At 49.8% G+C, this 71,236-nt stretch overlaps 2 protein-coding genes across 4 annotated transcripts in view; both read right to left on the bottom strand.

Annotated features, from left to right (window-relative positions):
- Positions 1-29,280: 29,280 nt before the first annotated feature.
- Positions 29,281-51,610, bottom strand: LOC135881148 (cytochrome P450 2H2-like). The gene is made up of 9 exons (XM_065407687.1): positions 51,431-51,610; positions 49,649-49,811; positions 41,887-42,036; positions 35,858-36,018; positions 34,776-34,952; positions 34,262-34,403; positions 32,234-32,421; positions 30,074-30,215; positions 29,281-29,459 (listed from the first exon to the last, which is right to left on the bottom strand). Exons 1-9 carry the CDS (start codon positions 51,608-51,610, stop codon positions 29,281-29,283), a joined length of 1,482 nt encoding a protein of 493 aa, XP_065263759.1.
- Positions 51,611-70,264: 18,654 nt separating this feature from the next.
- Positions 70,265-71,236, bottom strand: part of LOC135881021 (cytochrome P450 2H2-like) — a 14,068-nt gene continuing 13,096 nt past the window's right edge. For all 3 annotated transcript variants that reach the window (XM_065407502.1, XM_065407503.1, XM_065407504.1), the window contains one exon: positions 70,265-70,446. In XM_065407502.1, coding sequence (XP_065263574.1) covers positions 70,265-70,446 — 182 coding nt within the window. The remainder of the gene's footprint in view (positions 70,447-71,236) is intronic.

Genomic DNA, 71,236 nt, shown 5'->3' with positions numbered 1-71,236 from the left:
GAGGGGGGAACAAATACAGCAGAACCTCAAAGTTACAAACACCTTGGGAATGGAGGTTGTTCGTAACTCTGAAACGTTCGTAACTCTGAACAGAACTTTATGGCTGTTCTTTCAAAAGTTTACAACTGAACATTGATTTAATACAGCTTTGAAACTTTACTATTGTGACAGACCCAGACCAGTGGAGTACAGGAGTCTGGTAGAGGGCAAATATACTGGTCACTGGATGAGTAGTTTTCTGTTGCCTGAGTGACCAGAGCAGGGGCTGCACTAGAGTAATCAGGAACCTGCTAGAACCAGTTAAGGCAGGCAGGCTAATTAGGACACCTGGAGCCAATTAAGAAGAAGCTGCTAGAATCAATTAAGGCAGGCTAATCAGGGCACCTGGGTTTTAAAAGGAGCTCACTTCAGTTTGTGGTGCGAGTGTGAGGAGCTGGGAGCAAGAGGCGCAAGGACCTGAGAGGGTGTGCTGCTGGAGGACTGAAGAGCACAAGCATTATCAGACACCAGGAGGAAGGTCCTGTGGTGAGAATAAGGAAGGTGTTTGGAGGAGGCCATGGGGAAGTAGCCCAGGGAGTTGTAGCTGTCATGCAGCTGTTACAGGAGGCACTATAGACAGCTGCAGTCCACAGGGCCCTGGGCTGGAACCCGGAGTAGAGGGCGGGCCCGGGTTCTCCCCAAACCTCTGGACTGTGGGTTCTTCCAGAGGGGAAGGTCTCTGGGCTGTTCCCCAACCCACAGGGTGAATCTCTGAGGCAAGAAAATCCGCCAATAAGCGCAGGACCCACCAAGATAGAGGAGGAACTTTGTCACACTGGTGTCAGGAGTGGGATCTTGGGGTGCACAGCGTGGCGGAAGAGGGAGGGTGATTTAAAAAAAAACAAAAACAAAAACAACAACAACAAACAACAAACAAAAACAAGGGAGAGGGTTTATTTTTTTTCACCACAATGGATGATGTAGTGCGGGCACTGATACAAGCTACGGTGGCCCAGCAGGAGGCTACCCGTGTCCAGGCAGCCGCCCAACAGGAGGCAGTGCGGCTGAAGCAAGAGACTAATCGCCTGCTGATGGACCAGGCTGCTCAAGACCGAGCTATGTTGCGGGAACTGGTAAACCAGGTAAAGTCCCTTACAGCGCTGAATCACGGCCATGATGGGACGTGGCTCAGACGGGCCAGCCATTGGCTGCAGAAAATGACACGGGAGGATGATGTAGAGGCATACCTTCTGGCCTTTGAGAGGACAGCCCTACGGGAGGCCTGGCCTCGAGATCAGTGGTCTGGCATCCTTGCCCCATTCCTGTGTGAGGAGGCCCAGAAGGCCTACCATGATCTGCCTGAAGAGGCTGCGGCAGACTATCCCCAGCTGAAAGCAGAGATCCTGGCCAGATCTGGGGTAAAGACAGAAGTGCAGGCCCAGCAGTATCACGGTTGGAGGTACCAGGAAGACAAAACCCCGCGGTCCCAACTGTATGACCTCATCCATCTCGCACGAAAGTGGTTGCAAACAGAGTCCCGGAGTCCGGAAGAGATACTAGCGGTTCTGGTCATCGACCGATACATGAGGGGACTACCACCAGACCTTCGTGCCTGGGTAAGCCAGAATGAACCCTCCACTTATGACGAGGTTATCGCCCTGGTAGAGAGGCGAAGGACAGCGAGGGAGCTGACCCGACCAGTTAAGGAAGAGGCACCCCGGGTTAAACTAGCAGCACCAAGCCCTAAAGTTCGGGTGACTGGGCCACCAGGAGGGCCCAGGTGGAAAAAGAGAGAGGCTGAAGGCCCATCAGAGGCCACAAAGAGTCGGAGAACTGAGGGAGAAGAGGATCGTGATGTTAGACTGCCCAAACCAAGAGACCGGGGAACGCCTAGGGCTCCATACAGATGTTATGCCTGCGGGGAGTGGGGACACATAGCTGCACAGTGTCCCAATGCTGAGGAGCCTATGCAGTGTAACCTGGGGAACTGGGCAGATCCATGCTCCCTAATCCACCTTGTGGGGGTCTCACTAACCCCACATATGTATACCAGACCAGTGAAACTAAATGGGGTAGGGACCACGGCACTGGTTGATTCGGGGAATGCTATCACGCTTATCTCAGGGAAGCTCGTGAAGCGTAGTCAGCTGCTGCAGGCTAAACGTACGGGGATAACATGTGTCCATGGGACAGTTAGTTACTACCCCACCATCCCAGTAAAAATCGAGATCCAAGGGAACACTACTGAGGTAGCAGCAGGAGTAGTCCCTAAACTACCAAACCCGGTGCTCATAGGGACGGACTTCCCAGGGTTTGGAAACTTACTCCCAGTAGGGGGATTGGAGAAAGATGGGGACCCTAAAATTGGTGAGGCATCCACAGCAGACGGTCAACCCCCAATCTTCTCTGAAATATCCCCAGATTTGTTCTCCACTCCCAGACAGGGTAGAAAGACAAAAAGGGAAAGAAGGGCAGCTAAGGCCTTGGGAACCCGAATACTGACCCAAAGCCAGAGGGTCACTCTTGTAGGTAGGCGGACCCACGCAGCTGAAAAGGAGGCCACGCAGGAGGGAGAAGCACCTGAGTCTGACCCCCACCCTAATGCTTCTGAACCAGTAGAGGCAACAGAGACTGGGCCCCTAGATCTTGGGCAGATTAGCCCCGGGAGAGGAAATTTTGGACGGGACCAGGCAGAAGACCCAAGGTATGACAACATTAGGAAGGAGGTGACTGAAATAGATGGGGTCCCCGTGGAAGGGAAAACCCAGGGACCAGGACCCTACTTCATAATGAAGAAGGATCTCTTATACCGGGTTGCACCAGTACAGGGGCAGAAGGTACAGCAGATCCTAGTATCTCAAAAACACCAGAACGCTGTATTAATTCTTGCTCATAGTCATCTTTTTGGGGAGCATCTGGGGGTAGAGAAGACCCTGGCACGAGTCCTACGATGGTTCTTCTGGCCCGGAGTACATGAAGAAGTGCGGAGGTACTGTGCCTCCTGCCCGGAGTGTCAGCTGCACAGTCCCCGTCCCCACTTGAGGGCACCTTTAGTACCCCTTCCCATCATAGAGTCCCTTTCTAGCGAATAGCCATGGACCTAGTGGGACCCCTGGAGAAGACGGCTCGGGGCCACCAATATATACTTGTTGTTTTGGACTATGCTACTCGCTACCCAGAAACCATCCCCCTGCGGAACACGGCCTCTAAAACTATAGGCAAAGAGCTGGTGGGGATCTTTGCCCCAATGGGGCTACTGAAGGAGATATTAACCGACCAAGGAACCCCATTTATGTCGAAGCTAATGGAGGACCTCTGTACGCTGCTCCATATACATACCCTGAGAACTTCGGTCTACCATCCGCAGACTGATGGGTTGGTAGAAAGGTTTAACCGAACCCTCAAGGCTATGATAAGGAAGGTGGTAAGTCGGGACGGGAAGGATTGGGACACCCTACTACCCTACCTTATGTTCGCTATCCGGGAGGTACCTCAGGCCTCAACTGGGTTTTCCACCTTCGAGTTATTATACGGGCGTCACCCCCGTGGCATACTAGATATCGCCAAAGAGATCTGGGAAGAGGAACCCAATGAGGGGAGAAATATAATAGAGCATGTAATGCAGATGCGAGACCGGATAGCCCGGGTTACCCCTATTGTACGGGAACATTTGGAGAAGGCACAGGAGGCCCAGCGAACCCATTACAATCGCCAGGCAAAAGTGCGACAGTTCCAACCAGGGGATCGGGTTATGGTGTTGGTACCCACGGCAGAAAGCAAGCTTCTGGCCCAATGGCAGGGGCCCTATGAGGTGGTTGAACCCGTGGGGGAAGTAACCTACAAGGTGCGGCAGCCAGGACGCAGAAAACAAGAACAGATTTATCACATTAACCTTCTGAAACCCTGGCATGCACAAGAGGCATGCACAACAGTCCAAAAAGACCTAACCCAGGAAAACAAGCCTTCCAAACAGGTGACAGTGTCTCCCGATTTAACACCAGACCAGAAGAATGAGGTGTCTGAGATGATCTTCCGGAACCAAGATGTGTTCTCGACAAAACCGGGTCGAACAACCGAGACATATCACCACATCGTCACGAACCCTGGGGCCAGAGTAACAATGAGGTCCTATCGGGTGCCAGCGGCAAAAAGGGAGGAAATAAAAGCAGAAGTAAAAAAAATGCTGGAGTTGGGGATCATCGAAGAATCCCACAGTCAGTGGTCCAGCCCAATCGTGCTGGTGCCCAAACCTGATGGCACCACAAGATTTTGCAACGACTTCCGGCGACTAAACGAAGTATCCCAGTTCGACGCGTACCCCATACCTCGCATAGATGAGCTAGTGGACCGTCTGGGTAATGCCCGGTACTTGACTACCCTAGACTTGACAAAGGGGTACTGGCAGATTCCCCTTGCAGAAGATGCAAAGGAAAAGACTGCATTCTCTACACCAGAGGGTCTTTTTCAATATACTGTCCTCCCTTTTGGACTACATGGGGCCCCAGCTACCTTCCAACGCCTCATGGACAAGCTATTACACCCGCATAACAGTTATGCTGCTGCCTACTTGGACAATGTGGTCATTCATACCCCAGACTGGGAAACGCACCTGGAGAAGGTGGAGGCAGTCCTCGATACCTTCAGGTGAGCTGGCCTTACAGCAAACCCTGCCAAGTGCGCTGTAGGGTTTACAGAGGCCAAATATCTTGGCTACATTGTGGGAAAAGGTCTGGTAAAACCCCAAGTGAACAAGTTAGAGGCCATCCAAAATTGGCCCCGACCAAGTCGCAAGAAACAAGTCAGGGCGTTTCTAGGTGTGGTGGGGTATTACCGACGATTTATCCCCCACTTTGCCACAAGGGCAAGCCCCCTGACAGACCTAGTGAAAGCCCGTGGACCTGATCTGGTGAGATGGTCTGACGCAGCAGAGGAAGCATTCACAGACCTACGGTCTGCCCTCTGCAGTAATCCCGTACTGATAGCCCCTGATTTCACCAAGGAGTTTATCCTGCAGACGGATGCATCAGAAGTAGGGTTGGGGGCCGTTCTATCACAGATGGTCGGGGAGGAGGAACACCCAATTCTATACCTCAGTTGGAAACTCCTTCCAAGGGAACAAAAATATGCAGTGGTGGAGAGAGAATGCCTCGCTGTAAAATGGGCCATGGAAACATTGCGCTACTACCTGCTCGGGCGCAGATTTGTCCTCATGACCGACCATGCCCCTCTTCAATGGATGCAGCGGAACAAGGAGAAGAACACAAGGGTGACCAGATGGTTCTTATCCCTCCAACCTTTCCAGTTCCGTGTGCAACACAGAGCAGGGAGCCGTCATGGCAACGCCGATGGCTTGTCACGTGTGCACTGTCTGGCGTCCCAAGCTGCCCAACCCCTTGGCGTTGAGCAGGGGGGAGGGATATGTGACATTCCCAGACCAGTGGGGTACAGGAGTCTGGTAGAGGGCAAATATACTGGTCACTGGATGAGTAGTTTTCTGTTCCCTGAGTGACCAGACCTATTGGGATCCAGGAAGTGGGCGGGCGAAGCCCGCCCACTGCTAAAGGATCCCCCCCAGCCTAAGGGGGGGTCCACAGGACCTGGAGACCAAAAAATTACAGGGGACAACTAATAAAAGAACAGGGACAGGAGTGAGGTCAAAGGGTCAAACGAAGTGAACCAGATGGGGACACCGAGCAGAGAACCCCGGACAGCGCCCACTGCTCCTCGAAGGCGTCAAGGGATCCAGTGGACGCCGCCCAGAGGAACTCTGCCCGGATACGTGAAAGAACGGAGGACCTGAAATATGCCCCACAGTCACAGGAAACTCCATCGGCCAACCTCCTCACTCTGGTTTTATAGATGGCCAGTTTCGCTAGGGCCAGAAGGAGGTTGACCAGGAGGTCCCGCGACTTTGTGGGGCGACGGATAGGGAGTGCATAAATAAAAAGGTGAGGAGAAAAGTGCAACCAAAATCTTAACAAAATATCCATGAGGAGCCGGAATAGGGGCTGCAGCCTGGCGCACTCCAGGTAAACATGCACCAGGGTTTCCCTCACGCCGCAAAAGGGGCAGGTGTCTGGGATAGGGGTAAACTGCGCCAAGTACACGCCCGTGCTCACGGCTCCGTGAAGGAGCCGCCAACTGATGTCCCCGGTGGGCTTCGGGATCAGAGCAGAATAAAGACTGGCCCACCGGGGCTCCTCACCCTCCAGAGGTGGCAGAAGGTCCCGCCACTTTGTATCGGGGCGGGACGCGAGGGTGAGGACATGAAGAACATGGAGCACGAGCGTGTATAGATGTTTCCTTGGCGCGGTCCGGAACAGAACCGGCTGCAGATGGTGCAGCCGGCTCATGGCAAATGGACGGGGAGGGGGCTGGTTGGGTCCACGGGGCAGGGGCCCGATGAAAAAGTCTGGAGGGCTCGGAGTGGAGGGTGGGCGGGGCGTGCCCTCTCGCAGGACCCGGTCGAGATAGTCCCGAGCAGCGGGCGGCAAAGCGGCCCTCACCTCCTGAAGTACGCACCGGGGAGTACGAGGTCTGGAGAGCCCCATGCGCTGAGCGAGCGTCAGGGGATCCAGCCAGTCTCTCCGGTCGTAGTCCAGGAGGTCTCCGACTTTGGTGACTTCTGCCAGGACCAACCTCTGGCGCACCATGGGGGACTCTGCCACCTGCACACGAAGCTGGGGGTTGTGTAGCAGGGGCTCCGCGAGGAGATCTGCCCCCACGGTGGCCGCCACGGACCTGGTCACTGAAAACAGTTTCCAGGTCCGGAGGAGGTCCTGGTAGAAGACCGGCAGCTCAGAGAGGCCTTGCGGAAGACCTCTCGGATGGAGACAAAGGAGCTGCCGGTCATATCGGAGCCCTCGGAAGCGGCGCAGGAAGGCGTGCGCCAATACGCTCCATGCCGGACTACCTGCACCATAAAGGAGCCTCTGCAGGGCCTGGAGGCGGAAGACGTGGACCTGAGCGTGCAGACACTTCAGGCCCTGCCCTCCCTCCTCCAGGGGTAGATGGAGAACCCCCGCAGAGACCCAGTGCAGTCCTGACCAAAAGAACTCCAGAATCAACGTCCGGAGGGTGGTCAGGAAGCCCGGGGCCGGGACCAGGGTGTTGAGCCGGTACCAGAGCATGGACAGGACTAGTTGATTGAGCACCAGTGCTCTCCCTCAAAGGGAGAGACACCGGAGCAGTCCTGTCCATTTCCGGAGCCGCTCTGACACCCTGCCCTCTAAACCTAGCCAGTTCTCCGGCGGAGACGGATGCGTGGCAGAAAGGTAAACGCCGAGATAGAGCAGCGGACCCGCGCTCCACCGGATGGCCTGAAGCGCGGGTGGGAGGGAGCTCGCCTGCCACCCGTCCCCTACCACCAGGCCAGAGCTCTTGACCCAATTGACCCGGGCGGAGGAGGCCGCCGAATAGATGGTCTGGCAAGCCTCCACCCACACCAAGTCGCCCGGGTCCTGGACTACGAGGAGCACGTCGTTGGCGTACGCCGACAGGACCAGCCGCAGCTCCGGCTCCCGCAGCACCAACCCTGCCAACCTCCTACGGAGGAGACAGAGGAAGGGCTCGATCGCCAGAGCATACAGCTGGCCCGAGAGGGGGCACCCTTGACGTACTCCTCGCCCGAAGCTGACCGGTTCGGTCAGGGTCCAGTTGAGCCTGACCAAACACTCTGCGGAGGCGTACAGCACCTGGAGAAAACCCACAAACTGGGGCCCGAAGCCAAACGCTCGCAGACTGCCCAGGAGATACCCGTGGTCCACCCTGTCGAACGCCTTCTCCTGATCCAGGGACAGGAGGGCGAACGACAGACCATCCCTACACCCGAGTTCCAAGAGGTCCCGGACCAGATACAAGTTGTCGAAGATGGTGCGGCCCGGGACGGTGTAGGTCTGGTCTGGGTGGATCACGTCCGCCAGCACGGACCCTAGCCGCAGCGAGATGGCCTTTGCTATGATTTTATAGTCCGTGCTGAGGAGCGAGATGGGACGCCAATTCCGTAAATCGCGGAGGTCCCCCTTCTTCGGCAATAAGGCGAGCACGGCTCGCCTGCACGAAAGAGGGAGGACCCCGCCCTGCAAGGACTCGGCCCAGACGGTGACAAGGTCCGGGCCGAGGACGTCCCAAAACACGCGGTAGAACTCCACGGTCAGCCCGTCCATGCCCGGAGCTTTATTGGTGGGCATGCGGCGGAGGGCTTCCGAGAACTCGGCCAGAGTGAGAGGCAGCTCCAGCCGGTCTCGGTCGCCTGCGCTGACCGTCGGGAGTTCATCCCAGAGCATTCTGCAAGCGTTAGGATCGGTCGGATCCGGGGAGAAAAGGCCTGCGTAGAAGGCCCTAGCCCTCCCGCACATTTCCGCCGGATCCGTGAGGGGGGTGCCGTCCTCTGCTAGAAGGCAGGTGACGTGCTTCTTGGCCCCCCTCTTTTTCTCCAGGGCGTAGAAGAAGCGGGAGCCGCGATCCATCTCCCGAAGGAGGCGGATGCGGGATCGAACAAAGGCACCTTGGGCCCGATGGTCCTCGAGGGTCCGGAGCTCTTCCCGCTTCTCCCGGCACGCTCCGCAGAGGGATGGATCACCGGGGCTGGCGGCCAGACGCCTCTCCAGCTCTAAGACCTCCCGTTCCAACTGCCCTATCGCTGCATCCCTCTGTCGGCTGGCGCCCCGGGTGTAGTCACGGCAGAAGAGCCGGGCGCGCACCTTCCCCAGGTCCCACCACCGCCGCGCCGAGGGAAAGGCACGCCGCTGCCCTCGCCAGGCCAGCCAGAACTCCCGGAAGGACACCACGAAGCCCACATCCTCCAACAAGCTATTATTAAAGTGCCAGTAGGCCGGCTCCGGCCTCTCCGCGCAGAGAGAGGCTGTCACGGTGGCTAGATGGTGATCTGAAAAAGGGGCCGGCCGGACGCTGGAGGAGTGGGCCCGGGAAAAATGGAAGTGTGACATATAGATGCGGTCCAACCGGGAGTGGTACGACCGATGGACCTCCACCCGGACAAAAGTGAATGTCGAAACGTCATCCGGGTGGTGGACGCGCCAGACGTCCACCAGGGAGTGATGTTAGACGATCTCCCGGAGGACATCCGCGGCGGCCGGGTGCTGCTCGGTCCCCGAGCGGTCCCGTTCCTCAAAGGTGGCGTTAAAGTCCCCGCCCAGGACCAGGCACTCGCGAGGATCCAAGGTGCCGAGGAAGGCGGACGCCTGCTGAGAAAAACACAACCTCTCCGGGCCCAATGTCGGGGCGTAAACGTTGACGAGATTAACCACAAGCCCCTCCATGCGGACCCGGAGGTGTAGCAGGCGGCCTGGCACAGCCTCGGCGACCCCCAGCACCTCGGGCCGTAGGTCGGGGGAGAACAGGGTCGCCACTCCAGCCGTACGAACTGTGAGGTGGCTTAAATAGACCCTGTCCCCCCACTCCAGCCGCCAGCTAGCTTCAGCGGCCGGATCCGTATGGGTCTCCTGCAGGAAAATCACAGAGTACTCCCCCTCCCGAAGGAAGGAGAGCACCTGGCTCCTGCGGAGACCCATCCTACAGCCCCGGGTGTTTAATGTTGCAAAGATGATCGGTGCCATAAGGAGGGCTGGGGGGATCCTCGCTGGCAGAGACGCTCACGGCCTCTGTCGGGCCACGCAACAATCCGTGACCTACCCCGTGGGCGATTAAGGAGTCACGGAAGAGGCGGACCCGTTGGTAGGCCACAGCGGCCTGCCTCCCGGTCCTCTTACCCTCCCCCATGAGGGCCCTCGCGGCCCGGAGGATCTGATGAAAATCCCCCCATCGCTGGAGTGCAAGCTGTACCTTGTTGCGGGAGCCATGGACGTCCTCAAGGAACTCCCGTAGCTCCTCTTTCAGCGTATGGGGGGGTGGGGTCACTGATCTATGGCTTTCCCCCAGTGGGGCCCCTGTCACAGCCCCGTGGCCCACCGAGACGGGCAAGCAGGGGGCAGACCCTCGACGTGGCGTCCGATGGGCCGACGCCACGTGGCCCGCCTCAGATCCTGGCTCAATGGGGGGCGGCGGAGGGAAACTAGCAGCCCCTGGTGGGTCGGGACAGGGAAAAACAAAGGCCGCTCCTTGGGGGTCATCCTCTGGGATATAGAAGGAGACAGCCCCAGGGGCAGCAAAAGCATCACGGGAAGTGGAGGGGACAGGGACGGGGTCAGTGTCAGGGGTAGGGCTGGAATCAGGAATAGGGACAGGGGAAGGGGCGATATTGGGATCGGGGGTCCCAGCAGCCAGGCCACTGGGTGGGGGGGGTAACACCCCGCAAATGGGCTCAGGGATTTGCGGGGAGGGAGGTGGGCCCTCGGCGATGCCGGGCTCGTGCTCCAAGGCAGATGGTAAGGCCACGGCATCTGTAGGTGGAAAATCAACGATGGGGCCCCCACCCGGGAAGGAGGTTGGCTGCCCCTCAGCCACGAGGGAGTCCCCTGGCGACTCGGGTCCCTGCTGCGTGGCACTGGCCGTCGCCTCAAGAGGCTCGGCGGCTGCTAGCGGGGTGCCATCTGCGGCCTGGTTGGTGGAAGAGTCCAGGGGCTCCTCGGAGGCGGGAACGGAAGCAGTGGATAAGGGGACGGAACACGGGGAAAGGGGGGCCGAGGCGAGGTCGTTCAAATCGAGGCCCACTGGCAGAGGGTCGTCCTCCCCCTGGGTAACCGGGGTCAGACCCAGGGCCTCGATCTCCTCATAAATGGAGGGGAGATCACCTTCCACCACCCCAGGGTTCTCCCCGCCAGCACCCAAAGCGACGCTCGCCTTGGTGCTTGCAGGGGCTTCAGATTGTAAGGGGGCGAGAAGGGCCTCAGCAAGGGCTTCCATAGGAAGGGACTCCGGAGGAGGGGCGATATTACCTTCCAGTGCTGCCACGGCATCCCCAGCCGGCACCATTGAATTGGAATCGGCAGGGGGCAAAGCGGAAGGCTCGGCATCGGTGCCCCCCTTCCTGGTCTTCCGGGGGGCTACCGCATCAGATGGGAGGAGCGGAGCTCGAGCCTTCCGCTTGCCCCGCTTCCCCTGTACTAAGGACCAGCCCTCCATGGCATCATCCGGGGGTTGGCTAACAGGGGTCGGGTCAGGGAGCAAGGACGAAGGCTCAGGGACTCGGGGAGGCAATGGTGGGGCAGCATGTAGGAGGGAGGAGCCACCCTGGGGCATGCCCTTTTCTATGCCCGGCGGTATCCCTACCTCACCCTCCTCCACAGGCCCCGCCAGATCGCAGGCGGCAGAGGCGGGGCCCTCCCGCTCGTCTGGGCACACTAGGGGAGATACCCCTTGTGCCCGAGCGGGAGCGTTGTTGGGCCGGAAAGGAGGAGGGGCGGCTTTGGGCGCCGGGCAGCCAGGGGCGCCGGCGATGACGGGGCCGGCGCCCTGCCGGGGCTCGGGGTTCCCGGATGCCCCTCCGTGCCGGGCCAAGGGGCAGTCCCTCCAGACGTGCCCCATCGCCCGGCAAAGGTAGCACCGGGCCTCCCCCGTTGAATAATGCACCCGGTAGCGGGCCCCCTGGTAGGGGACCAAGAAGGACCCCTCGAGCGCCTCACCATCACGTGCCGCCAGCGGCAGTTGTAACTGTACCTGCCGGCGGAACGAGAGGACATGACGGAGGGCGGGGTCTTTGCAGCCCAACGGGAGAGGGCTGACCACGGAGATCGGCCTCCCCAGGGTAGAGAGGGCAGGTAACAGGGCGGCATTAGGAAGGAAGGGAGGGACAGAAGTCAGGACCAGTCGGGCGCCCAGGTCTTCTAGCAGCTCCAGGGGGACGAACATGCCCCCCACCGCCAGGCCCTTCTCCACCGCCTCCTGGGCGGCGGCCTCCGATGCTAGGAAGAAGACGACCTTTCCGTACATCTTGGAGGCTGCCACAATGGCCGTGGGCCCCACCACCCTCGCCAATGCCCGCACGTAGGTTTCCACGTGGGGCGAGGCGGGTACCAGGAGGCAACGGACGCCGTGCTTCCTAGTCAAGGTGGGGAAGGGGCCCCGGCCACTATAGATGGTAGCAGAGGCGGTGGTTGATTGAGATGATGATGCAGCGGCAGGCGGGGGGGCCGCCGCTACCTGGGCATATGCCCTGGGGGCCGGGGGAGGGACACCTACAGAGCTGGTGGAGGGAACAGCGGGGAGGGATGCCGCGGCCGATGGCGGGGCCGTGGCAGTGGGGGCAGCCCCCGCCATGGAGGGCCTGGCCTTCTTGGCGGGGCCTTTACCTTTCTTTGTGCCCTGGCCCTTCCTACCGGCTGGGGGGGCTCCCCCAGAGTCGGAGGGAGCGAGGGACGTGGCAGCAGCGGAGGTCACCTCGGTATCTGCCACTGCCGGTGCTCCAGCAGGGGCGTTAGCAGGTGGCACGGCAGCGGCGGTTGAGGTAGAGGCTAGGGGGGACGATGGTGGGGCGGGTGGAGGAGGGGCAGCAGGGTCTGCCCGAGAGGTCCCACTCGCCTCGTCCCCTGCCATAATGAGGACGGGGGCAGAACAAACACCGGAGGGGGCAGGGAGAGGGGAAGCAGGTCGACCACTTCTCCCTGCTAGGCTGCAGGCAGGGGAGGAGGGCGCCAAAAAGGGGTGGGCTGGATGGGAGCGGGACTATCAAGGGCTAGGGGTCAGTCACTGACTCGGGGAGGGCTTCTGGCTCCTCTAGTCGCACCAAGGAAGGGGGAATATATCAGCATTGGGGGGTGCAGTGAGACAAGGTCAAACTAAAACGGGAAGGGGCACAAGCGCAAGGGAGGGGACATGGGCGCATGAGGGGAGGGGCTAATCAATGCAAGGGGACCGCAGGGGAAGGGGAACAATCAGGCTGGGAGTGGGGCAGAGGAACCACGGGGCTAGCTTCAGAGGCTGGGGCGGGTCAAACAAACAAAGGCTGCAGAGGGAAAGGGCGGGGCAGGCAAACAAGCTGGAGCTAGCGAGGGGTTGGGGCAAAGGGGAGGGGTAAAAGGCAGCAAGGGGCAAATGCGTAGGCAGCAGGGGCAAAGCTGGGGGCTTGCTGCAGGGGGGAGGGGGTCAGTCCAAAAGGGGGGGCACGTGCACCCACGTGCGCTTGCAATGAAAATAAAGTCTTTTAAGGTTGGCTGCTGTTTCAGGCCCAATGGTGGCAACAGGGCGTGGCAAGCCTAGGTGAGCAGCTGAGTCCCAGAGGTAGGAGTTCGAGGCAGATGGTGAGTAGCCGGTGGGGGTGGTGGAGGGGGCAACGATGATGGTGGTGGGGGGGGTCGGGGGGGACACAGATGGACCAGGGGGCAGGCTCCACGCCACACCCCCTGTGTCCCCACAAACACAGTCTAGACCCCCACCACAAGAGCACAGTTCAAAAGTTACTCAGTCCGTAAGGGGCCCCTCCACGGTGGTCTGTGGAATTCCTATGCGCTCCCCCACTGGTAGATGGTCTTCTTCTCCTCCTCCTCCTCGGGGCTTCAGCAGCTCCCAGCAGCAAACACAGCAGCTCCAGGCAGCAGTCCGGTGGCCAGCAGGAAGGACCCCTCTCAGGTGGAGATGGTGGTGTCCACAGCAGCAGGAGCAATGGCTGGGGTTTCTCCCTCCCCTCCTCTGGGGAGTGGGCTAGCAGCCCCCCCCCCCAAGGGGCTGTAACTGGAGCAGCAGCAATCAAGGGTGCGGGGGGTCTAGCAGTCAGCCAGCAAGTAGGTAGCAGAGAAGGGGAGGGGGGGGGGTTCTGGCCCAGCCAGGGGAGTAGCTGGAGCAGCAACAGTAGCTGCAGTTGTAGGGAGAGCCCAAGCCCTAGTAGCAGGAGGAGCAGGCCCCTACCTTCCTTCCTCCAAGCCAGAGGGCTACAGGAGAGCGATCTATGGGACAGATCTATTAGTCCCAGGTCAAGCAGGGTTTCTGTTCCCTGAGTGACCAGAGCAGGGGCTGCACTAGAGTAATGAGGAACCTGCTAGAACCAGTTAAGGCAGGCAGGCTAATTAGGACACCTGGAGCCAATTAAGAAGAAGCTGCTAGAATCAATTAAGGCAGGCTAATCAGGGCACCTGGGTTTTAAAAGGAGCTCACTTCAGTTTATGGTGCGAGTGTGAGGAGCTGGGAGCAAGAGGTGCAAGGAGCTGAGAGTGAGAGGGTGTGCTGCTGGAGGACTGAGGAGCACAAGCGTTATCAGACACCAGGAGGAAGGTCCTGTGGTGAGAATAAGGAAGGTGTTTGGAGGAGGCCATGGGGAAGTAGCCCAGGGAGTTGTAGCTGTCATGCAGCTATTACAGGAGGCATTATAGACAGCTGCAGTCCACAGGGCCCTGGGCTGGAACCCGGAGTAGAGGGCGGGCCCGGGTTCCCCCCAAACCTCCCAATTGACCTGGACTATGGGTTCTTCCAGAGGGAAAGGTCTCTGGGCTGTTCCCCAACCCACAGGGTGAATCTCTGAGGTAAGAAAATCCGCCAATAAGCGCAGGACCCACCAAGATAGAGGAGGAACTTTGTCACACTATACAGAAGAAAAATGCTGCTTTCCCTTTTATTTAGCAGTTTACATTTAACACAGTACTGTACTGTAGTTGCTTCTTCTTTTTTTTTTTTTGGTCTCTGGTGCTGCCTGATTACATACTTCCGGTTCCAAATGAGGTGTGTGGTCAGTTCATAACGCTGGTGTTCGAAACTCTGAGGTTCTACTCTATGGGAACATGATGTCCTTTTCATAGAATCATTTATCTGACCACGGTGCTTCCCCTGCCGACTGTTTATAAAAATAAAATACTCAGATCATCTTAAATGCAAAACTCAAATAAAAATAGGTCCCAGCAGGAGACTGACCACTGTACCTTCCACAGTTTGCCTCCAGATGGCATTGCTATCATCTACTTTAATGAGATCATGTCCCAGGCAGCAGCCAGCAGATATCCTCCCACATCTTAATCCTTCTCAGTAACTTGACATCATCCCACACTATCTGTGTTAGCAGTGTTGTTGTCGCTGTGTTGGTCCCAGGATATTAGAGACACATGGTGGGTGAGGTAAATAAATAATAGAAGGTAAAAGATAATGAGACAATAAACGATATTACCTCACCTACCTTGTCTCTACTTTTTTGTATGTCACAGGTTGGGCACTGTAACTAATAGAACAAAACCGAAGTTAGGGGAAGCCCAGCCTGCTAGTTCCCTGCAATATTTTGCAGCAACAACTTCAGCAAAATATATAAACTAACCTGGTTACAGTCATGCTCCAATTCTCGCCTGTTTAAAAAAAAAATGATGGCGACACTAAGCATTGCTCCAAAGCCCTGCAGAAATGCTCATGTAACCACCAGATTTAGGTGGGTTTGAACAAATTGCCATGTCATGGCGCCCCTGAGTGAACACAGGGCAGCCCTGCAACCCAGTTCCATTTCCCCTTCAAGGGGCTCCTGAGATAAACTCCACACAGGCTTTTTCCCTCTGTTAATGCCCTTCTCCCAGGGTCTAATTTACTGACAAAAAACAAAAAACTCAGTTGCAGGGCTTCTCATCTCCCCCCAGTCTGCTCTCTGCAGGAATTCCCTGCAGTCTCAGCCCCAGGACCCTCTGCTGGAGCCTACTCACTATTAGTAGCCTCTGATCTCCCTCAACAACCACCCACCCCTTCCTGCTGCTCTTTGTAGGGGACCCAGGGGACCCTTCTTCAGGTGTGCTTCCTTAATAATCAGGGTTGGCTGGCCCCAGGCCTCTAGCCCACAAGTGGCAAGCCAGCCTGTCACAGTGGGCTACATATTGCTGAGAAAATAAGACTTTTTTTTTGCTCATGTGGCTAAATTCCTGTAGGTTTAAAGCCAACAAGCACAAGGCTGTCCCATGCACTTCCACAGAACAGCCAGCTGGTGTTTCATGTCGATGACTTGGTGAGACGCACATTAGACTTACTCCTCATGGGAATGGGGACAACCAGCCCCACCCTGAAATATGGACTCCTGATCCTCCTGAAATACCCAGGGACTGAAGGTTAACACACACACGCACTCTGGCACACACACCTAATTGTAAGTGTTGTGGAGATGTGGGTATTGCATGGCACAAGGGATCATCTCCAGAGCAGTGTTCAGGGGGAAGGGATGTGTGTGTTTGTGCAAGAGAAGCCTGCACTGGCACTACCTGAGCTGTTCCTGTTCTGTAGATAACAGGTACCTTCACATCGTAGGGCTGGCAGACGGGCACCTTCACCTCAAATAAAGGCCAAGTCCTTTCATCTTTGGATTTAATCAGCTTGTAGGTGTCAGGATCATGAATCAAAGCTCTGCCAATGCTGGAGGCTATTCAAATTGCAGCAAATTCCCACCTCATGGGCTTCCTTCACGCTCACATTGATGTTTGGCTTTGAGGAAGGTGCTTTTTGACTCTCTTGCTTTGCAGTTTATGTGCACGGGCAATGACATCACATTGTGCTCTATTCTGTAATATAACCAGGCATGAGTCATAACACTGCTCCATAATTGCATTGTTGGCACTTTGTTCTAGATATCATAGATAGTAGCTTCTAGAACATAAAATTAGCCAGGTTTGTACTATTGCCTGTCTGCATCTGCCTAAGCAGATATTTTGCAGACAAAGTGGCAAAAATTTGGGCAATTTGCTTGGAAGCACGTTCTTTACAAATTGTCTTAAATGTCATTCATTTAATGACAGAGAAAATTCATTAAGAGGTTGACCGTGTGATTGGCCAAACGCAAATTCCCTGCATAGCAAATCAAAGCCAGATACCCTGCATGGACGCCATGGTACATGAGATGGAGGTTAATCTCTGTCGTCCCCCTGAACATTCCACATGCAGTGAGAAACACCCAATTCAGACAATACGTTATCCCCAAGGTCAGTTCTTCTTATTCTGGTAGTACCTAGGTGTGACGTTATGAGTGTAATAAAATATAATATCTCATTGAAAGGTGACAGGGCCAGAAAGAGTTAATTAACTCACAGACTGACCTGACCTGTGGCCGAACTTTAGAGACTTGTTAGGAAGATATGTAAATGAATAGAGCTTTGAAATACAGCCTGCATTGTTAGAGATAGAAGGGTAGAGGTTTGCTCAGGTCTTGTGATGTAAGCAAACAAGACTTGGCTATTGCTATAGCTTTGATTCAAAGATCAAAAAAGGAATATTAACATTTAGGAAGACACTTGAGTGAAATAGTATTATTGTCTATATGTCTCTTTGAAGGTCGTGGTAACCTGTATCTGAACTGTTTAATGGATAAATTACCCTGTGCTAATTGCCAGGATGTTTGGGAGAAGGAGAGTTAAGCCTATTGTTTTCTCAGGCCAAAAGGCTGCTGGAAATGTATAAGAACCCTGGGACACAATCCTTCTTCATCTCAGATCTGCTTTGGGTTTCAAGAGGGGGAAACCTTAAGGATTGAGATCCCCAGTCACTGACTGGAGTCAACCTGAATATGGACATTGGACTATAACTCATGGACTATATCTAAAGGACTTTTGGCAACTACAAGCTCATCTCTGCTATGTGTCTGAACCTCAAGAATTGAATTCAAGTCTGTATGTATATTGTTCTTTTAACCAACACTCTCTCTCTTTTCTTTTTTAATACATTTTAGCTTAGTTAATAAGAATTGGCTATAGCGTGTATTTTGGGTAAGATCTAAGTTATCATTTGACCTGGGTTTGGGGCTTGGTCCTTTAGGATCAGGAGAATCTTTTCTTTTATATGATGAGATACGATTTTCAGTAATCATCATCATATCTGACGTGTGTCTGGACGGAGGCCTGAGGCTGGGTACTTTAAGGGAACTGTGTTATTTGGACTTCTGAGTAACCTGTATGGTAATATAGAAGCTGTTTTGTGCTGGCTTGGTAAATCTAAGTATTGGAATATCCACCAGCGTTTGGGGTTTGTCTGCCCAGTTTTGTTTGCAGTTCACCCTAATTGAGTGACCTCAACTGGCTCCATCACAGGCAGCACCGTCACACTAGGCACCTTTCATGGGTCAGGGCCCCATTGTGCTAGGTGCTGTACAATCATATAACAAAGAGAAGCACCTGGCCAAGAAGAATTTACAATCTGAGGGTATGTCTACACTACGAGAGTAGTTCGATTTTAGTTAAATCGAATATGTGGAATCGATATTACAAAGTCGAACGTGTGTGTCCACACTAAGGACAGTAATTCGACTTTGTCAGTCCACACTAACGGGGCAAGTGTCGACATTGGAAGCGGTGCACTGTGGGCAGCTATCCCACAGTTCCCGCAGTCCCCGCTGCCCATTGGAATTCTGGGTCGAGCCGCCATTGCCTTCTGGGTAAAAAAATTTGTCGAGGGTGCTTCTGGGTAACTGTCCTCATCCGTCCGTCACTACCGCCCTCCCTCCCTCCCTGAAAGCGCCGGCGGGAAATCAGTTCGCGCACTTTTCTGTTCAGTGACAGCGCGGACGCCACAGCACTGCGAGCATGGATCCCGCTGCGACCATCGCTGCAGTTGTGGCCGTTGTCAACGCATCGCAGCTCATCATCCACCTTTCCCAGAGGCAGATAGAGAGAAATGAGGCGAGGAGGCTACGGCAGCGGGGTGAGGACCTGAACTCCGAGAGTAGCACACGCCTGTCTGAAACCACGACACCCAGTGCCGAGGACATCACGGTGGCAATGGGTCTTGTGGATACTGTGGAACGGCGATTCTGGGCCCGTGAAACAAGCACGGACTGGTGGGACCGCATAGTGCTTCAGGTCTGGGATGAATCCCAGTGGCTGCGAAACTTTCGCATGCGGAAGGGGACTTTCCTTGAACTTTGTGAGTTGCTGTCCCCTGCCCTGAAGCGCAATGACACCCGGATGCGAGCAGCCCTGACTGTCCAGAAGCGAGTGGCCATAGCCCTCTGGAAGCTTGCAACGCCGGACAGCTACCGGTCAGTCGCAAACCAGTTTGGCGTGGGCAAATCTACCGTGGGGGTTGTTGTCATGCAAGTAGCCAAGGCAATCGTGAAGGTACTGCTGTCAAAGGTAGTGACCCTGGGAAACGCGCAGGCCATCATAGATGGCTTCGCCGCGATGGGATTCCCAAACTGCGGTGGGGCTATAGATGGGACTCACATCCCTATCCTGGGACCGGACCACCAGGCCAGCCAGTACATCAACCGAAAGGGCTACTTTTCGATGGTGCTGCAAGCACTGGTGGACCATAAGGGACGTTTTACTAACATCAACGTTGGATGGCCGGGCAAGGTTCATGACGCTCGCGTGTTCAGGAACTCTGGTCTGTTTAGACGGCTGCAGGAAGGTATTTACTTCCCGGACCACAAAATAACTCTTGGGGATGTGGAGATGCCTACAGTGATCCTCGGGGACCCAGCATACCCGCTAATGCCCTGGCTCATGAAGCCTTATACTGGCGCCCTGGACACAGAAAAAGAACTGTTCAACTACCGGCTCAGCAAGTGCAGAATGGTGGTGGAGTGTGCTTTTGGCCGTCTCAAGGGGAGATGGAGAAGCTTACTGACTCGCTGTGATCTCAGCGAAACCAATATCCCCATTGTTATTGCAGCTTGCTGTGTGCTCCACAATCTCTGTGAGAGCAAGGGGGAGACCTTTATGGCGGGGTGGGAGGTTGAGGCAAATCGCCTGGCTGCTGATTACTCCCAGCCAGACAGCCGGGAGATTAGAAGAGCCCAGCGGGACGCACTGTGCATCCGGGAGGCTTTGAAAGACAGTTTCCAGACTGAGCAGGGTCACCAGTGAATTTTAAGTTTGTGGACACAGAAGCTGAACTTGCCACCGTTTCTTTACCCAGTTACCGTTGACTATCCTCTGCAGTTACATACCCCCTTCACCCCCTTCCCAAAAAATAAAATCTGTTCTGTTTTGTTAATGAACACCGTTGTCTTTATTACTGTTTTCGCGGGAATGTTTTAAACCTGGGACGCAGACTGTGGCGGGGTGCGGGTTTAGTGTTGTGATGCAAATGATGCTTCTAAACTCAAGGAATGACAGGTTCCGCAGTGGTGGACTGGTTGTTTCAACAGAGCCTGCCAGCCCTCCTGGGCGGGACAGCGTGTATGTGTCGGCTATGTGACTGTCTGGCAGGGGGAGGAGGGTTACAGCTCCCCTGCTGCGTGGCTCTGTGATGCATTTGATCTGTAACTGCCCTCCCCCGCCACAAAGTCACAGAGCAACCCCCCCCCCCGAACATGAAAACCACCTCCCAGATTGACCAGGGTCACTAGTCACTGCACTGGGTATGTGTCCTGATGCTGGACCTTACCCCGCCTCTGTACCCTGGTAAAGGTGACTGTCCTGTCCAATTACCAAGCCCCTTCCCCTCCTTCAGACAGACTGTCCTCCAAAAGAAAATCATGGAAACAGTAATTAACAGAAACGAATATTTTATTATGAACCACACAGGAAACGTGGGGGTTGAAACTTGCACGGGGGCTTCTGTGAGGTGTGTAGGAAAGGACTTTTGAAATTTTGGGGAATGAGAGCCTTCTAGTGCTAGAGCAGTCTGCAGGGGTTGACTGAAAGTTTTAACGGCCCTTGCCGCCCCTCCTTCTTTGTACTTTGGGTGAGGGGGGTGTGGGACTTGGTGGCGGGGGAGGGCGGTTAGAGATAGACTGCAGCGGGGCTCTGTCCTCCTGCCTCCGGTCTTGCAGAACATCCACAAGGCGCCGGAGCGTGTCCGTTTGCTCCCTCATTAGTCCAAGCAGCTTTTCAGTAGCCTGCTGGTCCTCCTGACGCCCACCTCTCCTCCCGTTCCATGACTGCTCGGTGCATTTGTGACAAGTTCTCCCTCCACTGTGTCTGCTGGGCTGCCTGGGCTCGGGAGCAGCTCATTAGTTCTGAGAACATGTCCTCCCGCGTCTTCTTCTTCCTCCTCCTAATCTGCGCTAGCCTCTGGGAGTGTGCTGACAGGCTGGGTTGGGAGACAGTCGCAGATGTGTCTGTGTGAATGGGAAAAATGGAGTGAATTCCTGAGACAGATAAATGAAGTTGTGTACAAAGAACCTAGTCTTTCTCTGTGAACAAGACCATGCACTGCACCTCTCACATGCGCACTCAGGACAAGGTCGAATTTTCGGCCCTCGCCTTCAGTGCCTGGGGTCTTGCAGTGGTCTTGCAGTTATCTGAGAAGCGTGGCAGGACACCTGAACTTCTGTAGCGTGCAATCATGGTATGCCGTAGACTTCTGGCTGCTTAATACTGTACTAATAGCACTGGCCTCCTTTCACATTGAAAGCAATGCCAGTCTCTGCTGCCAGCAATCAGGACAGCATGAACTATGCCCCTGTCCCACCCCCTCGCGGCTGTCCCAGGGAAAGATCCCTGTATGCTGCCCCTCTCCCTCCACCGCGTGGCTGTAAAGCAGTCCCAATACTAACATTCCCCTCCCTAATTCAAAGCAGGGCGTCATGAGCGACATCACCCTGCTGAGGATCTCGGAGTCCCAGAGGGAAAGGATGCTTCAAGAAAGCCTTCAGAAACCAGGGCCATTTGCCGCCATGCTCTGCAGGGCAATGATACCAGAGTACCTGATGGTGTCATGGCGCGGAAACGTGTCCTACCACGGAGGGCCCAATAAGATCGCCCTACCCAGGAACCTGATGAACAGGGTGGAAATGTACCTTCATGAGACCTACGAGGAGTTCTCCTATGAGGATTTCGCCTCTATCCCCGGCCATATTGACCGGATTTTCGCGTAGGTGCACTGGGACTAAAGAGTGGAGCGTCTTGGGCAGCAGAATCATGACTTACCGGACATTGCAAAAAAAATTTTAAATACTTGGGACCAAATTGTGAAGAGCCTAAGGCAGACAAATCATGAAAAACCCTTTGTTACTATTGTAAATATTCCAGTTTTTTTGCAGATTATTGTTTACATGTTTAAGCACTTTAGGAAAAAGCCATTGTTAATATTATAAATATTTCAGTTCTTGTAAAAATAAATGTTTAGATATTTAAAGCACTTACTGCTTGATCCTTCCCCTGATTCTGTCTCCGGGGTAAGGGATGGGGACGGTTGGTAGGGGATCTCGGTAAGGGTGATGAAGAGCTCCTGGCTGTCGGGGAAATCAGCGGTGCCAGCGCTGTCGACTGCCTCGTCCTCCTCATCTCCTTTTTCATCTTCCCCGTCCGCTAACATGTCCGACGAGGAACCTGCCGCGGACAATATCCCATCCTCAGAGTCCACGGTCAGTGGTGGGGTAGTGGTGGCGGACGCACCTAGGATGGAATGCAGTGCCTCGTAGAAACGGGATGTGTGGGGATGGGATCCGGAGCGTCCGTTTGCCTCTTTGGTTTTTTGGTAGCCTTGTCTCAGCTCCTTGATTTTCACGCGGCACTGCGTTGCATCCCGGCTGTATCCTCTCTCTGCCATGGCTTTAGAGATCTTCTCGTAGATCTTTGCATTCCGTCTTTTGGAGCGCAGCTCTGAAAGCACGGACTCATCGCCCCACACAGCGATAAGATCCAAGACTTCCCTATCAGTCCATGATGGGGCCCTCCTTCTATTAGATTGCACGGCCATCTCTGCTGGAGAGCTCTGCATCATTGCCAGTGCTGCTGAGCTCGCCACGATGTCCAAACAGGAACTGAGATTCAAACTGCCCAGACAGGAAAAGGAATTCAAATTTTCCCGGGGCTTTTCCTGTGTGGCTGGTCAGAGCATCCGAGCTCGGACTGCTGTCCAGAGCGTCAACAGAGTGGTGCACTTTGGGATAGCTCCCGGAGCTATTACCGTCGATTTCCATCCACACCTAGCCTAATTTGATATGGCCATTTCGAATTTAGCGCTACTCCTCTCGTTGGGGAGGAGTACAGAAGTCGAATTTAAGAGAGCTCTATGTCGAATTAAATAGCTTCGTGGTGTGGACGGGTGCAGGGTTAATTCGATGTAACGGCGCTAAATTCGACATAAAAGCCTAGTGTAGACCAGGCCTGAATGTCTACACTACAGAGCCTATGTGGGCATAGCTATACTAGCAGAGTTCCTGATGGAGACACAGCGTATACTGACCGAAGGAATTCTTCTGCCACCATAGTTGTATCTACACTGTATGAGATTATCTAAACCAGCATAGTTGCATCTGCACTGGAAGTTTTGCCGGCATAACTGTGCCGACTAGGGCATGTGATTTTTTCACATGTCTGGCCGACATAGCTATGCCAGCAAAATTTTGTAGTGTAGACAAGTCTCAATCTCACTGGGCGGTGAGGGGACCCCGCTCCAGCAGCCCAGCCATGGCAGGTGGCATTAGCCCCCCCAGCAGCCCAGCCATGGCAGGCAGCGGGGGAGGGCAGGGGGACCCCCCCCCCCCCGCAGCAGCCCAGCCATGGTGGGTGGCAGGGGACCCTGCAGCAGCCCAGCCATGGTAGGGGAGGACAAAGGGACCCTCCCACAGCAGCCCAGCCATGGCATGTGGCAGGAGCCCCCCACCAACAGCCCAGCCATGGCATGTGGCAGGAGCCCCCCACCAACAGCCCAGCTGTGGCAGGTGGTGGGGGAGGGCAGGGGGATCCCCCCCGCAGTAACCCAGCCACAGCTAGTGACCCCGCCCAGCAGCCCAGCCATGGCAGGTGGTAGGGGACCCCCTGCAGCAGCCCTGTCACAGTGGGTAGCGGGGGAGGGCAGGGGGACCCCACAGCAGCTAGGCTGGACCCTCCTCCCTCCCCGTTTTGTCAAGGTTTTTTTTAGTAAAAATTACGGACAGGTCATGGTCTTCTGTGACAAAATCTGAGCCTTAGTTATCAGTGGTTCATAATCAAGCTGGAAGGGCATATCCAGTGTGGTCAGGGATCAGTTCAGGGTCCAGTTCTGTTCAATATCTTCATCAATGATTTAGATAATGGCATAGAGACTACACTTATAAAGTTTGCGGATAATACCAAGCTGGGAGGGGTTGCGAGTGGTTTGGAGGATGGGATTACAATTCAAAATGACCTGGACAAACTGGCGAAACGGTCTGAAGTAAACATGATGAAATTCAATAAGGACAAATGCAAAATATTCCACTTAGCCTGTGCATACAGAGATAGATAGAGAGATTTTTTTATTTAGAGAGTTATATTTAGTTAAGTATAGTTAGTAGTAAGTTATAGTGTGTGTGTTTGAATCTTTTTTTTTTTTTTTTAGTATATATATTCTTCATATATTTAATGTGTAAGCAGGGTCTGAATGAATTCTTCTCTGACAGCGAGCTGGAAGGGGGAGAGACTTCAGGAGCAAACCGTATTTACATGAACACACCTCCTCTGCTTAGATATCCAGTAGATAGAGTGGTGTTGCACAAAGTAATCAACTTTGGCTGGTGTTGGGTTACAAATTACTTTGGTACTGAATGCAAGGGTGGTGAAATGCTGTTACCAATGTTGTTGTCATTATTGTATGAATAAAGGGGAGCAGAATTGTGCTTAACCTGTCCCAAATGAGTGGGTCACCCTCAGCTGAAAGGACCTCGTTAAGCCAGGGGCTCGCGTAAAAGGGGTGGGGATAGGTGCCCCAGCCAGGGAATGTGGACTCTCCCCAAGGGTCCTTAGTCTGGATTAATCTTTTCCTCCCCACTGTTCAAAGAGAGAGCTAAATAGGCTTCATTAGGAGCCTCTTTGTTATTTTAAATGCTCAATCAGAGCTGAAATCAGTTGTGGTGGGACTATGTTTCTGCTCAGTCTACTAAGAGCTAAAAATCATGAACAGACTGACCGGCAGAGGTTACAGCATAGAAGAAGGTGACTGACAGGTCACTGGGAGTAGCAGGCAGCCAGCGGGAGCAGTGAGCTGGCGGGAGCCTGGCCAGTGGAGCAACAAACTGGCAGCCGGCAGGAGCAGCCAGCTAGGGCAAGCACTCAGATGGCAGAGCAAGCAAAGTGCCTTCTTCCCTCGGTGGGAGGTGAACTCACACAGATGCACCTCTGAACCCTGGGTCCTCACTGACCAAGGATAACCCACTGTGTGTGGGGTCTGGTGAGGGAGCAGAAATGGGTACAGTAAAGGAACTTTTGGTTGTAGGATTCAAGAACATGAGGCGGAAGGCACTGCCCCACACACTCTGGGTTGAGTGTCCTGCTCACAGTTTTATGTTTATGAATCCTGCTTGTGGCACTTTCACTAATTAATGTTGGGTGACTTCTCTCCTTTCATTAAAAGTTTCTTTTCTACACCCAGACTCTGTGCTTACGAGTGGGGAAGTATTGCCTCTCAGAGGCACCCAGGGGTGATGTGTAATTTTCCCAAGTTACTGGGTGGGGGCTTGAGCCAGTTTTGTGTTTTATTGTTGAAAAGGAACCTCTAGATCAGTGGTTCCCAAACGGGTTCGTGAACCCCTGGGGGTTTGCAAAATCTTACAGGGGGTTCTTGGGAAAAAATTCCCTAATGGCGGACAGAGCTGTCCCTAGGCATCCTGGGCAGCACGGGGCCAGCAGCCCGGAGCCCCTGGACTTCCAAGAGCTAAACAGATCAAAGCAAGTCTATCTAACACACTGAGGAGATTTAAACTTCAAGACTCCTTATAAGAAATGGAAAGGGAGGTGGATATTTTTTGCTGTTTTTAAAATTAAATAGTATTGTTTTTAAAATTATTATGAAGAACAAGTTTAAGCTTTGTTCTAACGTGCGTTGTTTGCCTGGACTGCTCAAGACCTGAATGCTTGTGTAGGAGGAACTCTCTGAGTTGGCTTCTTAAATACCTTCATGCTGTTTCACATCTGAAACTCCTTGATGAAACATAGGAGCCTTGTTTTATAACAGGCTTATTCAAAGTGATACAAGCTACGAAAGTGAGATCTTGGAAGAGTGTTGCCATTTTCATAATGCAATAAAAATACTGTAATGATAAATAATAATTAATAATAGTGTGTAATAAGCATGCCATAAAAACAAATTTTATATTTCCAAGATCACTGCTTTTATAATTTATACTCAGGTAAAGGAGAAAATCCCTGGAAACATTCATTTTTAGGAGGGGGTTCGCGAGACTTGACATTTTAATGAAAGGGGTCCACAGGTTGTTAAAGTTTGGGAACCACTGCTCTAGATATTGAACTTGGCCCTGGTTGCTGCTGGCTGCACCTGGCAGAAGGGTTAAAATGTTATTCTAGGTAGGTGGAATCCAGTTCTCTTTGTTCCAGTTTAAATAGAATCCCTGTTATATTATTCTTTTTTACAACCAGTTCTACTATCTTGCCTACCATTAAACAACCTTTTATCACAGTGTAACCCCCTCCTCCCAGTTCTCGCCTACTGAGTAAATTATACCACCTCTGTGATGGACCATTGCTAAATCTTGGTCAGTGGTTTGGGGTTAGGGTACCCCTTGGATGTATTTCTAACTATAACACGAAACCTACTCAGAGGTCAGTTTACACAAGGCGGGGGTATCGGTGTCAGCGCCCCCTGTAATGGGAGGAGCAGGCACAAGCTAAGGGGGATGACCTGTTGAGTGGGGGCAGTGGGGGCTCTTGGGGAGAGAATGAGGGGTTAATGGGGGCTCTTGGGAAAGCAGAAGTTGAAATGTGGGGTTAGGCTTGGGCCAGGGACTGAACTTCAAGGGTTGAGGTGCTGGAGGGTCAGGCCCAGGCTATAGGGGTTGATTGGGGGTGGCTAACGGGAAGCAGAACAATGAGGGAAACTCCACCAAACCCCACTCATCTCCAAGCTTTCCTGAGCCAGTTTTAGGGCAGGTGAACAAAGTGGTTGCCATGGGCACCAATTTCTGGGGAGGTGGCGGCACCATACCTCTGTGCTGCTCAGCTGGGTTTTTTTTCCCCCACCACAGCTGCTCTGAGTAGGGTGACCAGACATGCTGATTTCATCGGGACTGTCCCGATATTAGGGGCTTTGTCTATAGGACCCTATTACCCCCCCATACCTATGCTATCTGGTTACCCCAGCTCCGAGGGGAGCGCTGAAAAATTTTTTCTGCCTTGATTGGCAAAACACCCATGCCCAGTCCTGAGCAACCTCCCAGCATTCCTCCGAACCCATAGCCATGCCCATCCCAAACACCACAGGGGTCCAATAATCCTCAGGCCCCCTCCTGCCCAGACACCACATCTGCAGTTACATTTCGCTCCCCACAAGACCCTCCTTCCCCGCCCCTCCCCCCACATCCTTCTGAGGGAAACAAGGAGTCGGGTCCTGCCACCCACTGTTTGAAGGGATCCTGTGAGAGAAATCTGTGCCACGCATGGAGCTGCATAAATCCTGGCAGCTGTGCAGGGGTGGGGGATGACTGATGAGGAAAAGCAAAGAGAAGGGATTCCTCAAAGGGAGGGGCAACAATAAGAGATTGGAAGGGGGAGAGAGAGGGCACTTGATGAACAAAGGTGCAGGGAATGTTCCTCCAGGGACAGAGTAGAAGGCATGAAGCCGACAGTTGTGGAAGGAGAAGTGATGGGAGAGGACAGAGAAGCTAGTAGGAAGGGAGGTTCTAACCTATCTCCTAAGGGTGATGTATGTACGAGGCCCCATGGTGTAAGAGTCTCTAAACACAGGGTAACGCATCACGCTCATCATCCTCCTTTCCATCTTCCCATACCCTGTGTGTGTAATGTAAGTGAGGTTTTTTCCTTGCATTAATCCTGTCAGAAGGGTCCACTTTATGAGTCATCTCCCTCCAAAGTGCTCTGTTCAGTGCCATATCCTCTATCACACCACATGCTAACATGCCTTCCTTTAGGACATCCCATTACTTCTTCTTGGATCAGCTTCCTCTCTTTTCCCTTCCATCTTGATCTCTTGGACTCTCTTACCCATGTAGTTGTCAGGACCAACCAATCTGAGCCTGAACTCCCTCATTTTTTCATTCATGGATGTTACTTTGAGCATGTCTAACACACACATTCCTCGGGTGGTCTTTCTCACTTAGACCACTCATCCAGCTCAACATTTACATTTCTGGGGAATGGATCATTTGCTCATGTTTCTTCTTTGTTGCCCAACACTCACTGCTGTACAGTAAACATCAATGAACCAGTTTTATAGACCTTCTCTTTTAATCTTACTGGTATCTTCCAATTGCTTACTATGCTACTTATCTCTCTTCATTTGAGTGCCATTTGAGTTCTAAATGTCGTAAAACTGGGTTAAATAGTGACACTAAATAAATACTAGCAGTTGAAAGTCTGTGCTGTCGCACAGGAATAATTCCTAATGTCATGTGTGCAAAAAAGCCAAAAACGTCTGAGAACTTAAAAACTGCACTGTAACAGGCAGCACATCCAAATGATGACTGAAAGTAGAGATACTCTAAACATCAAGAGCTCTCAGCCATGCTTGTAGTTGTTTCCTTCACTTCACACTGACTCTACAGACATTCTCGGCTTGGATGTGATGTTTGGGGTTATTGTGTATGCTGGTTGTGTTGCTGTGTTGATTTGTGTGTGGTTGTGTTGTGCTGGGAGAGCTGTGTGGATTTGCACAGGGGGCAGCTGGGCCTATGGGTGTGTCAGCTGGCCCAAGTAATCCACCCTCTATGCAGTCTTCCTCATACAGCCAATGAATTTGTTGCATGCAAGTTAGCTGTAGAAAAAAGGTGGCGACTGGTTGAGTTTCCCTGAATATTACAGTGGTCTAGGACTCTGGGCAGGGCCTAAATACATGCCTTACTGTACCCGTGGGAGTAATTCATAAATTCAAAATGCCTGAGAACTTAAAAACTGGATGGTAACAAACCACAAAACCTAATGATTTTTCCACCGGGTGATACTCTGAACAAAAGGAGCTCAACCACGCTTGTTGTCACTTCCCTCCCTTCCCACTGACTCAGCAGACATGTTAGGTTTCAGAGTGACGCACAGACGGACATTCCTGGAATCTTATTTTATAGATTTAAGACGCCAGAGTTGAGTTACAAAAATTATAGAAAGAATCTGTATGAAGAGTAAAAGATTAATCCTACTGAATTTATCTGAATCTGCCTGGGTAAAGTGGGGAGTGCGAATGCCAGTTCAGTCCCCTGCCACAGAAACTCTCCCCACCGAAGCAGAACGTCATCGTCATAATTCACTATCATTGGCTGAACAAATCCAAAATGCTGGACATTGTTACTAGCTCCTTGTGAACAGAGCAGCCCTTACAGCTGTCAAAGAAGTTTTCATGGTTGTCAACTACACCACAAATGAACTAAAAACAGCTTATGTTGAGAATAGATTCACACCTGAGCACATTTGAGAACACTGCAGGATTATTGTACATGCCATTAGAGTCAATTATGTAGTTATTTTATGGTCTAACACTTAATTTTGTTAAATGCTAGTTACTTAAAAAGTTGACTAATTTGTCTGTGCATTTCATGGCAATTAGTTAATTTCTGTCACTGTATTAAGGAGTTCAAGATCACAGACAATCAAATTAATCACCTCAGGAAATGGAGGTGACTTTTCAAGTTATTTACCGAGGAATAACAATGAGCTGGTAGGACATTGGGGCATTTGAGGTGAATGTCATCGGAGTTATATCAATATCCTTGGGGTCAATGAGAGGCTTCAAGGTAAAGTTCTGCAAAATCGTTGTCAGTAGCAAAAATAGCTGCATCCGAGCCAGACCCTCTCCCACGCAACTCCGTTTCCCTGCAATGAAAAAGGAATATTGAAGAGATGCTGGAGATCTTTCTTTGCAGCAATTTACATGCTGTTTCTATGGATGGAGGATAATGGAAGTCACTCCGAGTTCAGGATGGTAGGAAAGCATTTGGGGCTTAAGAAGCCATTCAAAGATTGTTATAAGGTTTGAGTTCCATATATAAAGCGATCTTTTTAAATCCAGGTTGGGAAGATGTGGGATTTGAGGAATAGCTTATGCACTTCCCAAGTTAGCTAATAAGTGTTAAGGGGGAAGTAATGTGGTGGTTATTGAGTAACAAGTAAGGAGGTGCGGGCAGGATCATGAGTAGGTGGATGAAGGAATAATTGATCATGCATTCATTTACACCGGACAGACACCAGAAAAGCATGAAGTTGCCAAGCAGAGCAAAGAGAGGAGTATGTGTAGTGCGTCCGAAAAGTCACTTCAGACAGCTAGCAGGAAGTAACACGGCTTAAAGACAGATAGATGTTTTACTAGCGTGAGAGACTCTGCTTCATGGACCACCTGAAAACCCTCTGCAGACAGTGTGAGCCAGTAGAGTCATCAAGGCAAAGCTAGAAGACAGTCTGGGATCTGAAATAAACATGGATAACTTTACCTATAGAAAAAGGCATGAAGAAGTCACTGTTCTTGAAGGCACCATTTTCATCCAAGAAATGCCCTGGGTTAAATTGCTCTGGCTTTGGAAATTCCTTGCTGTCATATAGGACTGACTGCAGTACAGGGAATATAGTGGTGCCCTAAATTAGTAAACGTATAAACAGAGTTAAAGTGGATACTATCCAAACAGAGAAACCTTCAAAATTCAGAGTTGGACAGTGGGACCCATCTTGATTTTTCTTTATTTCCTTGCAGCTCCTGAACTTCATGTTTTCAACCAGAAGTGAAATATTAAAATTCCATGAGAAGAGCTAATCCCACTGAAGTCCCATCCACAGGCAAATCCTGAAATCTTTTCAGAGAGGTTGTTCCTATCTGATCACTATCCTGAATTCAACATCAAAAAGTTTGGGGAGAGTTTGGCTAAGATCTAGAAGTTTCACTTGCACCTCTGAGCTGATGCTCTGAAGCATTTGAGGTTTCCTGGTCAAGATACTGTATTGAACACACCAACAGTTTCCCCATAATTCATAATTAAGCTAAAAACCCCATGCAATTTTACAGTCAAACTCACAATCAGCAACCCCGCCCCTGAGTATGGTGAGTTCTGGTGCATTTTAACACCTCAACAGGTTCAGAGTTTGGTGGAGATTAGAACTGGGTAAAATTTATCAGACAAATACAGTTTATCCACCAGAAATGCAGTTTCAGCTGATCTGAAACTATTTGCAAATTTGACCCAATTAGTTTTATCTGGGAAAAAGTTCAGAAAACACATGTGAGTCGGGGTGTGTGTCTTCCTATAACTTTTAGGCCAGAGGCTAAGGTACTTGGGATGTGAGAGATGCAAGTTTGAATCCCCAATTTGGAGCAGCAATTTGAACTCAGATCTTCCCCCCATCCAAAATGAGGATTCTAACCTCCAAGCTCTCAGACATTCCAGGATAGGATCCTTTCAATCTGTCCTTATGAAGCTGTTCCACTTTTTATTAACATTTAAATATCCACTGAGCCAGCGAGAATGACTCTATAGCCTGGTGAGAAAGGCACTCACCTGGGAGGCAGGAGATGTGGATTCAAATCCCTCCTCTGAATCAAGCAGAGGGAAGATTTCAATCCACATTTCTTAACTCCCAGGTTTTTGGCCTAATGAAAATACAAAGTGGAACTGCTTGACCAGGAGGACTTGAGAACAGAATAACCTAAATGCTGGTGATTAGGGCACTCAGCTGGGGGGGGGGAAGAACTGTGCTTGAGTCCCTGCTTCACTGAATATTTAAGTATTGATACAAAACAGAATAGCTTCAGCAAGAGAGATTGAGGACTCACCCCAGCATAGTCTATAGCCTGGTGCTTAGGATACTCACTAGGAAAATCTGAGTTCAAGTCCCGGCTCCAGAGTGGAGGTACAAATCTAGGTCTCCCACATCCCAGGAAAGTGCCCTATCCACTAGGCTAAAGCATTAAAGAAGGGGGATAAAACCCACACCAAGATTTCTGAAGTAGAGAAGATTTTTCCAACTTGCTGACAAATTGCAAAGATTTTCAGAAGCTAAATGAATATTTTTTCTGATTTTTTTTTGGCTTGCTGGCTGAACTGAGCTCAGTAACTGGCATCATCCGACTAACAGTAAGAGCCCGACTCAATATTACAGAAACCTCAGCCTTGAAGCGTGGTTTGTTTTGTGTTGTGTATTTATCTGTACTGGTTTGCATTCAATTCCAGAAATGGGCAAAGGTGTGGGGAACTCTGATCCTTTTTAAATTTATTCATTCATTACTCATTTGCATGCGCTATTTTGTTTTGATTTGACTGAACAGTGTCAAGAAGTTTCCCCAGAAACACCCTACTTTGGCCCCCCAAAAGAGGGGAATGATTGCACGCATTGGTGTGATACCAAAATCTTAGCTGCACATCATTGCTAAAGTTATTCTCTATTCCATAGCTTACTGCTTCGCAACTAGGCTCTCAAACCCTCTTCTGGATGGAAACCCTAACCTGCAGACTATGAAAGTCTGCTCAGCTGCATACAGGGGCTTGGAAAGTTTCAATATAATTGGTACATTCCTGGCAATTATTTAAAACTCCCACCACATAAAAACTGGCCAAACTATTTCTATTGTGAACGAAGAACTGGCCCTTTCCCCGAGAACTGACCTTGGGGATAATGTATTGTCTGAAACGAGTGTCTCTAGTCACAGCACGTGGGACACCAAGAGGGGCAAGAGAGACGAATCTCTGGATCTCATGGACCACAGCATCTGTGTAGGGCATCTGGCTTCGGTATGCCATGCAGGGGCTTCGGCTTCGGCCAATCACACGATCAATCTCTACGTGAACCTTCTCTGTCATCAAATTAATGAGGTTTAACACCAAGACTAAAGAACAGGATTCCCATAGATTTGCCCAACAGTCTGTTGCTCTGCCCCCAAAACACAAGTCTCAGCAGATGGACATTGGGAATATAACAAAACAGGTCAAATTTTGTGTTACAGAAACTACTGTACTTCGTATCTATGACAAAGGGCCAACAATGTAATTATAGGGCAGTGATATTGTTCATACCTGGTTCCGTTACTAACTAGAGCACAATGTAAAATTATCACCAGTGCATCTAAATATCTACTAAGCAAGAGAGTCCCAAAGCATCTCCCCCTGCAAGGCCATTTGCTAATATGCAGGGCCGTCCTTACCCATAGGCAAAGTACGCAGCTGTGTAGGGCACCAGAAAATTTGGGGCACCAAATTTCCTGGTGCCCTGCACAGCTGCGTGCTGCTCCAGCCCCTGCTCCGGCTCTTCCCCAGGGCCCCCGCCTCTGCTCCGCCCCACCTCTTCCTGCCCCAGCCCTGCCCTCACTCCTCTGAGGACTCCAGAAGTGGTCGGGCCTGCACTCACCGGTAAGTGGAGTGACCCAGCCCCAGCCTGCTCCGCTCCCCTGGCTCCCAGCTGCGCCGCCGGTGCGTGCTGGGGGGCAGTTTCCCCCTCCCTCCGAGCCTGGGAACCAGGGGAGCGGAGCAGGCTGGGGCCAGATCACTCCACTTCCTGCAGGAAGTGGCCAGCGCCCCTCTCCCCCGTCCCCCACGGAGGCCTGGAGCCAACCCCCTCCCTCCCGCGGAGGCCTATGGCGGGGCCCCACACAGCCCCCCCATGGAGTCCTGAGGCCCCACACAGCCCCCCCCCCCACCACGTTAGGGCTCCGTAGGGCACCAAAATAGCTAGGGACGGCCCTGCTAATATGAAGTTGGAATTAGCACTGGATACAGCTGTTTTTTTAGCACTGGCAGAGCTTTGATTTAAGCCCTTACATGATCCTGTCCTCTACAAGCCCATTAAATCCAAGGGCAAAACAACTTTGCCTTCATTCAGGGGAAAGGGGCCCGTTTGACAGCCCTGGAATGTGAAAGCATCTGTTACCCACAGAACAGACACAGCCTGGTCAGTGGCAGTGCAGGCTTCTCTTTTACAAACACTGCAATTAAACACCCGTGGCTGGCCATGTCAGCTGACTCAGGCTCGCAGGACTCAGGCTACGTGGCTGTTTAGACGTTAGGGCTCGGGCTGAAGCCAAGGCTCAGGGACCCCAGGAAGAGGGAGGATCCCCAAGCCAAAACATCTACACCGCAGTTAAACAGCCCCATAGCCCAAGACCTATGAGCCAGACCCAGCTGACCCGGGCCAGCCACAGATGTTTAATTGTAGTGTAGACATACACATACACTTCCCTTATCAGAGAACCTGAACGCTGATCTGGATTTGAGAGAGGAATTCAGTCACAACAGCCCATTCAGCCTTTGGATCCTCTCCTCAGATGGCCAATATAGGGACAAGTAATGCCCATTGTACTGGTGCTTTTTGGATGAGAACTTCTGCCTGCAGGGAACTGGAGTAAGAAAGTCCCCCAACACATCTTCAACTCACTTCACATGAACCAAAGAACATCCACCACATGGCAGTCACGCAGGTCACTGCCAACCCAGGCCAGATGGTATCTGGTGATTTAATGGGGGAGGCTCTGCCTACATTTACTGATCTATAGAGCCAGGCACTCCTCACATCTCCCCAAGACTAACACTCTGTGTGTGTGTGTGTGTGTGTGTGTGTGTGTGTGTGTGTGTGTGTGTGTGTGTGTGTGTGTGTGTGTGAGAGAGAGAGAGAGAGAGAGAGAGAGAGAGAGAGACTGTTACCTTCTATTTCTGGGTATTTCATAAGAAGCAGGAGTCCATGTTTCAGGGTGGCACTGGTTGACCCTGTTCCAGCAAAGAATAAGCCTAATGTTCTTCTTAACAAGTTCTCAGTGGTAAATTCCGACTGGCTGTTCTGTTGCTCCTGCAAAAAGGTTTGGTACAGATGGTTGATAATTGATTGTAAAAGCGTCGGATCTATTGTCACAAGCCAAAGAAGTCTCATTTTCTACCCAAAATGTGACCCACCTGGCATCGTTATACAAATCCTACAGAAATGGGCCATAGTACTGGAGATTACAGCAGCATTATTGCAGTGCTTTGGGCCATTTCTGTTCACTAAGGTGGTTTTACATGAATGAGGTGAATAGGGCTTCCCCCTTTATATTATAATTTCCTTGTCTCCCTTTAGGGGCTTCTGAAAAGCCACGTACTCTGTTGTTCCTTAACAAATAAATAGCACTGATATGTATAACCCAGTCCCCAGTAAAGGGGAAGGGCTGCGGCTATCACCTACCTGTTTTATTTTGACGAGGAAAGCATCGATGAAGTCTCGAGGGCAGCTGGGCTCCAGGGACTCTCTGTGCATCTCCACTCTCTCCAGAACAAACTTTCTCAACTCCTCAAAGTGTTTAAAGATTCTCTGGTGAGGCCCAGGGATGTAATGCATGAGAGTCGGGAAAATATTGTACAGCTGTAAAGATTGAAAAAAAACCTACATCTTGGTTTCCTGGGCAGAGAAGCTTCCTTCATAGTATTTACTCAAATGACTTAACTACAGCAGCACAGACTCTTCTGTGACACATTTTCTAAATGGATTCTAAAGAACTTTGAAAACTTTACCAACTCACATTACCCAATACATATATATTCCACACACAAAGTTCAGTGACATTCAGTTACATTAGCTAAAAGACTCTCCATTATTTTCAAAATAAAACCATCCACAACAGACACATCTTGTTCTTGAAAAATCACACTGAAGTGCACTAGCTTAACTCTGAACACAGATTTTCTTAGCAAGTAGTAGCACATTATAGATTTTCAAAGGGAAATTTACTTTAGTCGTGCTGAGGTCGAATTTAAGAGACCCACATTCTCTGCCAATGTAACTCCATTGATTTCGAATGAGTTATGCCAGCAGACAGTTTGGCCCCTCATTTGGTACATTTAGTGAGGTTTTCAGGAAGAGGGCATGGAGGTAAGTGGCTGTGAGCTGGAAGTGAAAAGGAGTTTATTTTGGAGGTGAGAAATATGTTCACATTCACTATCATGTTGCTTATGTAGTAAGGCATGTGACATGTGATTGGTGTGGATGTTAACATTTTAACTGGCAACTTCCTTTACCGAAAATGTTGATAGTGAATATCCATAAGCAAATTTAATTCTGAGCTAATGACGTGTTTTGTGTGGGAATTTAAACAATACTTAGAAACAAGTTTGAAGCTGGGTTTGGTAGTAGCTGCAGCCTAACGAGAAGGAAACCATTATGGGAATCTGAAATAACACTTGTTTATGGAAAATTAATAGTTAAAGAAAGAAATCTCTGTCCCCTCCCCCAGTACAAAGGAGAAGAATAGAATAAATCCCTGAACATACCGCTGTCCAGGGAGAGCGCTGGAGCTTGTTACTTTCCTCTATGAGATTTATTAAAGTCACAAACTTCTTATCTTCATAGTCAAACCGGTTCCCAAAGACAATGGAGCAGATGACATTGGAGACGGCGTGGTTGAGGAAGAGAATGGGGTCAAAGGGCTGCCCTGGAGCAAAACAAAACTATGAAGAGTCAGTTTTAATTCAGTGTCTTCACCCTCAGCATCAGAGTCACTGGCAGCACGGAGACGTTGTGGATCTCCAACCACAGGGCAAGACTTAAGGTGGGGCTGACAGCAATATTCCCTGGGGAGGGTGGGTTAGGGCTGCCCCAACCCCCACTCTTACCTCTCACACGCTAAATTAAACAGTTGCCACTTTTCTTCTTGGCAATCAGTTTTCACTCTGTCTGCTCTGCTGCTCTCTGCCTGGCACACTCTGGTCTGACCAGGGGCCATCAGTGCCTCTCTGAGTGACACCTGCCTGTCTGACGTGGGGCCCATTTCACAGAAAGGATCCCAACCCTTTCACAACAGGATCCTGCTCAGAGGGCTCTGCCTGAGCCATTTCATGTGTTGTTGTAGCATCATCACTAACTCCCAGAGCGCAGCAATCTCCCCTTGGCACTGCCAGCCCTGGCCGTGCAGCGTAAATACACTGTTGTTGTGCTAGGGAAGGAGTAAAGGCTCCCAGCACAACAGCAGGGGGGATGGGTCTGCTTTCTGCCTTCAGAGTGCGCTAAGCAGGCCCCACAGCTCAGCTAACATAGCTGGAGAGGCTGAATTTCCCACTGGCTCACCAGTGCCATCTTAGCTTCCGTTTCAGGTTCTCCCTTCCTCATAAGCACAAGGAACACATGGGGGCTGGTCACTAAGAGCTAACCTGGGGCTGCAGCATCAGAGGGACCAGCACAACATTCCTGGAAATTATCGGCAAGAGTTCACCCCTCTGACCTGAGACCACAGTGCTCATGGGGAACATCCAGAAGCAGCATTTTCTTCATGCACCAGACCCCTGCCTGTGTCCCTCACCCGTCGATTCTCTTTGACTCATTCCGAACAGCAATAGCTGCCCCTTGGCTCAGGGTGCACAAGTAGCAGCAGCAGCAGCACTAATGTGGTACCAGGGGTGGGGAAGGGTCTCAGTGCATTCTCCTCTCCCACTCACAATTCACCAGATGGGCAGAGGCAACATCAGTGTAGCCCTTAGTGTTGCATTAAATATTGCAAGAGGCAGGATGGTCTGTGGCTAAGGCAGTGGCCTGGGTCTCAGGAAATCTGGGAACAATTCCCAGCTCCACTGCAGACATCCCAGATGTGACCTCAAGCAAGTCACTTCATCTCTCTGTCTCTCAGCTTTCTATTACTTAAATAAGGGAAACAATCCTGTAATTATTTGGGCTTCTCAGAGCTGGAGTACACCAAAGCCCCAACGTACCAATAGTGCCCCAGGCGTTCTATGATTCGGAGGCAAGCGCTTTAGTCTTGTAGGCACTAGCCCTAATGGGGCTCAATAGCCACTCAGACACACGGCTCAGGGAAAGGGAATGGGGTCAGGGCTGGCAGCAAAGGGTGCAGATACCCTAGGTACAGAGGCTTAAACAGTTACAGTTCCCAGTGAGGCCTAGTGGTTGCTGTTTGGCCCTGGGGCAGTCCAGGTGAGAGTCACGGTCCTTCAGGGCTCATGCCTGGTGCACCCTCTGTTCAAGCAAATAGGAGCTTTCAGGTTTCCAGGCCAAGCTCCATTAGTGTCTCTCATTGGGGTTCCTCTGCATGGCTCCCTGCCCAGCTGCTGCTGCTCCCCCATCGACTAGAGTTGCCAACTTTCTAATCACACAAAACCGAACACCCCTGCTCCGAGGCCGAACCCCTGCTGGCACCAACCCCCCACTCTGTCGCTCACTCTTCCCCACCCTCACTCATTTTCACCGGGTTGGGTTGGGGTGTGGGAGGGGGGTGAGGGCTCTTGCTGGGGTTGCGGGCTCTGGGCTTGGGCCGAGAGGTTTGGGATGCAGGGGGGGGGCTCAGGGCTGGGGCAGGGATGTGGGAGGGGGCTCGGGGTGCGGGGTCCCAGCGGCACTTACCGTGGCTCCCAGGAAGCAGCCACCAGGTCCTTGTGGCCCCTAGGTGCATGTGTGGCCAGGGAGGCGCCACACGCTGCCCTCACCCCTAGTGCCGGCTCCTACTTTTAATGGCTTTTAATGACTTTTAATGGGTCCCTTTTCGACTGGGTCCCTTTTCGACTGGGTGTTCCGGTTGAAAACCGCACGCCTGGCAACCCTACCAGCGACCTGCCCCCAACTGTAATGTCTGGCAGCTTGTTCCACATGGGACTCTGTCCACAGTTCCTGGAGGTTCCTCTCTGCATACAACCTCTCCACAGCTCCTTGCTTGCCATGTGGCTTCTGCTTTCCAACATAGCCTGGCCACTTCCTGGTTCAGGATCTCTCCCCGTACCAGACCAGGGGAAAGGGAAGTGTCAAGTGCAGTAGGGAGGTTGCCAATGGGACTTCTAGTTCCCTGCTTAGCAGACTCATCATACTGCCCTCCTCTCTGTGGAAGGATGCATCCTTACACATAGTGCTAGTCCATTTGGAAGTCTTGGTGCCAGCAGGGGGCTCTGTGCTCTTCCTGTGGCCTCAGGTTCTCCTGTATCGCTGGGTCCTTTGTGTTTTGCTCACTCATTGGCTCACCTCAGCCCAGACTACAGAATTCCCTCCCCGGTACTGGTTCTACCATCTCTGCTATAGGTTCACCTCCCACTGTTGATGATTCTCTTTGTCGTCCATTTCGGTTCCTCCTGATAAGGCCACACCTGGCTATGCCATATGATGGTTTGCTGCTACTCAATGAGACACATGCTAGTGTTCGCCCCGGCCTGGTCCTCTCCGGTGCTCTGGGAGTCAACCTCTCAGCTGACTGTGGCTTTCTCAGTCATTGCCTCGGCCCTGCTGTGGCAAGTTGATCATATCTTCAGCTGGGTAAGGACCCAAGTAGATTTTAGCCTGTTGTAATGTAGGACAAAACTGTTTCCATTGAGGAAGTGGATTGTGCACAAAATACCTCTGACGCCTGACTGACCACCCTGTACGAGCCCCTGTATTTTTGCTGCAACTTAGCACTCAAACTCCTTTTCCTTCTGTGGATCCAAACCAGTTCACCCTCCTGGTATATCTGGGCAGTCCCCCTTAAATCTTAGGGCTCCTTCTCTCTCTAGGTGGCCCTGGTGAGGCTTTATTGCTTGGACAGCAGTGCTGAGGAAGCATGTCAAGTGCTAGGTACTCTGTGGGATTAGTAACTCATCTGTCATGGCTACCCCATCCAGCAATTCTGCTAGGAGGGTGGTCACATGCCCAAACATCACATTATATGGTGTGTACCCCTGGGACGACTGCACATTAGTCCTGTAGGCCATCATGACCTAGGGAAGAAAACTGTCCCACTTCTGTTGACTGGCATCTTCAACATAGCTGTGAATGTACAGTTCAGACGCTCCACCTGGCAGAGACCTGGGTGTGGCTGGTCATGCCTACTGCTCAGAGCAGGAGTTGGTAGCCAGGATTAGGAGAGTAGGAGCCCAGGGTCAGACCCAGAGGTCAGGTGCCAGAGCCAAAGTCAAAAGTCAAGAATTGGAGCCAAAGGTCAGAGCCAGGTTACTTGGAATGAGGCAAGGCAGGAGCAGGAGCTATCACAACCATGGGCAAATGCTTTGATCAGCCGCCAAACTGTTGCTGCAGCTGGGCTTAAAAGCTGGTCTGCTGTCTCTTCCCACCAGTCAGGTGGTGTAGCTAATCAGGCAGCCTATCACAGGCCAGCTGCCCTCGTTAGGTTGCCTGGAGACGGACTCTGCGGCAGACCCTGATTCCTGACACCAACAGCCCGTCTGACCGTGGGTGGTAAGGTGTAGTACAGGTCTTATTTATCTGAAGGACGTCACACACCCCTTAGAATAAGCATGATTCAAAAATTTTGCCATTGGAATGCAAGGAGTGAGGTTTGCAACCATTTGTGCTTCTCAATCAGGCAGTGGATGAGCCTCTGCCCACTCAGGGAAGTAGCCTGCTCTCACAAGGGTGTACTGACTGACTCTCCCAGAATAACCATAGCTACCATTTCCAGAGGGTGGCTTGTCTGGGTGGTAACCATGGGTGATCTGGGCGTAGGATGATCTGTCTTATGGGCCCTACAGGTATAAAAAGATGTCCATGGTCCCTAAGCGACCTGCACCATCCAGGCCAGTAGCATCAACTTCAAACGCTTTGGCTAAGCTTCTCCATCCCCAAATTTCCCTGTAACGGGGTCAGCACCGCCTCTCACGAGTGCCCCCTTTTCTCTGGCCAATATGCCTGCGATCACAATCTTTTTTCGGGGCAGCACCCTCCTCTCGCAGGCGGTCCCCTTTGCTTGGTTGGTTGGTTGGTTGGGTGTGAGCTTGCTTTTGGCTTTTGTTCTTATCTCAGTGGCACCCGCCTCTCACAACCGCCCTCCTTGCAAGCACTGTCCAGGCTCAGTCTCCTGGACAGAGCATCAGCATTCGTGTACTGTTACCCTGGATGGTGTCTTATCTGGTACTTAAGCTTTTGTGGGCTACAGCCCACTTCTTCGGATACAGACTAACACGGCTGCTACTCTGAAACTTATCTGGTACTGGAACTGAGCCAGCTGTTCCAGCCACCAGTGCAATTGTCCTTGGGCATCATGGAAATTATGAAGCTCCCTGAGGGGACCATGTTCTGTTCTTCACAGGAATCCTTTCCACAGCAGGAAGTGGCAAACATATTTTGTGAAGGTCACCACTGCCAGCAACTCTGCATTAGCCACGGAGTAGGTCTGCTCTGCTTTGTTCAGCATCCTGCTGACATATGCAACTACTCTTTCCTTGTCTCCATATGGTTGAGTCAAGACAGCACCAATACCAGCTTCACTGGCATCTGTATCTAGAATGGACGGTGCTGGGGATCTCAGTAGGCCCGTATTGTTACAGACATGAGCCTCCACTTTAGTTCCAGAAAGGCTTCTTGGCAGGGCTAGTCCATTCAAACATCCACCTCGTCTCTGCCAGCTTGAGCAGTGGCCATGCAATTGTGGCAAAACAAATAATGACTCTCCAGTAGTATGAAATCAGACCAATGAAACGCTGCTCCTCAGTGACAGCACTCGGCACTGACCAGGACTGGATGGCTTCACCATCAACATCCCTTGAGATCATATGCCCCAGGTAATTTACTTTGTCACAGAAAAAAATTGCATTTTGCTGAATTCACCTTTAAGTTGGCTTGGAGTAGCCACTCCAGCACAGCTCCCAAGTTCTGCGGGTGCTTCTCAAATGACCTCCCAGTGATGATGCCATCAAAATACACTAGGCAAGATGTTTCCTGCATGTCTGCCAGGATGGCATCCATATAGTCCCCTGCTTAGCAGATCCATCACATTTCCTTCCTCCACTTTTTATTTTTCATGTCTATTTCAAATGTATGCTGCTTGCAGTACAGAACAGTCCTTCCTATCTGTTTGTAAAGCATACACACAATAAAGCCCCAATCTTGGGATCTGTACTCACTACTGGAATATAAATAGTAATAATTAGTGGGTCACTTATAAAGCACAGTCCATTTACACAGTGGTTTCCAATCATTCCTGTGGGAGCCCATCATTATAGAATGTAGGTGCCAAATTTGTATCAGACGTGTAGCAGAGATGAAAATGAGAATAAGCAACTCTAGGCCTGGGTGTCTCATTAACGCAGCAGACTGAACTCTTACCTGGTTCACTGTCTTAGCTTCTGCCAACTCTAGACAAACATTTTCCATTTGCTCACTGGCCATAGATCAGTGGGTAGGGAACAACAGCCAGAAAAGGTCATCTTTAGACCTTTGCCCACATACTTTTATATTATATTAACATAGTTAATTATACGTGCAGCTAAAGGCTTTAGTTAGAAGATGTTTGAACCAAACAGTTAATATCATGAAAAGCAGAAAGACTTTAACTGACTCTTAAGTTCTAATTTCCAACAGACATAAAGTTGATCCTCACTGTGAGTGTTTTTGAGTCTTTCCACCAGGAAATGGGCTTCCTCCAGGATTCGCTCTTCAGTGCTCTTCTTCCCCATCCCAAAATCCCTCAAGGTGGTGAGGGTAAATCGGCGTAGCTCCTTCCACGGCCCCATACTGTTCATAGGAATACCTGAAAAAGGGAAGAGAATGGGAAAGAAAGGAGGGAGGGGCCAGACTTTCAAACCCACCCAAACATTGTTTATTCAAAGTTTCATAGGAACATAAGATTGGAAGGGACCTTCCGGGTCCTGAGTCCAGTCCCCTGCTATAGCAGTCAACCCTGTCATATAATCCTGTTCATAATCTTTTGAGTTTATGACCTTGAACTCAAATTTTATTTATATCTGTGTTCTGCTTGGGAGACTGTGTTAAACGGTCATCACACCCGTACTTTATCTGTTTGATATGTTTATTTACCACAATATCCTACACATTAAACTCATTGCAGTTTCAGAGCAATTATGAGGAAGAAAAATAATTCAATTCATTACTGTAACAAGGTGCAGCTGGGCCCCTCTAGCTTCTGCTCCTGCTGGGCCCACAAACCAGCCAGAGACCTCTGTGTTGGTGTAATCACAGGTGCTCTTTATTTACAGTTTACTTTCCCACCACCTTGTAGCTACAAACAGCTTCAGTCTTGCAGCCAGCAGCGATGAGCTCCCACTCCCTCTATTCTCTGGCTCCTCCCCTTTCCTTCTCCCCTTGGCTTCCTTCCTGCCAGCCTTTATGTCGCCCCTAGCTAATGGGGCCAGCCAGGCCTGGGCTTACTCAGTCAGTTCCAATTCCCCTTTCTTGATTGGAGTTTCTTAGCCAGCACCCTGTCACAATTAACATGTCCAATACCTGTAGTTTGTTCTCTAACAGAGCGTGGCCCATCACAGTAATGAGAATTCTTCCAGTCACAGTAATTAGAGCAAAGTATATGTACTGGCACAAACTACAAATTAGAAGTAAACTGGGAAACACATTAGTTTGCCAAATTTTAACCATTTGGGCTAAATTTTTTCTGTGTGCCTCATGTTGAACGTTTTTTGAATATTTCAGCCAAAGTATTCAGCCATTTCCATGAACAAGGTTAGGGGAAAATATGTTGTTCCGCCCATGTTAAAAAATGCTGGGACCTTTTCTTTGAGAAACTCTAGCACTCCCATTTGTCAGAGCTGGGATTTGAAATTTGGCTAGGGGCTGGCCTGTGTGTCAATGTGTGACTTTGCCATCCCCATGAAAATCTACCCAAATGTCACTAAGTTATAAGCCCTTGAAAAATCGCATTTCACATATTGTCAGTGGAGACTTAGAGTTTAGTGACTAAAGTCTCCAAAGATATTGTCATCCCTGGACATACACCAGCACCACTCAGCTCCTAGTGCTGGGCCACATATAAAGATAACAACCTACTACTGTTATCGGTTACTCCATTAGCTCAAGTGGCAAAGGTCTTTGCAGTGGATCTAAAGGTTCCAGCCCTGCTGGTGACCCATGTAGGTGTCAATATGATGCCACATGATGGAATTTCTGGTTTTTCAGTTTGCTATTTTAAAAACCTAGGGAATTACACACCAAAAACTATGTTAAAAGAACATTAAGGTTTGCACATATTCAGTAGAGACCTAGGGTTTAGTGCAGGGGAGGTCAAACTAGGGCCTGCAGGCCAGATCCGGCCTGTCAAGGCTTTCAATCTGGCCTGTGGTATTGCCAGCCCCGTGGCGCAGCAGGGCTAAGGCAGGCTCCGTGCCTGCCCAGGCCCCACGCTGCTCCCGGAAGTGGCCGGCACCACGTCCCGGTGGCCCCTGGGAGAGGGGGTGGCAGAGGGCTCCATGCGCTGCCCTCACCTGCAGGCACCGCCCCCTGCAGCTCCCATTGGCTGGGAATGGGGAACTGCAGCCAATGGGAGCTTTGGGGGTGGTACCCATAGGTGAGGGCAGTGTGCGGCAAAGCCGCCTGCCCCACCCCACCCCCAGGAGCCACTGCCGGACATGCTGGCCACTTCTGTGAGCGGCGCGGGGCCAAGGCAGGCAGGGAGACTACCTTAGCCCCGCTGCATGCTGCTGCCACCCCGGAGCCGCTCAAGGTAAGTGGCGCTGGGCTAGAGCCCACACCCCAAACCCCTCCTGCACCCCTCACCCCAACCCCCCACCCTGAGCCCCCTAACCCTCTACCTTGAGCCCCCTCCCACTCTCTGCACCGTCTCCTGCATCCCAACCCCCTGCCCCAGCCCTACATTCATGGCCCTGCATACAATTTCCCCACCCAGATGTGGCCCTCGGGCCAAAAAGTTTGTCCACCCCTGGTTTAGTGGCTAAAATAACATAACATTCTGTCTTCTCAGCTCCTAGTGTTGACCATTCTATGCATGCACCATGTTCACAGAGCAACTGAGCATGCTCTATTCCAGGACTAGAGGGGAAAGCCAGACTGTCCCTCTAATTGCAGCTGGGAGTGGGGGGGCGGGTAAAGGAGACTGGAACTAAGAGCCGGGGAAGGGAGAGGAGCTTGGGTCTGATTGGGCCAGGAGACTGGGACAGGGAGCTGGGAGGAGTGACTGGGACTGGGAAATGGCCAGGGAAACAGGAGGGATTGGGACCCAGTTGGCAGGGATGGAAGGAGAACTCACTCAGATCAGATGAGGAACTGGGGGATGAGCAGGTGCTGTGCAAGGAGACTGGGACCATGAATCAGTGTGAGTGGGAAAAGGGGAGATGGGCACCCTATCTGAGAAGGAGGCAGGGTGCAGGGGGAGAACTGGGACTGGCTTGGCAAAGAAACTGGAACAAGAGCCAGCAAAGGGGGAGACTAGGAGAAGGAACCTGGATGGATGGGAATGACGAGAAGCCAGAGGGGAAAATTGGGACTGACTGGGCAAGGAGATGGGCTCTGGGGGTAGGGAGAAAGAGACAGAGTTAGAATGAGGGCAAGGAGGAGACTGTGCCTTGGACAGGGAGCCCAGAGGGGAGAAATAGGATTATCTGGGCAAGGAGACTGGGGCTGGGATGAGAAATCTGAGGAAGGAAGGAAGGCAAGGAGAATGGGACTGGGAAGAGGAGCCAGGGGTGGGATAAGAAAGGACTGGGGCAGGGATATAGATTGGAGGGGACAGGGCAAAAGTGGTCAAGCTTGGGAGGAACAAGCAGAAGGGTCTGTAACTACTAGAGAACACTCCCCTTAGAGACTGGAACGGAACCCGACATTCCTGAGACTCACCGCTTGTCTGCTGTCAACAAATATCTGTGAAACCTACTGGTAAAGTCTATATCTCATCTCCATTTACCACTGTTCCATACAGAAAAGGACAACCTACTATTGCTATCAGTTACTCCATTAGTTCAAGTGGCAGAGGTCTGTGCCAGGGATCTAATGATTCCAACCTTGGTGACGAACCATGCGGGTGTCAATATGAGGCCAGACGATGGAATTTTTGCTTTTTGAAAATGCTAGGAAATTACACACAAAAAACTACTTTAAAACAACATTAACATTGCAAAGACAAGCACTGAAAGGTTAGGAAATGCCAGAATTAAGATTGTGGGGGCAACCCTATCTTGTGCCTTTATGATGCAGTCATTAATTCTATGAGCCACACATTATTTTTTCTACAGGGTGCCCAGCCTCGTTCAGTGCAGAGGATGAACCTGATTTGTCAATGAATCGGAGTACTGTAGTGAAGGAGGCTGTTGTTTCTGCAACCTGGCCTTATTTGTTGCAGAAGCTGGGAGAAGTGCCGTGAATGAGGAAGAGAACTGCAGGAAGAGAAAGGATGGTCTCATGAACATGCAGTAGAATGCTGCCCCAGAGAACTGGATTCTACCCTTCTACCAGCCACTGCATTCCTATGTGATGCAACTAGACAAGTCCCTTCAACCAAATTTTTTTCAGGTAGTCACTATCCTTGTGTTCCTCATTTTCTGGGTGCCCAACTTGAGCCCATGGAGTGTTGAGCACCCCCACAGCAACTCAAGTCAATGGGAGCTGTGCTTTGAACATACATAAATCTGAGTCCTCTGAAAAAATCTGTTCCTGGGCATCTCAAACGGGAGACCCACAATTAGTGGTTTTACCGTAATCTCTCTGCCTCAGTTCCCAAGCTGTAAAATTGGGATGATAATACCCCCTCACCTCCCAGCGGTGTTGTGAAGATAAATTAATAAATATTTGTGAATCGCTCAGGTACTACAGTGATGAACTTCATAAAAAAAGCCCATGAGGAAGTTAATAATTCTGCCACAACGCAGCAGATTTAAAGTCACACAGGTCGCCTTAATTCTGCATTTCCTTACGTTCGAAGACTTGACTTTGCAGCCTGCTTTCTTTTAATATAGTTTTTAATGTGTAATAAAGTAACTACATGAGCGGGTAACTGTAATGCATGAATGAAACAAACCACTTTCCGAAAGAGGCCATCTTGGTGTTCCCCTAGTTATTGTTCCCTCACTGCTAAAGAATCTCAAAAAACTGAGAGCCCCAAGTTGTACCCCAGTGGGCTAGTTTGCCTTTGTTATATTCTGCTTTGCATTATATTCAGCAGTAATGCAAGAAACCTGCAGGCCTGTATCCTGTACGACATCAGCTTCAGCAAGTTAATATAAAGCTTGAGGCCTATGAACTTTGAACAGATAAACTTTGCACAGATAAACGGCCCAACAGAAAACCCGAAGTATTTGGGGAGTTGAAAATAGAGTTTAAAGGGAAGTTCTGACCACAGGTAAATAATTCAACCACAGAAGTGTCCTGGCAATGAACTGACGTACATAACAGGTACACGAGATACATCTAAGACTAGCCTGCTTGCTTGCCTATATGTCTTTTCTTATACATTTCTCATTTTCTTATCGGTTTGATTATTTGTTTTATTATAATAGGTTTATATTAGAGTATATTTTGGCTGTAACACAAGGGGCCTGCAGGCCACACCCTGTATGTTGAAGTAAGGCAAAGTTAGCATACATATGTTTGGGACCTTTACCTAGATAGATGGTGATGAGCTAAAGCATAAGGTCCATGTAGGGCTGTGACCTTTAACATAGAGGATGCATTAAAGCAGGTTGGCATAGGGGCTTTCCTATGTTCAGACCCTTTTAAACTTAGCAGGTACACCACAACTTGGAACTTGGAAAGAACGAAAATAACCAGTTAGGACAAAAATAACAAATGTGATACCTTACCACAAAAGGCTATGGTAATGAATGGACGAATATGATAATAAGTTGAGATCATTGATGTACCAATCTATAGGAAAAAGACACTCCAACATTAGTAAGGTGAGGAAATACAAATAAGGAAAAGGGAAGAAATCCCCTACTGAATATGCATCAAACATAGCAACATCAGCATAACATATTATAAAAGTGGCATCTCAACCTAGGGCAGTAGGAGAGAGAGATGTAGCCCTTGGGAGGTGCCAGAATGATGGTCACTGGTGATGATGAGGGAGGTGACGGTGATGAGGAAGATGATGGCTAACATTTCAGGTTATTCTACAAGGGATGGTGTGAGTATATGGATGTGCAGATGTACATTCCATAGTATCTCTATCTACCTTACTGAGTTGGGGTGTTTGTGACAGGACTAAATGTATTAATAAATTATGTTTGTAAATATAAAAGAGTTCCTATAGTGTGAGTGTTGCAACTGTGCACATCAGGGTTCCCAACTGTATAATCTGGAGGATGGTGTGGATTGCACCCTCAGCAAGTTTGCCGATGACACTAAACTGGAAGGAGTGGTAGATACGCTGGAGGGTAGGGATAGAATACAGAGGGACCTAGACAAATTAGAGGATTGGGCCAAAAGAAATCTGATGATGTTCAACAAGGACAAGTGCAGAGTCCTGCACTTAGGACGGAAGAATCTCATGCACTGCTACAGACTAGGGACCGAATGGCTAGGCAGCAGTTCTGCAGAAAAGGACATAGTGGTTACAGTGGACAAGAAGCTGGATATAAGTCGACAGTGTACCCTTGTAACCAAGAAGGCTAACGGCATTTTGGGCTGTATAAGAAGGGGCATTGCCAGCAGATCGAGGGACGTGATCATTCCCCTCTATTCGACATTGGTGAGGTCTCATCTGGAGTACTGTGTCCAGTTTTGGGCCCCACACTACAAGAAGGATGTGGAAAAATTGGAAAGAGTCCAGCAGAGGGCAACAAAAATGATTAGGGGGCTGGAGCACATGACTTATGAGGAGAGGCTGAGGGAACTGGGATTGTTTAGTCTGCAGAACAGAAGAATGAGGGGGGATTTGATAACTGCTTTCAACTACCTGAAAGGAGGTTCCGAAGAGGATGGATCTAGACTGTTCTTAGTGGTACCAGATGACAGAACAAGAAGTAATGGTCTCAAGTTGCAGTGGGGGAGGTTTAAGTTGGATATTATGAAAAACTTTTTCACTAGGAGGGTGGTGAAGCACTGGAATGGGTTACCTAGGGAGGTGGTGGAATCTTCATCCTTAGAGGTTTTTAAGGTCAGGCTTGACAAAGCCCTGGCTGGGATGATTTAGTTGGGGATTGGTCCTGCTTTGAGCAGGGGGTTGGACTAGATGACCTCCTGAGGTCCCTTCCAACCCTGATATTCTATGATTCTATGATTTTAATAATTTTAATAATTCTGGGCCTGATCTTGGGGGCAAGAACCTGGCAACCCTCAAAGTGATAACTGGGAATTCTTAAGTAATCTATATGATTAATACATAATCTAAAGCTCAGGCAACAAAGTGAAACAATAATAAAAATAATCCTCCACCCCTCCTGGGACATACCTAGTCTAGTGAGGACAGGCAGTGGCATGGCTACAATGGCACAAGTGGTGCAGTTGCCAATGCCCAGAAGTTTATGGGGGCTCAACCAGACGGAGCAGTGCTCCAGCACATCACCTGGAGCATGGGGTCGGACGGAGGAGCAGCCGGGCCAGCTCTGAGTGGCATTGCAACTGGGCACTCAGGTTTGGACTGGCTGCCCTTTGTCATGACAGAGGAGTAGGCAGCCGAAACCTGAGTGGTGATGCAACCCTGTGCGCCAAGTCACAACCCCACTCATCACTCCAGTTGGACTCAGGCCACGTGAGTGTGGGGTGGGAGATGGGCACCACTGGGCAGCCAGGATTGGGAGGAGCAGCCCTAGCCTGGGATGGCAGAGGAGCGCTGAACTGCGGGGGCACCAGTGAGTGGCCAGGAAGGTCTCAGGGGCAGTAAGTGAAGGGCTGGAGGGCCAGTTGTTGAGGTGTTTTAGGGTGAGTGGGAAGCATCAGTGATCTGCAGGGTGAGGGATTAAGGGCAAGTAGGGTGAGATGTGAGAGGTGTGGGGGGAAATAGTGGATTTTGGGGGTGATGAGGTGAGTTGTAGGCTGGGATGTTGTGGGGGAGGGAGGAAGGTTGGGGGCTATGGCCTGTGATTTGAAAAAGGGGCCACCTAATCTATTCTTGGACCAGGGCCCTCTGGGGCCTTGTTACACCACTGAGCAGGGGAAGAAGAGGATAGGAATTCATGACCTTCTTGGCCTCTCCAGCTCTGGTCTCCTGGCTGTATTCTGGCCCTTCTATTATGCGATGGCCTAGTCACTGCCTCTCACTCACCTGTAGTGAGATGTTACCACCCATTCATGTCAGGGAGCTTGTGGAGTAACAGGGAATGGAACCAATCTTTGCTACTGTTCTAAATGAAACTCCAGCTGCTTCCCCTTGTGTCGTCTCAGTTGTGTTCCCCACATACAGAGAACATCAGCTCTATATGCTGATGTTACTGGAAATTTACCTTTTTTGTTGGGCAACCTTTCAAATACTGGCATACGTCCTCTGTCACTGAACTCGTCCCCTTGATTAATCAGCGCTTCCTTCACAACTTCATGTCCATACAGCACCACAGCCCGCTCTGAGCCCAAATATATTGTGAAAATCGGGCCGTACTTTGCACTGAGCTGTCAAAGTTAACACACAAAACCAGCATGTTTTAACATAAATCCACTTAATTAAGAATAAGAATGTGATCAGATCAAATTACAAATTAATAAAAGAGCTCATATGCGGCTAAGATAATACTAGTCAGAGTTTACTATTCTGACTTGGAAATTGCCTGACTTTTGCTTCAGTTTCTAATCTTGATGCTCTGTTAACACTGTGTTTATCCTAGAGAGATAGAGGGAGAGAGTGAGTGTGAAAGAAGGATCATTCTATGTGTGTTATATAATTATCTCATCCTGCTAGCAGTTGGAATTAATGCAGGTCCTTTCATTTGTGAGCTCTAGCAATTTGCACTATTTAACTAATGACAATTCAGTTCTATTCTGAAAAATGACTGTGTACAAATGACACTTCTAACGCCACAGAACTCCTGCCTCCATTTATTCATAGCAACATTCGCTGACTTTATAATGACAAGACAGTTTTTCCTTATTCCTGTCAGCCCTGCAGAGCCAGAGAGAGAGTGGAGTAAGATTCTGTTTCCCCTTTTACATTACCAATAGACTTACTGCCTAATTTCGAATCCATTACACCTGTGCAAATCAATGTGTAACATTTCTGTAACTCTTTATGGTAGGATTCGATGAGAATGAGGTTGAACAGATGTAACTGGGGGCAGAGTTTCTCCTGTTTAACTTTTATTATTTGTGATGGTGAGCAAGAAGGAAAGAAACCAACTTGGCTGTCAGATCCCAGGCTGTGGATTGCCATTCGCATGTGAGATGATGGTATTTGAGATGATAATTATAGTGAAACAATAGCATGGGCAGAACAAAGCCATTTTTTCAAAGCTGACCTGCAGTTGGCACCTTACCATTCCCTTGTGAAGCAGGCAAATATCATTACAGCAATTTTACAGATGGGGAAATTGAGGCAGAGAAGCTTAGGTGACTTACTTGGATGCACCCATGGGCTACATCTGCACTTGGGGCTACGGGTTTGATTCCCAACTCGAGCAGACCTACTTATGCCAGCTCTCATTGAGCTAGCCCACTAAGAACAGTGGCATAGCCACAGTAGCAGAGAGAGTGGCATGGGCTAGCTGCCCCGAGTACATACCCAAGGGGTACAAGTAGGTTTATGCTTAGAGTGGCTAGCCCATGCTTCCGCAGCTATTACTATTTTTAGCACATTAGCTTGATGGCATAAGTCTGTCCATGTGAGCTGGGAATCAGACCCCAACCTCCAAGTGTAGATGGAGCCAGAGTCTGTTGCAGAGGTAGGAATAAAAACCAGGTCTGACTGCCGTTTCTCAACAGAACCCACTAGACCACTCCCCCCACAGTGTGATTGTCTATACAGCTTGCAGTGAAGCTGGGCAGGTATATTCTGGATTACCTGTGACTAAGACACCTATAATAAAAGGCATACGTTAACATGAACAGTTTATATCTAGCATTCAAGATTGATTTTTTTTTGCGGGGGGGGGGAGGGAATTAAGACTGAACTATGAAGAGTTGAGTGACATGGGATTGCCACTGTGTAAACGCCAGACATTTCACAGAGTTCTGCTTGAGCTACGCTCTGCTTAACCCCACCTACAACCAAACAATAGATGAGAAACAAATACTTTTACCTCACGGATTGATTGGGGCAAGTTCTTCGTATACAGCTGCAGTGCATTTCCTATGATGGGAAAAGCAACAGGGCCAGGTGGCAGCTTCCCACTTCCAGACATCTTTTTCCATGCTGAAAGGAAAAGAAGGCAAGAGATGCACACTGCCAGGAAAATAGTTGTTGCTCCCAGAGGCTCCATTACAGAGTGTAGCAATTATTCTGGGTTCTAGCAGGGAGTTTACTGGTATTTCAGAATCCACACTTTATATATTATGCAGTGGAACAGAGCATGCAAGCCAATAGCCTCTCTCAGTTCCGCTTGATAAACTAGATTAGTCATTGTCCAGCAAAAGAGACCTAATATCAAACTAGGAATGATCTCCCTTGAACCTTTATTTGTATATCATGTGTGTTTGCCCCTCCAGCCTTTGTTCCCCATGTATTTGTCCAGAGAGGATAAAAGTTAATCATAAAGTGAATCTCTCTAAAGCGGTCCAGACTTCCATGGACTTCTCCAGTTTTGATAAATATTGCATGGAGGCATGCTGTTAGCTGAAATATTACATACTTATACTGACAAAAAACTTGGTTAACACATAGTTAAGGGTGTCCCAAAGTATATTGTTGTAGGCTATGTAATATGTAGCATGTATATTTTAGATATCGGAACATGTGAAAAGATACCAACTTGTCTTGCAAGTAAAGAGAACAGCCAGGTGAAAAGCTGAGCTAGCAACCTGATGAGATGACCACCCACATCAGCAGTTTGATCAGGAAAAAAACAGAGTTAGCAAACTAATCATAGTGTTAGGCAAGAAAGTGGTTACAAATATATAATGAATAGCTTTGTAACAATGTATGTAAGGCACACACCTGAAAATGGGGGTGCACTTGCATTTAACCCTCTGCTATGCCCTATTTCATGGACTGATCACTCACTGAAGCAGCAAATAAATGGCATACTTTCTTCAGCTCAAGAGTCGGTCTATGAACCTGTGCGGGCTGGATAGTGGGGAAAAGAACTGGAGAACAATTATGTCCTTCTAGACACTGAGTTCAGGGAAACTTAAACTTCTCAAAAACCAGGCACTGAAGGGTTAAGGTATTTTAAATGCAAACTTGTGAAAACCAGGCAATTTAGACTTAAGATATCACCCACACAATGGCAACTGCCTCCCTGGGGCTGGGAATCATCTGTATTCACTCCAGCTGCATTCACTGAGGTGGGGCTAACAATAGAATGGTGGAAGAGTTAGTTGGAGCAGCTGGCCAGAGCTGTGATTGTGATATGAAGTGAATGGAGGGGGGCGTGCAAGCCCCACATGGGTGTGATCAAAGCAAAGCAGTGCATGTGTACCTTGAGAGAGGCGGTATGCCTCATGTTAGCACTGCCTTGTGTAGACTGTGGCCATGTCTCCACTACAAAGTTTTGCCAACGTGAGTTACATTGGTGTACAGCTGCGGGAGTTAGTACGTTGATTATGCGTGTGCGTACTTGGCTTCCTGTGTCAGCACCGTGCGTACTAGCCAAGAGTGCTTGTGCCAATGCACAGGGTGATGAGCTATAGGTAGGTCTCCCACTAAGCAACCTGCCACTGTTCAGCACACTGTTGTTTGGGTAGTTTTGGCAATGCATGGTGGGGCATAAACAAGTCATATACAGGTGACTGGGCGCAAGGCGACAACGTCCCATAATGCTGTGATCTCCATCCCGTAATATCATCCTTATCCCTATAATTTTCATGCCTAGTTTCAATTTCCCACAAACCCGTGTGGGACTGGTTGCTGTCCGCCATCGCTGACAGAAGCATGGAGCCTGCACAGTTCTGCACGATTGTCATGAGCATTGCAAGCACAGGACTGTAGCGAGGCGGTAGGATACCCCACAGCCCCGCTGAGGGCCGAACCTCCCCTAACACCAACATGGGCGGAGCCACCGGGTCCGGCGCCCGCCCCTCAGAGGTCATGGCGCCGACCCGGAAGTATAAAAGCCCGCCTGCAGAGCTCAGTGGAGAACAAGCCGGCGGAGAGAGCAGACGTCTGTGGCCGAGCTCCCGCTTGGGAGACAGCAGCAGGCCGCGACCGGCCTGCTGACTCACCAGGCCAGCCGAGCCTACCCCTCGCCCGGTACCCTGAGGAGAACTGGCCAAGCCTGCCCCTTTCCAGTTACCCCGAGGAGGAGCCGAGCCTGCCCCGTTCCAGCTATCCCGAGGAGGAGCCGAGCCTGCCCCGTTCCAGCTACCCTGAGGAGGAGCCGAGCCTGCCCCTTTCCTGCTATCCCGAGGAGGAGCCGAGCATACCCGTCGCTACCTACCCAGAGGAACTGATGCTGGTGGAGAGCACCGAGGACACTAGTATGGCCCAGGTACCCTACGAGGGGGAGTGTGGAAGTAGCCTGGGGGCAGCCGACCCCAGTCTGGCTGCAGCACTGCCAGAGCCTATGTCAGTGTGTTGCGGCCAGGATCCCCACTGACAGCTGCTAGGGCCCCGGGCTGGGACGCAGTGGAGTGGGAGGGCCTGCGTCCCCCCTGCCACCCACTCCTTGGGTGGCAGACTCCCCCTTTCTCCTGGCCTAGAGAGGCTGGGACCTCTTGCTCCTTGACTCAGCCCCTGCTTAAGGGCTGGGTTCCTGACTGACTGTTTGATTGCTGCCCCGCCCTGACCTAGGGCCTGGGCTGCTACAAATATTGACTCAGCTCCTGCTTAAGGGCCTGGGTTCCTGACTGACTGTTTGATTGCTGCCCCGCCCTGACCTAGGGCCTGGGCTGCTATAAACATTCACTCAGCCCCTGCTTAAGGGCTAGGGTTCCCGAACTATTGACTCAGCCCCTGCTTGAGGGCCTGAGCTCCAGACTGCGTGGTTGCTGCCCCACCCTCAGGGCTGGCTCCAGGGTTTTGGCCGCCCCAAGCAGCCAAAACCAAAAAAAAAACCAAAAAAAGCCGCGATCGCGATCTGCGGTGGCAATTCGGCGGGAGGTCCTTCGCTCCCAGGCAGAGTGAGGGACCGTCCGCCGAATTGCCGCCGAATACCTGGACGTGCCGCCCCTCTCCGGAGCAGCCGCCCCAAGCACCTGCTTGACAAGCTGGTGCCTGGAGCCGCCCCTGCCCGCCCTGATTGAGGGCCCGGGCTTTTTCTGACCTATTGGCTCAGCCCCTGCTTAGGGGCCTGATCCCCTAACCATGTGTTTGCTGTCCCAGACTACCGCTGGACCAGGACTGACGGCGGACCAGAACGAGGCGGTGGGATACCCCACAGCCCTGCTGAGGGCCGAACCTCGGCCGAGACTACTACAAGGACACACAATCCTCCGGTATTTGAAGAGCTGCGTGAAGTACTACGGGGAACATGACGATTTTCGGGGAGTCAGTTTGCGGTGAGACATAGGGAGAACTAATTCACGGTGATTGTTGGTGTTCATGGAGCAGCTGCAGACGGTGGCGCACCACTTTTGGGCCCAAGCAGCGAACACTAGCTGGTGGGATTGCATGGCAATGCAGGTTTGGGATGACAAGCAGTGGCTGCAGAGCTTTCAGATGCACAAGGCCACATTCCTGGATCTGTATGCCGAGCTCACCCCAGCAATCCAACACAGGGACACCAAACTGAGAGCCTTACACAGTGGAGAAGCGAGTGGTAAGCACGCTGTGGAAACTTGCAACACTGAATTGCTACCAGTCACTGGGAAGTCATTTTGGAGTGGGAAAATACACTGTGGGGGCAGTTGTCATGCAAGAGTGCAGGACCATTAATTGTGTCCTGCTATGCAGGACTGTGACTCTCAGCAATGTGCAGGACATAGTGGATGGCTTTGCAGCTATTGAACTGCAGTGGAGCAATAGACAGCACGCATATCCCTATTTTGGCCCCAGAGCACCTTGCCACAGAGTGCATCAACAGAAAGGGCTACTTTTCCATGGTTATGCAAGTGCTGGTGGATCACTGGGGATGCTTCATTGACATCTGTGTTGGCTAGTCAGGGAAGATGAGTGATGCTCGCATCTTTAAGAACACAGGACTATTCAGAAAGCTACAAGCAGGGACATTCTATCCTGACCAGCTGATTACCATTGACGATGTTGAAATGGCAATAATGATCCTGGGGGATCCAGTCTACCTCTTACTCCCCTGATTCATGAAGCCATACGCTGGCCACCATGAGAGCCTCAACAGGCTCAGTAGGTGCAGAATGACAGCTGAATGTGTGTTTGGTAGATTGAAAGGGCGCTGGTGTTGTTTACTTATTGGATTGGATCTCAGTGCAAAAAATATCCCAATGGTTATAGCTGCCTGTTGTGTCCTGCATAACATCTCTGAAGCAAAGGGGGAGAACTTGCCTCGGGATGGAGGTGGAGCAGCTGTTTGCTGAGTTTGAACAGCCGGACACAAGAACTATCAGACGAGCTCAACGCAGAGTTACACGGCTTAGGGAGGCTTTGAAAGGGCACTTTAACAGCAAACCAGAGTAAAGTGCTGTGGTGCACTGTGCTCAACCTGGCACTGCAGTTTGGGGGCCTGTTAGGAACTGTGTGGTGCTTGCTGCACATCTGTGCCTATATCACTACCAGTGCAGCTAACAATGTTGGGATACTTGCTGTACATTTTGCTACACCGTTTGCCACTGATCCTATCGGTTGTGAATGTACAAGACCACTACTTTCACTGCCAGCAGGCATTATAAGCCATGAGTTGTAAACTAAAAAAGATGAATCACTTTCAAAATTAAAGAGGTTTAGTCAGTTACAAAAAAAAGCACCTAATGAACAATCTGAAGAACTTAAAAGTAAATACGTTTTAATTAAAAAAAAATAGGAACCTTAATAAATAAACAAGAGAAAGGAACATCCATGTCCATTGTAGCTACACATAACATCATCCGGGCTCTCTCCGGTCAGTGTATGTGAAGCTGTGGCTGTCCATGCTTTCCCCTGGGGTGGAGTGGTGAGGGGTAGGCGTGTGGGCCCTGAGGCCATGTGGAATGCTTGAGGGGTGGATTTAGGGAGGTGCTATGCTGCAGTTCTCCACTGACTGCAATGGGAATCAATTCTGGGATTGTTGGACCTGGCAGTCCACAAGAGTCTGCCACATCTGTGTTTGCTGCCGGAGAAGCCCCATTATGTCCTGGTGCATCTCCCTCTTCTTTTCCTGGTGGTCCTTTCTCCTCTCCATGCATTCCTTCTCTAGGCTGCCTGCAACGTTCATCCTCCATGCCCTCTATTCAAGGTGTGATGCAGCGCTGGCTTGCAGGATCTCACAGAACATCTCCTCCCATGTCCTCTTTTTTCTCCTCATCTGGATTGGTCATTCCATGGGTGTGGAGGGGGAAGTCCTCAAGGCCACAATGGCCCCAGCTGCAGATAAAACACACAGATGTACCATTGCCAGTATAGTAGGAAGGGAAAGCAAAACTTAAGATTCAGAGTTCCCCCCTTCCCTTGTTCCCTGAAAGCATTAAACAAGACACACTAGTTGGCACTTTTCCTTTGGAGTGTTTGACCGCAGTGCCACTCACAGCACCAGCCATGGGGAGTATGGCCTGCCAGTGGGGAGGGAAATGAGGAGGGAATTGCTGGGATGTAGGAAATTGAGCATAGGCAATGGCACTGAATACTGGCACCATTCTCCACAAGGTGGTGGGTTTACCTGATACCTCATTCCTGAGGGTAACAACGGTGCTACTGGTGTCCCAGTGTCGTCCAGGCCCATGTGCTGCTAGCCTGTGTACTGCAATGTTGCCAGCTGAAGTTATCACCAACTGGCATGGGAAAGCGTCCTACCAGGAGGAAGAGATAAGGCTGGCATCCCTAGAAAAGTACCTCCAGGGAAGTGTCATCAAGATCTCTCATGAAGATTCAAGGGACATCCCTGTGTACGTAAAGAAACTGCTCCACGTGGCCCCCCTCCCACCTCCGCATAGGGGAATGAAACACAGATAACTCTACTGCAATTTGTTGTTTGTCTACCTCTGCTAGTATGAATCAATTAATGAAAATTTGATAGCTGTGTCCTGATAAATTGGGGGAGTCATAACTGTCATGGGAAATTTATTTACACACCCAAGGTTCCTTCCCCTGCTTTGGGCTTGTCCATGCTCGACTGCCGGGACTGGCTGGACTACAGTGGAGACAAAAACAGATCCTGGCTCGTGGCATAGTTGGACCCCCCTCCTCGGTTGCCTGTCCCCATTCTCCTCCTCCTCCTAAACCTCTCGGTTCACGGCAGGGTCCTGTGACCTGGGCTCCTCTGAGGTATCCACAGTGGTGTGAAGGGTCAGGCTGGTTCGGAGCTGTGCCTGCCCAGCCTCTTCTCCCTACAGGCCCAGTATCTCCTCACTACTCCAGGTGTGTAGCCAGCATGGTCAGCTGGGAAGTTGCACACAACACTGGAGAGCTGCTAGGGGTGCTCACTCAGTTGGACAATCAGGAAAAGGCATTTTAAAAAATTCATGGACGTTTTAAGTGTGGGGAGAGGGTGGCTTCCAGTCTACATGACCACTGGGCAGTGGAGTTCACAATTGTGACAAGAGCGGCCAGCGTCGGGCATTGTGGGACAGTTGCTGGAGGACTGTTAGGGTCAACTCGTGCTGAATTGACATATGTACATGAACGATGGCTCAATGCCAGTCGGGAAGGTGGCATTACTATGTCAGCGTAACGGTGCACATACATCAGTGGGAGACAACTTGAAGGGGAGACCTATGCACAACTACGTCAATGCACAGCAGCTTTGGCACCTGGGAAAGAATTCCCTGTTGTAACTCAGAGCCCTCCCCTTCTAGCGTCCCATCACTGGCCGTTGAAGATATTTGCTGCTAGCAGTCGCAAATCAGCTACATGCCAGTGTAGGCAGTCCCATCACACCATTCCTTCCATAAACTTATCAAGCTCAGTCTTGAAGCCAGTTAGATTTTTTTGCCCCCACTGCTCCCCTTGGAAGGTTGTTTCAGAATTTTACTCCTCTGATGGTTAGAAACCTTTGTTTAATTTCAAGCCTAAACTTGTTGATGGCCAGTTTATACCTATTTGTTCTTGTGTCCACACTGGTACTTAACTTAAATACCTCCTCTCCCTGGTATTTATCCCTCTGATGTATTTATTGACAGCAGTTATATCTCCCCTCAGCCTTCATTTGGTTAGGCTAAACAAGCCAAGCTCTTTGAGTCTCCTCTCATAAGGTAGGTTTTCCATTCCTCTGATTGTCCTTGTAGCCATTCTCTGCACCTGTTCTAGTTTGAATTCAACTTTCTTAAACATGGTAATCCAGAACTACACACAGTATTCCAGGTGAGGTCTCACCAGTGCCTTGTATAATAGTACTAACACTTCCCTGTCTCTACTGGCAATACCTTGCCTGATGCATCCTAGGACTGCATTAGCCTTTTTCGCAGCCGCATCACATTGATGGCTCATAGTCATCCTGTGATCAACCAATACAGCCAGGTCTTTCTCCTCTGTCACTTCCAACTGATAAGTACCAACGTATAGCAAAAATTCTTGTTGTTAGTCCCTAAGTGCATGACCTAGCATTTTGCACTATTAAAATTCATCCCATTTCTATTACTTCAGTTTTCAAAGTCATCCAGATCTTCTTGTATGATATTCCAGTCCTCCTCTGTACTGGCAATAACTCCCAACTTTGTGTCATCCGCAAATTTTATTAGAGCACTGCCACTTTTTGAGACAAGGTCATTAAAACAAATTTTGACTAAGATTTGCCCCAAGACCAATCCCTGAGTAACTCCACTAGTAACCCTCCCTCCAACCTAGGGTGACCAGATGTCTCGGTTTTATAGGGACAGTCCCAATATTCAGGGATTTGTCTTATATAGGCATCTGTTACCCCACCACCCAAGTCCTGATTTTTCACATTTGCTATCTGGTTGCCCTACTCCAGCCTGACAGTTCACCTTTTGGTTTGGCCCTTTGTAGTCTTCCTTTTAACCAGTTCCTTATCCACCTTTCACATCTCATATTAATCCCCATCTTCTCCAATTTAACTAATAATTTCCCATGTGGAACTGTAGCAAACGCCTTACTGAAATCTAGGTAGATTAGATCTACAGCATTTCCTTTGTCTAAAAAATCAATTATCTTCTCAAAAGAAGAGATCAGGTTTGCATGGCAGCATCTACCTTCAGTAAAACCATGTTGTATTTTATCCCACTTACCATTTACATCTATGTCCTTAACAACTTTCTCTTTCAAAATTTGTTTCAAGAACTTGTGTACAATTGAGATCAAAGTAACGGGCCTGTAGTTTCCCAAATCATTTTTCTTCCAGTTTCTTAAAAATAGGTACTATATTAGCAATTCTCCAGTCCTAGGGTATGACCACCGAGTTTACAGAGTCATTAAAAATCCTTGCTATTGGGCTTGCAATTTCATGTGCCAGTGCCTTTAATATTCTTGGATGGAAATTATCTGGGCCCCCTGATTTAGTCCCATTAAGCTGTTTGAGTTTGACTTCCACCTCGGTTGTGGTCATTTCTACTTCCATATCATCATTCCCATTCGCTACCCTGCCACTACCCCTAAGCTTTTCATTACCCTTATTAAAAACGGAGGCAAAATAATTGTATAGGTGGCTGGACCCAGGGCTGGATTAACTCTTCTGGGGACCTGAGGCTATTAGTTTTTGTGGTGCCCCTGAATACAGGTCTTTTTCCCAATTTAAAACAAAATGATCAGAATATGGCATCAAGGCTATTAATGCTATACTAAACTTGCCTTTTAATGATCATCAAGCCGTTCGGTGGTTACATTTCAGTCTTAAAACATGTCGAATACAGTTAAGTTAATTCAAAATAGCGTACTTCTTACCATAGAACAGCTATTAGATTAGTTTCTTTCAGGGAGGGAGTTTGGGTGCAGGAGGGGGCTCCAGGCTGGGGCAGAGTATTGGGGTGCAGGAGAGGATGAGGGGTGCAGGCTCTGGGACGGAGTTTGGTGTAGGAGGAGATTCTGACCTCAGGAAGGGGGTTGGGGTGCAGGAGGGGGTGCGAGGTGTTGGCTCCGGCCGGGAGGTGCTTCCCACAGGTGTCTCCTAGCCAGTGGCGCAGCAGGGCTCAGGCAGGCTGCCTGCCTGCCATAGCCCCACGTTGTGCTCGGAAGCGACCGGCTGCTGGCACTTCTCTGTGCGCCCCTGGGGGAAAGGGACAGTTTGTCTCCATGTGCTGTCTGCACCCGAAAGCGCCACCCCCACAGCTCCCATTGGCTGGCTCCTGGCCAATCGGAGCTATGTGGATGGTGCTGGGAGCGGGGGTAGTGTTATACCAATAGAATAAAAACCAGCAGGATCTTATTAAGAGGGATAAGGCAAAGATGCCACATTTATTGTAAATATAATGATAAAGCAAAAGATAAAAGTAAACAACATTGTTTGAATACTTATTCCTATCACTACTTATTCCTTACACACACACACACACATATATATAGATAGATTCATTCATACAATCATTCATTCAAGTTCTGTATAAGACTGAAATGTAACCACAGAATGGCTTTATGATAATTAAAAGGCAAGTTTAGTATAGCATTATAGCATTCTAGTTACCAGCCTAGAAGTTGCTCATGCCAAGCTACTGGCCAGGTATCTTGGTCATGAGGATGGAGCCGAGTCTGTGTCAGGTGCACCTGATGCTCCTGGAGGTTGGCAGCAGAACCAGAGACTCAAAGTCATCAGTCTTTAGAGTCCATTCTTATAGGAATTAATTCCTATGTTAGTCTATGGGAACTGTTTCATCCTGCTGTTGCTGACTCAATCAGCAGATGGCACATTCCTGTCCAAAGTGGCACATTCCTGGTGGCTCCACACTGTCCAAAGTTTGTGTTTCTCATCCTTCCAGGTGATGGGGTGGATCCCAGTTTACCCTCCGGGGGGTTTTCTGTTCATCCATTTGACACATTCTTCGGCCGATGGATACTCCCTTTCTAGGCTGGCACCTCCCTAACCATTCATGTATATCAAGCATTCATCAGCATACATTCCATATCTTAACCATATTTTAATTTACTGTCTCCACCACTTTCAGGGTGTGTGCTAATTCATTTGAGACTCCCGGCCCTTTAATCACAGAGGGTGGGGGTCTGTCCTAGGAGCTGTTGAATGAAGTGAAAGTCACTTAACGGCTTATAGTGTTTGTTTGCATTGTGTCCATTACTTCAAGAACAAAGTCAGTTAACTTGTGTCATAACTATAAAGAAAAGGGTAACAGCTCTCCTGTGTACAGTACTAAAATCCCTCCTGGCCAGAGACTCCAAAATCCTTTTACCTGTAAAGGGTTAAGAAGCTCGGGTAACCTGGCTGACACCTGACCCAAAGGGCCAATAAGGGGACAAGATACTTTCAAATCTTGGGGGGGGGGAAAGTTTTTTGTGTGTGCTCTTTGTTTGAAGGGGTTGTTCGCTCTTGGGACTGACAGGGACCAGACATCAATCCAGGTTCTCCCCATCTTTCTAAACAAGTCTCTTATTTTCAAAATTGTAAGTAAAAGCCAGGCAAGGCGTCTTAGATTTACTTTGTTTTCTCAACTTGTAAATGTACCTTTTACTAGAGTGTTTATCTTTGTTTGCTATACTTTGAACCTAAGACAGAGGGGGGTCCTTTGAGCTCTTTAAGTTTGATTACCCTGTAAAGTTACTTTCCATACTGATTTTACAGAGATGATTTTTACCTTTTTCTTTAATTAAAAGCCTTCTTTTTAAGAACCTGATTGATTTCTCCTTGTTTTAAGATCCAAGGGGGTTTGGATCTGTATTCACCAGGAGTTGGTGAAAGGAAGGAGGGGGGAAGGGTCAATTTCTCCTTGTTTAAGATCCAAGGGGGTTTGGATCTGTATTCACCAGGAGTTGGTGAAAGGAAGGAGGGGGGAAGGGTCAATTTCTCCTTGTTTAAGATCCAAGGGGGTTTGGATCTGTATTCACCAGGAGTTGGTGAAAGGAAGGAGGGGGGAAGGGTCAATTTCTCCTTATTTAAGATCCAAGGAGTTTGGATCTGTATTCACCAGGGAATTGGTGAGAGAGTTTCTAAAAGCTTCCCAGGGTAGGGAATGGTTGCAGCGGACCAGAACTAAGCTGGTAGTTAAGCTTAGAAGTCCTCATGCAGGCCCCTACATTTGTACCCTAAAGTTCAAAGTGGGGACACAGCCTTGACATGGTGGCACAGCAGTGGAGATCGTTTTAAACCCAAAAGCCAGTAAGAGATTTTTTTTTCCTTCTAGCTGCTTGGAAAGCAGAGCTGAAGGTAGATGCATATCTTATCTCTCCTTGCCTGAAGGCAGAGGTGTTAAGTTTTTTTAACAAGGTCCTTTGTTAAAAGAAGTGTTCAAATAAGCAAACAAACTTTGACTGGTAAAGGCAATTTACAAGCTGAATTGTTTTTTTTTTTCTTTTTACATCCTCGGGAGTAGCTTGTTAAAAAGTCTCTGTTAACTCAGCAGCAGCCAGAGCTAAGTACATCCCAGTTTCAGTCAACTGCAGAGGGGTGTGACCCAGCACAGGAAAACAGGAAAATGACTACCAAAGAAGTAGCTAACAAAATAGAACTGGCCAAACTAGAAGCAGAAGAAAATGAAAGAAAACATCAGAGACTGCTTCAAATTAAAAAACTTGAAGAGGAGGCCCATGAAAGAGAAGAGAAAGCCAAAGAGGAGGCCCATAAAAGAGAAGAAAAAGCCAAAGAGGAGGCCCACAAGAGAGAGATGGAGCTGGAAAAAGCCAAAGAGGAGGCGAGAGAAAAAGAAAGGAAGCATGAACTGGAAGCAGCAAGGGCTAAGCAGGAGGCATCAGACCATCCTAGCAACTCCTCTCCAGGTACCACTTCCCATCCCAGAAAATTCCCCACCTACAAGGCAGGCGATGATACTGAGGCCTTCTTAGAAAATTTTGAAAGGGCCTGCCTTGGATACAGCATCGCTGCAGACCAGTACATGGTAGAGCTGAGGCCGCAGCTCAGTGGACCCTTAGCAGAGGTGGCGGCTGAAATGCCTAAAGAACACATGAACAGTTATGAACTTTTTAAAAACAAGGCCAGACTCAGAATGGGGCTAACACCCGAGCATGCCCGTCGGCGGTTCAGAGCCCTAAGGTGGAAACCAGATGTGTCATTTACCCGGCATGCCTACCACATTGACAAAAATTGTGATGCCTGGGTATCAGGAGCAAATGTTAAATCTCTGGAAGATCTGCTTTCCCTAGTAAAAATGGAGCAGTTTTTAGAGGGTGTTCCTGAGGAAATAGAAAGGTACATCCTAGATAGGAAGCCCAAAACTGTAACCGAGGCGGGGGAGATTGGAGCCAAATGGGTGGAGGTGACAGAAAAGAAAAAAGCTAGTAGCAGTTGGAGCGAATATCAGAAGGGGCAATCCGAAACAAAACCTTATCACCGGGGACAAACCAAGGCCCCACCCACATCCCAAGGGAAACCCCAGACGCCTTCTCACCCCACCAAACCAGTCTCCATCAACCAACATCGCCCCGATGATACCTTAGCAGGGCGATGTTTTAAATGTAATGAACTGGGACATATAAAGGCTCACTGCCCCAAGAACCCCAACCGATTACAGTTCATTACACCCCAATCACACCAAAGATCCCCAGACCCAGATGCCTCTCTCATACCCTCGGAGCGAAGGGAAACCTTGAGAGTGGGCGTAAAGAAGGTTATCGCTTGGAGGGACACTGGGGCACAAGTGTCAACTATCCACCAATCCCTAGTGGACCCCAAACTCATCAACCCGGAGGCTACAGTGACAATTCAACCCTTTGTGTCACAGTCTGTAACCTTGCCTACAGCCAAGTTGCATGTCCAGTACAAGGGCTGGTCAGGAATGTGGACTTTTGCAGTCTATGACAATTATCCCATCCCCATGCTGCTGGGGAAAGACTTGGCCAACCATGTGAAGCTAGCCAAGAGGGTGGGAATAGTCACCCGCAGCCAGGCTAAGCAAGCTTCCACCCCCATCCCTGTTCCTGAGCCGTCCACCAGGGCCCCGTCTGTGTTACCAGAGACCCAAACAAAGGTGGTGGAACCGGATCCCCTGCCAACGACTGCAACAGCCGTAGTGGATCCAATCCCAGAGACCCAGCCAAAGCCAGTCCCAGAACCATTGCCAGCACTGAGTCCAGCGCTTGCAAACCCGTCTACAACTCCAATGCCAGAGGGCACCAGCAAGTCTGAACTAGTGGAAGCAGCAGATAACCCAACCCAAGAGGCTCAGCCAGAGCCTGAAATACCACATAGTGCACCAGCGGACAGCGGTTCACAGTCAATGGAAACAGCCCCAGCACCTGCATCACTTCCAGAGGGACCAAGCCCCAGTCCACAGTCCAAGGAGGAACTGATGTCTCCAGCATCAAGGGAACAGTTCCAGGCCGAGCAGGAAGCAGATGACAGCCTTCAGAAAGCTTGGGCGGCGGCACGGAGCACCCCACCGCCTCTCAGCTCTTCTAACCAATCCTGGTTTGTTGTAGAAAAAGGACTTTTATACAAGGAGACTCTTTCTGGTGGGCACCAGGAAGACTGGCATCCTCAAAGACAGTTGGTAGTTCCCATTAAGTATCGGGTAAAGCTCTTGAGCTTAGCCCATGATCATCCCAGTGGCCATTCTGGGGTGAACAGAACCAAAGACCGGTTGGGGAAGTCCTTCCACTGGGAGGGAATGGGCAAGGACGTTGCTAATTATGTCCGGTCTTGTGAGGTGTGCCAATGAGTGGGAAAGCCCCAAGACCAGGTTAAAGCCCCTCTCCAGCCACTACCCATAATTGAGGTCCCATTTCAGCGAGTAGCTGTGGATATTCTGGGTCCTTTCCCAAAGAAGACACCCAGAGGAAAGCAGTACGTATTGACTTTCATGGATTTTGCTACCCGATGGCCGGAAGCTGTACCCTTAAGCAACACCAGGGCTAACAGTGTGTGCCAGGCATTAGCAGACATTTTTGCCAGGGTAGGGTGGCCCTCCGACATACTTACAGATTCGGGAACTAATTTCCTGGCAGGGAACATGAAAAACCTGTGGGAAGCTCATGGGGTGAATCACTTGGTTGCCACCCCTCATCACCATCAAACCAATGGTCTGGTGGAGAGGTTTAATGGAACTTTGGGGGCCATATTACGTAAATTCGTAAATAAACACTCCAATGATTGGGACCTAGTGTTGCAGCAGTTGCTTTTTGCCTACAGGGCGGTACCACATCCCAGTTTAGGGTTTTCACCATTTGAACTTGTGTATGGCTGCGAGGTTAAGGGGCCATTACAGTTGGTGAAGCAACAATGGGAGGGGTTTACGCCTTCTCCAGGAACTAACATTCTAGACTTTGTAAGCAACCTACAAAGCACCCTCCGACACTCTTTAGCCCTTGCTAAAGAAAACCTAAAGGATGCTCAGGAAGAGCAAAAGGCCTGGTATGATAAACATTCCAGAGAACGGTCCTTCAAAGTAGGAGACCAAGTCATGGTCTTAAGGGCGCTCCGGGCCCATAAAATGGAAGCGTCGTGGAAAGGACCATTCACGGTCCAGGAGCGCCTAGGAGCTGTTAACTATCTCATAGCCTCCCCCACCTCCAACATAAAGCCTAAGGTATACCATGTTAATTCTCTTAAGCCCTTTTATTCCAGAGAATTAAACGTTTGCCAGTTTACAGCCCAGAAAACAGATGACGCGGAGTGGCCTGCAGGTGTCCACTACGAAGGAAAAAGGAATGGTGGCGTGGAAGAGGTGAACCTCTCCACGACCCTGGGACGTCTGCAGCGACAGCAGATCAAGGAGCTGTGCACAAGCTTTGCACCGATTTTCTCAGCCACTCCAGGACGGACCGAACGGGCATACCACTCCATTGACACAGGTAATGCTCACCCAATTAGAACCCCACCCTACCGGGAGTCACCTCATGCCCAAACTGCTATACAAAGGGAGATCCAGGACATGCTACAGATGGGTATAATCCACCCCTCTACCAGTGCATGGGCATCTCCAGTGGTTCTAGTTCCCAAACCAGATGGGGAAATACGCTTTTGCGTGAACTACCGTAAGCTAAATGCTGTAACTCGTCCTGACAACTATCCAATGCCACGCACAGATAAGCTATTGGAGAAATTGGGACATGCCCAATTCATCTCTACTTTAGACTTAACCAAGGGGTACTGGCAAGTACCACTAGATAAACCCGCTAAGGAAAGGTCCGCCTTCGTCACCCAGGCAGGGGTGTATGAATTCAATGTACTCCCTTTCGGGTTGCGAAATGCACCCGCCACCTTCCAAAGACTTGTAGATGGTCTCTTAGCGGGATTGGGAGAATCTGCAGTTGCCTACCTCGATGATGTGGCCATTTTTTCTGATTCATGGACAGAACACCTGGAGCACCTGGAAAAAGTCTTCGAGCGCATCCGGCAGGCAGGACTAACTGTTAAGGCTAAAAAGTGTCAAATAGGCCAAAACAGAGTGACGTACCTGGGGCACCAGGTGGGTCCAGGAACTATAAATCCCCTACAGGCCAAAGTGAATGCTATCCAAAAGTGGCCGGTTCCAAAGTCAAAGAAACAGGTCCAATCCTTCTTAGGCTTGGCCGGATATTATAGGCGATTTGTACCACACTACAGCCAAATCGCCGCCCCGCTGACAGACCTAACCAAAAAAAAAACAGCCAAATGCAGTTCAGTGGACTGATGAGTGTCAAAAGGCCTTTAACCAGCTTAAGGCAACACTCATGTCTAACCCTGTGCTAAGGGCCCCAGACTTTGACAAACCGTTCCTAGTAACCACAGATGCGTCCAAGTGGGGCGTAGGAGCAGTTTTAATGCAGGAAGGACCGGATCAAGAATTCCATCCTGTCGTGTTTCTCAGCAAGAAACTGTCTGAGAGGGAAAGCCACTGGTCAATCAGCAAAAAGGAATGCTACGCCATTGTGTACACGCTGGAAAAGCTACGCCCATATGTTTGGGGACGGCGTTTCCAACTACAAACAGACCATGCTGCGCTACAGTGGCTTCATACCGCCAAGGGAAATAACAAAAAACTTCTTCGGTGGAGTTTAGCTCTCCAAGATTTTGATTTAAAATACAACACATTTCGGGAGCTTCTAACAAAGTGGCTGATGCACTCTCCCGGGAAAGTTTCCCAGAGTTAACTGGTTAACAATTGTTCTTGGAATGAAACATATTGTTAGTTTTTATATAATCAGTAGTATGTCTAAAGGTACATGTGTCTTGTTAACTCTGTTTTCTCCTAGAACTCCAGGAAGAAATCACAGCCAGTGTGAAACCGAATGTCCAACACTATCTGTGATTTGGGGGGCGTGTCATAACTATAAAGAAAAGGGTAACAGCTCTCCTGTGTATAGTACTAAAATCCCTCCTGGCCAGAGACTCCAAAATCCTTTTACCTGTAAAGGGTTAAGAAGCTCGGGTAACCTGGCTGACACCTGACCCAAAGGGCCAATAAGGGGACAAGATACTTTCAAATCTTGGGGGGGGGGAAAGTTTTTTGTGTGTGCTCTTTGTTTGAAGGGGTTGTTCGCTCTTGGGACTGACAGGGACCAGACATCAATCCAGGTTCTCCCCATCTTTCTAAACAAGTCTCTCTTATTTTCAAAATTGTAAGTAAAAGCCAGGCAAGGCGTCTTAGATTTACTTTGTTTTCTCAACTTGTAAATGTACCTTTTACTAGAGTGTTTATCTTTGTTTGCTATACTTTGAACCTAAGACAGAGGGGGGTCCTTTGAGCTCTTTAAGTTTGATTACCCTGTAAAGTTACTTTCCATACTGATTTTACAGAGATGATTTTTACCTTTTTCTTTAATTAAAAGCCTTCTTTTTAAGAACCTGATTGATTTCTCCTTGTTTTAAGATCCAAGGGGGTTTGGATCTGTATTCACCAGGAGTTGGTGAAAGGAAGGAGGGGGGAAGGGTCAATTTCTCCTTGTTTAAGATCCAAGGGGGTTTGGATCTGTATTCACCAGGAGTTGGTGAAAGGAAGGAGGGGGGAAGGGTCAATTTCTCCTTATTTAAGATCCAAGGAGTTTGGATCTGTATTCACCAGGGAATTGGTGAGAGAGTTTCTAAAAGCTTCCCAGGGTAGGGAATGGTGGCAGCGGACCAGAACTAAGCTGGTAGTTAAGCTTAGAAGTCCTCATGCAGGCCCCTACATTTGTACCCTAAAGTTCAAAGTGGGGATACAGCCTTGACAACTTGTTTGTAAGTTTTACATAGTAGTAAAGTATCTTTCACAGGATAGATATAATCAATGGTTTCTACAGACAGTAGCTTACAAGTTTTAACAGAAGACCCAAAAGATTTTTGTACTTGGTGAAACTGTTGGATTTTAAAGTGTGGGGGACAAATTATGAGGGGGTCACTGTCACTTGGGGGAATCACTGTTAGTACCTTCTTTTATATCCCTACAGTAGCGTGCAGAACCACCTCTCCTCCCCCCCGCCAGGGGCTGCAGAGACGTGCCAGCAGCCAGCCGCTTCCAGGAGCAGTGCTGGGCCACGGCATGCAGACAGCCTGCCTGAGCCCTGCTGCGCCGAGGCCCCCCTTACCCCGGGGCCCTGGGCTACAGCCCCTAAAGCCCCTGCGTTAATCCGGCCCTGGCTGGACCATACCTAGATAATCTTCATTCTCCACCTCATCCTCAGTGCTTAGCAGTCCCACTTCTTTTTTCCTTGTTTTCTAATTATTATTATGGCTGAAAAAACCTTTTACTAGTGGTTTTAATTCCCTTTGCAAGGTCCAACTCTGCTTAGCTTTTGGCAGTTCTCACTTTATCCCTACACTTCCTGACCTCCAATAGGTAGCTTTCCTTGCTGATCCATCCTATCTTCCATTCCTTGTAGGTTTCTGCTTTCTCTGAATCACCTGTTTGAGATGCTTCCTCATCCAGCATGTGCTGGAGCCCTTCCCTACCAATTTTTCCCCCTTGCTTGGGTTGCAGGCTTCAGATAGTTTCTGTAACATTGCCTTCTCCACATTCAAATCCTTGAGTTCTTCAGTCCAATCCACTTCCCTAACTAATTCTCTTAAGTTTTTTAAGTTAGCACTTTTGAAATCCAGGGCCCTAGTTGCAGATCAATTTTTGTTTTTCCATCCTTTAGTTTAAACTGAATTAGCTCATGATCACTAGAACCAAGGTTGTCCCCTACAAACAGTTGCTCCATGAGGTCCTCACTATCCCCCCAATACCAAATCTAAATTGGCATCATGTCTTGTTGGTTCAGTGACTATTTGGTGAATGAATCTGGACCTCCCAGCTTGGTCCCAGCCCTGGAACATGTATCACAAAATACATAAATATGAAAATATATAGAAGTTTTGAGGTGAGTTGGAAAATTAATGAAGAGCAACTTTATTAACAGTGCATTTATTTTAAATTGCATGAATGAGCAGGGGAGGGAGAACTCTAGTTCAGTCCAATGCCACAGAAACTCTGCCTATCAAAGTAGGATATTGAGCCAAAAGCATTACATCATCCCAATTTATTCTCATTGGCTGGTCAGAGCTCAAGGGCTGGACACAGTTACTAACTCCTTGTCAATAAAGAAGCCTTACATCTGCCTAAAGAAGTTTCTATAATTGTCAGCTAAACCACAAATGAACTGAAAACATACCCAGCTTCTGTTCACACCTGAGCCTGTCTGAGAACAGTACACAGTTATTCTACATGCCTTTTGAGTCAATTGTATGGTTAATTTTTGATACTACACATAATTTTGTTAAATTGAAGTTAGATCAACTACTAGTTTTTTATGTTTCTCTTTGAAGACAATGAGTTCATTTCTGTCACTGTGTTAATGAGTCCATAATCAAAGACAATCAGATTAATGCACAGGTCTAAGGTACTGAGGTGATTTTTCATTGTCTTTATCGAGGAAGAACATAGAGCTGGTATGATTTTGGTGCATTTGACATGAAGCTTGACTCGGGAGTTATATCAATGTCTTTGGCGTCAACGACAGGTTTCAAGGTAAAGTTCTGCAAAATCATGGTCAGTACCAAGAAGAACTCCATCCGAGCCAGACCCTCTCCCACGCAAATCCGTTTCCCTGCAATGAAAAAGGAATTTTGAGTTGATGCTGGAGATCTTTCTTTGCAGCACATTTTAAATATGGTGTAAAGTATCAGAGGGATAGCTGTGTTAGTCTGGATCTGTAAAAAATGACAAAGAGTCCTGTGGCACCTTATAGACTAACAGACGTATTGGAGCATAAGCTTTCGTGGGTGAATACTCACTTCGTCAGTAGTATGCCACCGGACTCTTTGTTGCATTTTAAATATGGTTATTATGGAAGCAAAATGTGAGGATTAAAGTTAGATGTACAGAGTGATTCAGGGCAAGTGCATGGAGGATAATGGCTGTTTCTCAGAGTTCAGTAAGGTATGAAAGTGTATGGGGGGTTTAAGAAGCCCCCATACACATAATTTGAAGAATTGAGTTCCTTATATTGCCATTTTAAAGGCAGTTTGGAGTGAAGGGTGGGAAGATGTGGGGGGCACGAAGATGTGGGGTTTGAGGAATAGGTTATCCACATTCCAAACGAGCTACACAGTTTTCTGGGGGAGTGACATGGTGGTGATTGAGTAGAAGGGGAGAAGTAACAATTAGAAAGGTGTAGGTGTCCTAAGGAGCAGGATGGAGGAAGAAGGCTGAAAGGCACTGTTAACAGAGTGACAGGGAGGCTCGGTAGCTTAGATTCAAGTAGAGAAGTTAAGTAGCCCCTTGATGACATCAAAAAGGCTGAGGTATTTAATGCACCTTCTGCTTCAGTCTTCACTGGAAAGGTGAAAGGTGACCAGATACCCAACACAATTAATATTAACAACAAGGGGAAAGAA

Source organism: Emys orbicularis, chromosome 7 (genome assembly GCF_028017835.1).
Source record: "Emys orbicularis isolate rEmyOrb1 chromosome 7, rEmyOrb1.hap1, whole genome shotgun sequence".
Classification (NCBI taxonomy): domain Eukaryota; kingdom Metazoa; phylum Chordata; order Testudines; family Emydidae; genus Emys; species Emys orbicularis.
Note: the sequence above shows the minus strand (reverse complement) of the source record. Positions and strands in the feature narration are given on the sequence as shown.

Bases quoted from the DNA above. Each gene is read 5' to 3' on its own strand.
- LOC135881148 (XM_065407687.1), bottom strand. From the start codon at position 51,610: ATGGAGCCTCTGGGAGCAACAACTATTTTCCTGGCAGTGTGCATCTCT. The intron at 34,953-35,857 runs GTATGTTCAGGG...CAATCTTTACAG, and splicing joins AGCGCTCTCCCTGGACAGCG to CTGTACAATATTTTCCCGAC. The intron at 32,422-34,261 runs GTAACAGTCTCT...ATTTGATGACAG, and splicing joins GAAATACCCAGAAATAGAAG to AGAAGGTTCACGTAGAGATT.